The sequence below is a fragment of the Punica granatum genome, chromosome 1 (assembly GCF_007655135.1).
Source record: "Punica granatum isolate Tunisia-2019 chromosome 1, ASM765513v2, whole genome shotgun sequence".
Lineage (NCBI taxonomy): Eukaryota > Viridiplantae > Streptophyta > Magnoliopsida > Myrtales > Lythraceae > Punica > Punica granatum.
In genome coordinates this window covers 9,576,970-9,628,937 of record NC_045127.1, presented here as the reverse complement: position 1 = coordinate 9,628,937, position 51,968 = coordinate 9,576,970, and the positions used below count along the sequence as shown (strand labels likewise).

General features: G+C 37.1%; 3 protein-coding genes across 7 annotated transcripts; 2 read left to right on the top strand and 1 right to left on the bottom strand.

The window, feature by feature from the left end:
• The first annotated feature begins 2,445 nt into the window (after window positions 1–2,445).
• LOC116192506 (receptor protein-tyrosine kinase CEPR1) lies at window positions 2,446–6,236 on the top strand. The gene is made up of 3 exons (XM_031521066.1): window positions 2,446–3,056; window positions 3,280–5,348; window positions 5,558–6,236. Exons 1-3 carry the CDS (start codon window positions 2,473–2,475, stop codon window positions 5,950–5,952), a joined length of 3,048 nt encoding a protein of 1,015 aa, XP_031376926.1. The 5' UTR covers window positions 2,446–2,472; the 3' UTR covers window positions 5,953–6,236.
• Window positions 6,237–21,351: 15,115 nt separating this feature from the next.
• Window positions 21,352–23,775, top strand: LOC116192845 (tubulin alpha chain-like). Its single transcript, XM_031521521.1, has 4 exons — window positions 21,352–21,594; window positions 22,128–22,362; window positions 22,455–22,825; window positions 22,922–23,775. Exons 1-4 carry the CDS (start codon window positions 21,502–21,504, stop codon window positions 23,576–23,578), a joined length of 1,356 nt encoding a protein of 451 aa, XP_031377381.1. The 5' UTR covers window positions 21,352–21,501; the 3' UTR covers window positions 23,579–23,775.
• A 490-nt stretch (window positions 23,776–24,265) lies between these two features.
• LOC116192844 (protein FAM135B-like) lies at window positions 24,266–33,543 on the bottom strand. Of its 5 annotated transcripts, none has more exons than XM_031521517.1 (16): window positions 33,277–33,543; window positions 32,328–32,716; window positions 32,130–32,215; window positions 30,946–31,100; window positions 30,271–30,335; window positions 29,928–30,122; window positions 29,747–29,795; window positions 28,580–28,819; window positions 28,343–28,476; window positions 27,412–27,589; window positions 27,245–27,304; window positions 26,911–27,165; window positions 26,217–26,475; window positions 25,929–26,134; window positions 25,759–25,809; window positions 24,266–24,965 (listed from the first exon to the last, which is right to left on the bottom strand). In XM_031521517.1, exons 2-16 carry the CDS (start codon window positions 32,501–32,503, stop codon window positions 24,675–24,677), a joined length of 2,400 nt encoding a protein of 799 aa, XP_031377377.1. In that variant the 5' UTR covers window positions 32,504–32,716; window positions 33,277–33,543; the 3' UTR covers window positions 24,266–24,674. The 5 variants fall into 5 exon arrangements, with proteins under 5 accessions (XP_031377377.1, XP_031377378.1, XP_031377380.1 ...); XM_031521518.1 differs by having other exon boundaries at window positions 32,328–32,625; XM_031521520.1 differs by having other exon boundaries at window positions 29,928–30,089; window positions 33,376–33,543.
• Window positions 33,544–51,968: the final 18,425 nt, after the last annotated feature.

Sequence of the window (51,968 nt, the reverse complement as noted above, 5' to 3'; positions counted from 1 at the left end):
ATCAGAATCTAAATTTTCATTTGGTTTTACAATCACATTTTATAATTTTAACTCTAACTTTAACTCTATTAACTACACAACAAAAATCAGCAACACAATTATTACTTTTTCCTTTTTCTTCAATTTTTTAACCATCCGATTCAATTTTTAATATTAAATTCTCTCAACTATCAATTACTTTTTTCACAATTCAATAATACAATCATTACTTTTTTTAACTATTCATTACTTTTTCACACTTTTTCTCATAATTCAACATTACACTTATTACAACTCAATTAAAATCAAAACTCAACTCCAAAATCTCCATAATCCTCTCTTTTTGCCAGAGAAAGAATATGCCTCATTGATTATGATTATTAATAAATTCGTATTCTTTGGGACGCGGCATGCCGCAACATGAAAACTAATTATTCATATATCTACTTTAATTATTCTTCGGTTAAAAATGCAAATTGATTTTTCCTCCAATGCCAAAACAGCCAATCACCTGACCCTTCAAATGCTCATCAACCCAATTAAAGTCCTCCTCATCGTCAACCTCTCCATCAAAAAGCATCCCATCTTTGAGCATTTAGTTCCTCTAATATTATATATTATATATTATATATTCCAAGAAAAATAATCCCTCCTAATTTTATTAATATGCAAGAATCTTGTTTATTAAAATATTTGAATATTTGGCGTGATAAATGCGCTACTCATTAAGAAATTAGAATTCAATCACAAAGAAGATCAAAATCTACATGAAGAGACATTGCACACGAAGAAAACGGCTACCAAGGGATCGCCACGTCGAGAGATGCCACAATATCAATTATCAAATCGATCGGTTCTACTTTTTGGGGAGTGGGCATCTTTTGCTTTGCATTTCATCATTGAGAAGATTCCAGCTTTGATTATGGGCTCAGTCAAAGCAATTGGGCTTCCTATTGGGCCGATCCATAGGGCATTGTTAACCGTTTTACCAAACTAATTTCCATCATTCCATCACCTTTTTTTAATCCCCTTTTCATTTCTTTCTAATTTTGCCCTTGGGCTTAGAAAAATGTCACAATAAGCGAAATGGCAAGTGTAATAATTGTAAGGTTAATTGCGTAAAAAAAAAATCCAAACTTACAAATGTGGATTAGTTTAACCGGTTCGGCGCTTGTTCCCCTTAAGCAATGTCTCGAGTTCAGGTCTTGTGAATAAAGAAAATTCACGCCGTGAGAGATTTAATCCTTAGTGGACCGACCCGGCTTAACTGAATTAGTTGAGGGCTAATTGAGCTTTCGAATATCATGGTTAACACCAAAAGAAAATCTAACTTTAATGCCATTTGAAAAATCTATCCCGACTTTTCCTCTGCCATGGCCTGAAGGGATACCAACGACATGAATAATGGAATTGTTTGTACTGATTTTTGTTCTATTCAGAATCGGAAAAATACATATGGTCCATTGTTGATTGTTCAATTCCTCTACACATTTCGAACCAAACAGGACAGTATTCCTACCTATTAATCACCAATCACATATGTTATCATATGTCGGGGTTCGGAGATTTGCTGAGATCCTTTTTGTCATTTAACCTGATGCAAGGCATAGGAATACGAAACGTAATGCAGTAACACATCCCATTTCCTGAAATCAAGAGATTATGTATTTAATTCTTGCAGTGAAATTTCCAGTGTCCATTTATTTCCTTTTCGTTGCCCTTCTAGTAAACCAATGAGCATCCTTATTATGAATAAAAAATAAAGCTCTTCATGCAAATGCTCTGGCTCGGTCAGCATAATGAACAATTTACTTGACCCTTCCACTACCTGATCAAGCAAACTTTTCTAAAGCCATTCACCCACTGATAACTTTTGAAATAATTCTTTTAGGGGAAAAAAAAGCATATATTCACAGCGGTCCAATTTCAGGATAAAGCAGTCCATAATTTTTAAAAAGGGTGACGGGGTATTCATCTCCTATAACTAGTTACTGTACTGTATATCTATCGATGCGTGCTAACGCGAGAAAGACAACAACAGGACATGGGGATCTATGTGCATGAAGACTTGTCTCATGCAAATCTCTCTGTCGTTAAGAAATTCAATATTTTGCTTTAGGAGAAGAGGATCTGATGCAATTGGCTGTGCAGCATGTATACATCTCATCAGTATATTTGAATATATACGGAGCACCGGAGACTTAAAAAGACGACTGTATACGCTATTATTCTCTCTACCCTGGACTCAGTGGGAGTGTAATCGTAAAGCTTACGCAAAAGCGAAAGCCTTCAATGATCGGCGTTCCTTACCGCGAACGGTCGTGAAAAAGAACCAATAATTTCATATTTCGACAGTAACAAGTGATTACATGACTCTAGTGAATAGGGTCGTCTGTAAAGCCACATCTCATGTCGAAGGACTGCTAAAAAATCTCGGTTATTCGTAATCTTCATGATATCACTCTTAACATATTGTGCTGCTTTTTGCATCCAATGATCCCCTCAATCATGCCATTTTATATACTTCTTCTTCTCCTCTCTGCCTCCTCTGCAACTCCACCACCTTACGTTAAACCCTCTCCCTCTCCCTCTCTCTCTCTGTCAAACAAGTACACGAAAATGGCTTCCTCTTCTTCTTGTTCTTCCAAGTCAACTCTTCTCTACCTTGGTTCTGTCCTTCTATGTCTGATGATCCCTTGCTGTTTTTCTCAATCCATGCCCACTTACGACCAATCCCACTTCTTCACTCTCATGAAGGCAAGCTTTCCAGGGAATCCCCTTTCTGACTGGGACCTCAATGGAGGATCAGGAGCCTTCTGCAACTTCACCGGAATCACCTGCAACGGCCTTGGGCAGGTGATCGAGTTCGATGTCACCGGTCGGTCCCTCTCCGGCCAGTTCCCATCTGATATCTGCCCTTACCTGCCCGAGCTGCGGGCGCTCCGTCTTGGCTTTAATAAAATCCGGGGGAGCTTCCTAAGCAGCCTGATGAACTGCTCCCTCCTTGAAGAGCTGAACCTGACCCACATATACCTCCCCGGGCCGGTCCCTGATCTCTCCCCTCTGAAGTCCCTCAGGTGATGCAGAACAATGAGTTTTAGGATCCTGTTTTCGAGATGTTATCTTGTAGTTGTTGTCAGTCTTGGATGGGGATAGTTGTGGCCTGTAAAAATACAGGTTCCGAGTGGATCAATGATTACTTGGATCGAGTTGTTTGTCTCCCTGGACCATTGCTGTGTGATTTTTCCGTATTAAAAGTTTGTACCCTGATGCTTTTCAATCCTGGTCTTTTGTTCTCAGGATCCTCGATATGTCGTACAATCTCTTCAGCGGGGAATTTCCTATTTCAGTCACGAACCTCACCAACCTTGAGGTGCTCAATTTCAACGAGAACGGGGAATTTAAATTATGGGAGATTCCTGAAAACATTTCTCGACTCGGGAAACTGAAGACGATGATACTCACCACTTGCAAGCTCAAAGGGAAGATCCCTCCATCAATTGGAAATATGACATCGCTTGTTGATTTGGAATTGAGCGGGAATTACCTAAGGGGCAAGATTCCTAAAGAGATCGGGAACCTGAGGAACTTGCTGGGGCTCGAGCTCTACTACAATAACCTCGTGGGCAGCATCCCTGAGGAGCTTGGGAACCTGACCGAGCTCCGGGATTTGGACATGTCTGTGAACCAGCTGACTGGGGAAATCCCTGAGTCGATATGCCGGCTTCCTCACCTGGAAGTCCTCCAGCTCTATAACAACAGTCTCTCAGGGGAAATCCCGAGCTCCATTGAGAACTCAACCAGCTTAGTTATCCTGTCTCTCTACATCAACTACCTCTCAGGAGAAGTTCCTAGGAATCTCGGGCAGTACTCGAACATGATCGAGTTGGAGCTGTCGGAGAACCACCTCTCAGGTCCCCTTCCCACTGCAGTCTGCAGGGGAGGCAAGTTGATGTACTTCCTAGTCCTGAAGAACGCGTTCTCTGGCCCAATCCCTTCCAGTTATGCCAACTGCCTGACTCTGTTACGGTTCCGGGTTAGTTATAACCACCTCGAAGGTTCAATACCAGAGGGGATCCTAGGCCTGCCCCATGTCTCGATAATAGATTTGAGTTACAATAATCTGAGCGGCCCGATCTCAAGGACAATTGGGAACGCGAAGAACCTCTCGGAGCTGTTCATGGAAAACAACAACATCTCCGGTGTATTACCTTCTGAAATTTCCAGAGCAACGAATCTTGTGAAGATTGATCTCAGCAGCAACATGCTCACGGGCCCTATTCCTTCAGAGATTGGCACCCTGAGGAAGCTAAACTTGCTCATGCTTCAGAACAACAGGTTCAACTCTTTGATCCCGAGCTCCCTTTCCTCGCTCAAGGCGCTTAACGTTCTTGATGTCTCGAACAACCTTCTTTCTGGGAAAATCCCAGAGAGCCTGTGCGAGCTATTGCCCAACTCCATCAACTTCTCGAACAATCGCCTCTCAGGTCCAGTTCCTCTGTCTCTCATAAGAGGAGGGCTAGTGGAAAGTTTTGCTGGAAATCCAGGGCTTTGTGTCTCTGTCTACCTCGACTCATCAGACAAGCCATTTCCAGTCTGTCCTCATAATGACCCCCGAAGGAAGCTTAATTCCTTCTGGGCAATCGGAATTTCTGCTGCCATCATTATTCTTGGGGCAGTGTTATTCTTTAAACGGCGGTACAGCAGGGAGAGGGCCATAATGGAGCACGACGAGTCGATGTCTTCATTGTTCTTCTCGTATGACATAAAGAGCTTCCACCGAATAAGTTTCGACCAGAAGGAGATCACTGAGGCGATGATTGACAAGAATATTGTGGGCCGTGGAGGGTCCGGCACCGTCTACAAGATTGAGCTGAGCAGCGGAGAAGTAGTGGCTGTCAAGAAGCTGTCGGGCCAATCAGCCAAGAAAGGTTTCATCTCCGAGGACCACAACCCACACCCGATCCTAGACAAGGGGTTGAAGACTGAGGTGGAGACCTTGGGGAGCATTCGGCACAAGAACATTGTTAAGCTCTACTGCTACTTCTCGAGCTTGGACTGCAGCCTTCTTGTATATGAGTACATGCCCAATGGGAACTTATACGATGCTCTACACAAAGGGTTCGTGCATCTTGACTGGCCTACAAGGCATCGCATCGCGCTTGGGATTGCACAGGGACTGGCATACCTCCACCACGATCTGCTACCGGCCATAATTCACCGAGACATTAAATCAACCAACATTTTGCTCAACGTGAATTATCAGCCGAAAGTTGCAGATTTTGGGATTGCCAAGGTCCTCCGAGCACGAGGAGGCAAGGACTCGACCACCACTGTCATTGCAGGGACGTACGGCTACCTCGCACCAGGTAAATTTTCCGTCTCTCTTCCGAATATTAACTATTTCTCAGGTGGTGTTAGGTGAAGTTGGAATGAGTTTATTTCAATCACTGATTAGTAAATGTTGATCTGATGTATATCAATTGGTTTGGATACGCACTGTACATACCACATAGCTTCTGCTTAATTATCATTATAACTGATTAATTTGATCAATCTTGCTGATAACCGGGAACAGAGTATGCGTACTCATCCAAAGCAACAACCAAGTGCGATGTCTACAGCTTCGGAGTTGTCCTAATGGAGCTGGTGACCGGGAAGAAGCCGGTGGAGACCGAGTTTGGCGAGAGTAAGAACATAATATACTGGATCTCCTCCAAGGTGGACAGCAAGGAAGGGACCATGGAGGTTCTTGACAAGCGATTGTCAGGCTCGTTCAAGGACGAGATGGTTCAGGTGCTCCGCATTGCCGTAATGTGCACCTACGCCAACCCCGCCCTTCGCCCGACGATGAATGAAGTCGTCCAGCAGCTGATCGAGGCCGACCCCGACAGGTTCGAGTTGACCAAGTCGTCGAGCAAAACCAAGGAGTTGCCGAGCCCCAAGAAAACGAAGAAACCACCCGAGGTGTGATCGAAACAAGGAGTTCACGGGGGGTTTCTGGCGAAGGGACGTCATAATCTAGCGTCTAATACTATACTAATACTATACGAATACTATATTCTGTAGACAAGTACGGTCTCCATAAAATTATTGGGAGACTTCCATAAAGCGGCTTGTAGATTCTGCCTCAACTAGAAAATTTTCCCTTTTTCTTTTATAATTTTGTATTTCCTCTTGGCCCATGTAAAATAGTGAAGAATTTTAATTGACTACGACTGCTTTGTTATAACGCGAGACATCTATTTAAGATTTAAGCCGTTGGATGAACATTTTGTAATAGGATCCACTTCACAAAAGAATGAATTTTATGGTAGGCATACAAGGATGTAGAAAGTTTGTTTTTTTTTTTTTAATATTGGCATAATATACACACACTTCATATAAGTATTACCCAAAAAATGAATGAAATCATCATCGTGCTATAGTTTTCAGAGTTTTTGTTTTTTCTTCTTTTTATCATATTCCCTTTATTTTTTGAGAAAGTGAAAAAAGGAACCAAAAAAAAAGAAGATCAAATGGAAAGCAAAGTACACTGAAGAAAGTGGGGAAGCTCTCTGATTTGGAAGATGCTTCTTCTCTTGCATCAAAGTGGGTTCTTTGATTCTGATTATATAATTGAGGCATAATTTTTCATATGTGGAGGACCCCCTCGAGCACAATACATTGGAAGAATTTGTTTTATTTTCCTATCATATCACAAAATATTTTCGACATATTAGCAAAGACTAATTCTCGTTCAGGCATCGGTTTATCCCAGTCACGAAGTGCTGTTTTGATGTTGCAATTAAAATCCACCCATTGTCAATTCAATTTGACAACTATATCATATCTCGTACTTATATTAATGGGATTTCTATTAAAAAAAAGAAGAGAAAATATTGATGAGTGAGAGCACCTTTGTCTCCATTTTAGTTAGGGACGACAGCAGAGAAAGCAGAGAGAACGTTATTATTAATTTTTTGCCCTCAATTATATATGTTTTGTCTTTTCAAGTGGGGTTTCTATTCATTCTTGGTAAATTAAATTCAACCCAAGTTTTGATTGCTTTGTAATGGAAAGAAGGAACCAAGCTTGTTTCACCATAGAGAGTGAATCGATCATCCTCCACTTTGCGAATTGAGGGCCCTCTTCCCCCCCCAACCCCAAATACCTACTAGTGATCAAATTGATGGGATTCTTTGTGTTGGTTTAAGCCATAGAGAATCTTCCCTTTGTCCACATCCTTTCGAGTCCGATAGAGCCACCTGCATAATTCCCCAATATATCCGTACCCTAGCCAGTCATCTTTCTGATTCGGGGCAGGTTCATAGTTTTCCATTTTTCTTGTATCGAAAGAACACACAAGAAATTAGAACCAACCCAGATAAATACTCCTCATTGTATAACTCAAAACACAGCCGAATCGACATATATGAGAGATGGAGATGTCTAGCTATAGTGAAGACGATACTTACGACTTAGGGCGATTTTGCAGTGTTCATTTATGGAGTACTGAATAATTCATGACGAGAATCATGACTGCAGTCGCACGTGTGGGCACGGCGAACTTGGGAAATTCTTGTTGGCACTTGCATGTATTTGTCCCTAAAGCTTTTAGAAGTGGGCTTGCGGGTCCTCCATCATTGAAGCATAAGATTCACGAAGGGCAAAGGAAATAAAATATATATGGCTTTTTAGCATGGTGGAGAAGCCATAAAGAAAAGTGAGGAAACCTTTGATCAAAGAGAACAAATTATCCACTAAAGGGGACTGGGTAATGCTTCAAGGACAGGTTTGTCATCCATTTGTACAAAAATCAAAAGAAAAGGAAGGGGTCAATTTTGTTAAGGCTAAAATAATTCGAACTTCCCGTAGCACTCGACTGATCATCATTCATCATATGTGCAGACACAATGTATTTGTAGTATATTATCGCGTCCATGCCTTATAGCGTCCTGCTCTATCCATATTGGCATAAATGTTCTCCAACAGACGGAAAAATTTCAATCATGAAGGTCAACCATCAGTCACTTTCATGATCTTATTCATCTTCCACCCACACTTTAGAGAGAATCAGTCCTTCACTCCATCAATCAGAAACACGAGGATGAGTTCGAACAATAGGAAGCCCGAGAGTGCAAGCATCGCCTTCGGAGTCCAACTACAGAAATGCACAGATTATGACATGTTCTGGAAGTCACATGAGATCGCGTCCTGGCTCCATCAGCTGGAGATGGCTATGTTTTGACAGGAGATTCCAAGGGAATGGAGGCTCCAAAGGGACATTGTGGGAGAGAAGGATAAGCATAAATGAGCATATTAGAGCAATACAAAGATGGGGATAATGATTGCAAGTTCAACTAAGTAAAGTGGTGCAATATATATTATAAATGGAAGGAGGAAAAGGAAATTATCATTAAAGCTACTACTGATTTACTGTTCAAGTAATGAATATAAATTATTTCTCTTGTTATAGTCACAGTTCCAAATTTAGTGGTGCACTAGGAGAGGTGAGTAATGATGCTGATTTCCATGGAGCCATGAACAAAAACCTAGTGGAATACCAGAAATCAGATGTAGCAAATTGCAATGCTATAGCTACTGTCAGCAATGGCAATGTAACATCGAAGGAGTAGACAGTCGAGCAAACTTCAATGGCATTGGGGGCTTCCATATTTGTTGTGAAAGGACGGAGTCTAGAGGACAAAATCTTCCACAGAAAAACTCAACGGTCTTATATATGTTGAGACTGACAGACTTCAGTGTAAATAAGGGTCTTGGCGCGCTTGTTCAGGATATTGGACAATAGACATTCCACCCGTTCTTATCAATGTAAATTATGGATCCTAGTATCGAAAGGTGCTTGTGATTAGAGTGGTCTAACTTATCTTGTTTATTGGGGATGCAGTGAATGAGTTTTTGAAGTAAAAGGTGTGCTTGCAATGGGGTGGTAAGATTAGGCTGGGCAGAAAACTCATGGAGGAATCGACAGGTATGTGCATAGTGGGCTGGTCATAGGTGTTCTGCTTCAAGCAGGGGAAAGAATTACATATGCTCTCCTTTGATCATTACATAATGTAGAAGTTTAGAATTATTAGTAAACTATGAATCAGTGAATTCGGGATATCATCAAAAGCAGCCTTGGCCTTTGCAGTTGCTGAAGGGACCGGAATCCTAATCAGGAAATCCAACCAGACAGAAATGGTCGACGGCCTAGGATCAGAAACATTGTAACCTCGGTCCTGAATGAGGTGCAGCTCCTGTATTCAATCAAATATATCAATCCCGAGATGCAAGGGATCCATGGATTCCTGAGAAAGGATGATTTACAGAGGAAACAGAGCCAATCAACGGCTTTGGAGTTGGTCAGGCACCTAACTGATGTTGCTTTTCTCATTGAGGACGCTCTTGATGAATTTAGACTGCATTTTGAACATGGTTTCAGCTGAGGATAGAGGCCATTCTTGACAGAGTATACCACTTTTCTGATAACTCGGAACCTGCCGCCGAATCTCTTTCAGTATCAAATATATCGAGACCAGAGTTGGTCAAATCATTAAAGGCAATGGGAGATTCCATGACCAAATTTATTCCCCGTAATGTGTTCGAACTGCTAGAATTCCTAGGAACATGCCTTGGGATAGCACCTCAGACAAAGCTAGCCTAGTGGCATCGACCAGCCTAAGTAAGAACCCACCGAATTGCTAGTACTGCAAACTGCCTGCTATAAGGAATTCCGTTGCTAGGAAATGGGGGGTTGGGGAAAATTGCATGAGCAAATTAGGTCTTCAGTTTCTTACTGTCGAGAGGCTCTTCCTGATACAGTTGTGGCCCATAGTTTCTAAGTCTTCCGACGTAGGAGAGCTGGTCAGGGATATGATTTGGCAGGTCAACATGGCTATCAACACGATAATTCCAAGATGGATTTAGGCAATTTGAGCGATGAACGTTCCTGGATTAAGGGACTGCTGCGTAGCTGACACTTAATTGTATTGGACAATTTACTGGGACAGGGGTTCATCGGATGCAGTCCGCTGAGCATTGCCTGGGACTACTCCAGGATCCGAGAAATGCTCGCAACCTTAACACTGGTGTAGCACTGAACCCCAACACATGACAGTCAATATGTAGCATCTACAAGTCCAAGGAGCTGAGAACGTATAGATTATCTGATATTTTGCGCAGATTCCACAGAAATGTCGAGTGTCGCTTGGTATTTATACTTTACAGAGCTGAGAACGCGTCAATTTTCTGATGTGCCTGAGAAGTACGAAAGCTCGAATGGTTCCTACAATATCTATTAGAAAGACATACAGGTCGGGTTGCGTATCCATTGGATATGTACTTTCCGAGCCCTCGATAGATATGTTTTTGTATTTTCGAATTAAATGGGGAAGTGCATATAAAGCTGCTTTGCTTTGTTGTTTTGCATCTTAATGCGTTTCCATTAGAAGTTACCTGGAAGAAAAGTTCTCTCAACTCAGTCTTGGACGATAAAATTTTAAATGATTATGTCTCGTACTTACGTGATGAGAAAGAATTAATAATTTAATGAAAAATAATTATGATAATTATCCGAGTGATTAGCAATAATTTTTTTATTTCATGCATTTAATTGACACTTCTTTCCGTCACGTGACGAGATAGGATCACTCGATAACTTCTCTTCTTCCGCATTTTGTTTCCGGGAGAAATTGTTCCACTTTCCAAATTACAGTCAAAATAGCTGTTATTACAAAAAAGACCCCAGCATTTGTTCATGATTTCTAATAATGGCCCTGCCCCATCGCCTCGTTGCCCAGCAGCAGGGCCGACCTTGGCCAGCGTAGGTGGAGCTAAGTCGCATCGCCCGGGTCAGTCACCCACTTCAACGTGGTCCGACGCCGACGAACCACCTTGAATAAGTTTGCACACATCGGAAATAGTCTCCGATCAATAATAACTGAAAATAAGGGGAACATTTTACATATGTATGTGGTTTTGTTGCACACGCGAATAGCTATTTCTTTTGGGCGAAAGAAAAATAGCTATTTACTTGTACTAAAAATTTCCTTTTCCTTTCGACTCTTACCGGAACTATGAAGTACATCTTGCACGACATTTTTCCCAAAGAAATATAATAAGGATAAATTTCAAGGGCACATTTATAGATTCGTCAAGTAACACTGACATTGTATTATTAAAAGAGTTAATATGCGTAAAAAAGCTCGACAGTTGTAGTCAATTTCAAATCTGTTTGAACGTTCAATTATAGCGTAGAATGACTATCATTTCAAATGTTTGCTAAAAAGGGTTTGTTGACAAATATTTTTTCTTCATCTACTTTTCTTGACCCTTGTTCAATTCGCGTCTTTGAAAGGTTACAATAGTTCAAAGTTGGCACCCTATAGCCTCTTCCATGGTCACTGTTGATGTCAAAAGTCTCTGGACTCATTGTTTTATATATATATATGTATGTATGTATGTATGTATGTGTGTATGTATGTATCCAATTAGACTATGATGAGTAATCTGATAGCTCTTTTTATTGGATACAGTGGTAAATTATTTTATCATGCTTAAAATAATATAGTAGTTTTTCTTTATACTTATGCAGTTTTGAGCCACTGGAACGCCCGAAAGAAAGCGTAAAGTCCATAGAAAATCAACAGAGGTCCATACTGGCAAAGATTGCAAATTATTATAGGTTTATTTCGGCAACAATTCAAAGGTTGAGATGTATATATTTGAAATTAATTGCAAATGTTAGGCCTTTTTACGCAATTAACCCTTTTAAGATGAGACATCGACGTCCCTATTTCAAGAATCGTGATACTATTTTTAAAAGTTTACAGAGGGTATTGATGTTGATATCTTAAAATATAGGGAAGTCCTAATTCAAGGTAGCCTTTCTTCCTTATTCTTGGTGGAATACCTTGAATTTATACAATCTTCATCCTAGTATACATTATGAACAAGTCATTAATCAGTGTCAAAATCAAACCCTTAAGATAAGAAACCACAACTCTTTTGTAATTAAGAGGATTAGTTGAGAAACATAGCTTATGATACATAATCAAGTAATATATATATATATAGATAAACATAATCAAGTAACTTTAACGCTAGATGTAACAAAACTATTTGACGACAATGATAACAGAAACAAAAAATAAACCGAATGAACGAGCTATGGGCATATTACAATTGAAGTTCGCTGAGATCAAGAAACAACAATATAGCTAGGGATATGGGGTTGGTCATGTCGACACAAGAGCAACCACGAGAAATTATACATCGTGATGGATAACCAAGAAGCAATCGTGCACTGAGAAGGAATGAGAGCCTTTCCGACCTTATAAATTCGCACAAGAGGCACTCTCCTCTTCTCAAAGGAAACGATAGTTTACACGGAACAAGAACCTTTGATGAATGCTGAAAAATGAAAAATAAGTACCTCTTAAGTGGGCCTCTTCTATATGGCACGTGATGAGTCGACTCCATCCCATTGCAAGTAACAAATGATCAACAATTATACAAAAGAAGTTGATAATGACTGATTAATTAGAGGGAGATCTATTACTTGAGCATATGATATTTGCTCCAATATTGTGGAATTGTAATTAACTTGTCAATGAAAATAGTTTGCAAAGGATTATATAATGTCGTTTTGTAGGGAAACAAAATATAAATTATATTGCTTAAAAAGAAGATTTTTCTGAATAAATACTCGTTAAAAAAAAAATCCTCCCATGGCTGCAGCATTTCCTGGTAATAACATAAGAAAAAGACATGTCATGGTAAAGACCATCAGTAATACAATAAGATCTAGTAAAATAGTGAAGATGTTTTTTCCTTTTTCTTACTTTTAAGAAGTCGCTCAGCCCCATCGTTGCATGGTTATGTACTTTTAGTTAATATTTTAAATAAATATATTGTGAATAGTTTTGATACTTAACTATATATGAAATGCAACTATAAAATTAAAAATTCATTTATATATATAGGAGATAAAAGTAAAATTTTGAAGAAAGGACATTCCACGTTTACAATGTCTAATGAGTGGTAGAGGCATGTTTACTCTAAATTTGTCCAGGATGATGATCATTGATATGTAATGTTCGTATCTAAAACTAATTCTGGCAAAAAGGAAATAAAACTAACTTAAAAGTTTGGGTATCAAATGGGTGGCATGAGTATTTTCTAGCATGTAATGTTCTTTGTAATGATAATATTTATATAGATAAAATATTAGCAATAGTAACGATAGAACACGGAGTTGAATGATCATAATAAATCAATAAATGAAACCTTAGAATTGAAAGTGCAATAAAAAATCTCATAAAGTAGAACCACGGACTATTTCTTATGATCAAATATATCATAATACATATCAGAATTTAGGAACCTAAAACTACATATTGTTGTTTTGTTTTATAACAATGATCGGCCCTAGATTTTTTGGTAAGAATACTCCATTTTTTTCAAGTGTCCACCACCTGATATTGAAAGTTCAATGAGTAATCTATATTCGAGTTGGATCGGCTCACTTTTCAATTAGTAATAAATTCAGGATTTTTTGGAATTTGAAGTGAATATTAATTAGGATCTTTTGAATTTGAAAGAGTTAGATAGATAGGAAGGAAAATGCATATGTGAGTGCGAATCAATTCACCATTCCAATGAGAAGTTCTTAATTAATTTTTTTATTACGATGGCAAGTTTTTAATCGTTTATTTTTCTTTGGGTGAAATAGGGAAATGGAGAATTTGAAGCTGGTTATGGAGTAGATAGCTAAGAGCTTGACACATGGTATCATTTTATTAATTCTGGGATGACACATGACATGGTCTTATTGAATCTGCCTTTTTGTTTCACTATTTTTTTTTTGCTAGGTAAAAAATAATTCATTAATGAAGAGTGTCGGTTACAGAATGTCTAAGGTCAGGATATCCTTGAAAATAACAGAGCGAAGGAAAATTTGACTTTGAGCCGTATTGGCTCAAGTCGTGTGCAAGGACATTTTCCGACCTTGGAATCCAAGAACATGTCCAACTAGAAAAGAAATTAAGAGCTGAGATAATATCAACTATTATGCTTCTAATCTCCCAAGGAGAGTTACAAGGGCGCAAAATGGCGTCCACTAGTTGTAGGGCATCGCTTCAAAGCCAAATCTTTGTCGATCCATTTTTTCCAGCAATGGAGAGCACAAGGAGGGCTGCTTTAGCTTCCGCTTGAAGTGGCTTTTCTTCATTCGAGACCTGGAACCATGATAGTATTGGAGGATCATTTTGTTTCACTATTATATAATATATAGATTCTGGCCAAAAAAAAAAGAAATAAAACTAACTTAAAAGTTTGGCGATTAAATTGGTGACATGAGTATTTTATAGCATCTAATATTCTTTGTTTTGATAATATTTATATAGATAAAATATTAGCAAATAGTAAAGATAAAACATAGAGTTGAATGATCATAATAAATCACAAATGAAACCTGAGAATTGAAAGTGCCATCAAACATCTCATTACTTCATCCATTTCACTCGATAAAATAGAACCATGGACTATTTCTTATGATCAAATATATCATAGTACATATCAGAATTTAGGAACCTGAAACTAAATATTGTTGTTATTTTTTTATAACAATGATCCACCCTAGATTTTTTGGTAAGAACGCTCCATTTTTTTTTCAAGTGTCCACCACTTAATATTGAAAGTTCAATGAGCAATCTATATTCGAGTTGGGTCGGCTCACTTCTCAATTAGTAATATATTTAGGACTTTTGGGATTTTGAAGTAAATATTAATTAGGATCTTTTGAATTTGAAAAGTTAGATGGATAGGAAGGAGGATAAATGTATGACTGCGAAACGATTCACCATTCTAGTGAGAAGTTTTTAATTAATTTTTTTTATTGTGATAGCAAAGTTCTTAATTAATTGTTTATTTTTCTTTGGGTGAAATGGGGGAACAGAGAGTTTGAAACTTGTTATGCAATATAGAGTTAAGAGCTTGAGACATAGCACCATTTATTAATTATGGAATGACACATAACACAGTCTTGTTGAATATGCTTTTTTGTTTCGCTGTTACATGTTATATATAGATTTTTATGTGGTTATTAAAACTGACACCATTAAAGCCAAGAGTTAACAATGCTTATGTACGACGGAGATTTAATATAAATTATAAAAAGGCCGACATGCATTGAAAATTTAGTATCAGGATAATGTAATAAAACATTCACGACACTTTTTGGCAAAATAAAGAAAAATGATAACTTTCACGATATGAGTTCCTATGATCTTTCTAAGTAACTATTAATTATTTCGCCCAAAAAAGTAACTATTAATTGTGGGTCATTGAATATCCAATTCAGAATATATATATATATATATATATATATATTAATTATAAGTCATTAATTAATGAGAAATTCTTTGGTAATCCTACATCAGAATTCTCCCTTTCATAAAATGAGGCATCCTAGGCAAACCCTCAATCGTAGTCAATCGTCCCTTTGAGTCTCTCCATTAATATCTACCAATATATTTCTTTCAAATTTACATTCATAATGTTGTTTACAAATTTTATAATCTATTTATTTATTGGATATACGCATGAAGATTATGTATTTCATTTTTTATTATTATTATAAAGTTCATAAATACAACAACATCAACAATATTATGCTAATGTTGGTGCAATGCACGGAGTAAGTTACTGGTTAAATTGCAATAAACACGAGAAAGAATTTTAACTACTTAAGTAATACTATAATTGTAATTATTTTAATTAAATTGATTTTGTGGATTCTTATTCACCACATCATCATAAAGTAAGATCATTCAAGATTTTGTCATCATTAATAGCTGTTATCCAAATTCAAACCAATTAATCCTATACCGACAAATGATCAGATCATAGAATGCCCCAGTCTGGTCTCAAAATTTGGTATCCCCAAATGGTATTTTTGATGTTCTCGTACCCTTCTTACGCATTTATTTTCAATGAGAAAATTTTACAAAAAAGTGGCTAAGGTCCAAATTATATGTGGGAAAAAAGTTCAGCAGCAATATCTGCATCTAGAGCATGCCACTTTTGGAATTTTTTTTCCAGACACAGATAAAAAACCTAAATTTCAAAAAATGTTAAGTTATACCAAATCTCAACGTCAATGATCCATCTCGAACCACTGGTTCAACCTTAAGATTAGGCTTAATATAGATAAGAAAAGAAGCTACGGTTTTCTATTTTTTGGGGTGAAGAGGTAATTCAAGAAGAGAAGCTACATTAACATCCAAATTTCTTAATAAGCAAATGATCGAACACAATAGAAAGTAATCGCATATAAACCAAATTTCTTAATACAAAGCATAATTCAATCAACTAATCATTAATTCTATAAGAGTATGTGATATCGAGGAGGGGAGTGAGTAGACATGCAAGTATGATTTATCATATACGGTGGTAGATTATATGATCCAACAGCCAAAACCAATAATAATCGATCTAAACCAATAAGAGTGGTGAATCTTTTCAATTGATACGTAAATCGTACTTTCTGTAATTATTTTTGTAAATGAATAATATGAAATTGGTTACATTGTAGGCAAAACAACTAAAACAACTTTATTTTACCCTCGTTACCCTCGTTAGTAGTGTTCCGAATTAGATTGTATGTTCTACACTGCAACAGACTTCTCGTCCAGTTAGGAATTCTCGGAGAAAAATAGTCAGGAACGTCGAGTTTCACTAATTAATAAAATCCGCTTAATGTATACCGTTACTCTAACTTCGGGCCGACTTCGGGGCACGCGAGATATCATCGAGATGAAAAGATGGGAAAAAAAATGGTCGACCAAGGAGGTTTGTTACAAGAAAATAAATAACATGGGGGGAAGTACTAATATATCATCATCGTCATCATTGATGAGTGCAATAATAAACCCTTTTTTAGCCTAACCCAATGGCACCGATGCCTTCCACCCGGGCAACCGGGCAAACGACGCAATGAATATGGACGAAACGGCACATGAACAGACGAAAATGGCTTCCTCCTTCTTCTTCCCCTCCTCCTCCTCCACCTCCTCCCCCAAATCCCCCAATGCAGCTTCCACCCCGACGCTCCCATTCCACCCAAATGCAGCATCAGTGAGCAGACTTCCTCCCCCTTCACCAATGGAGCTCGTGGACCCCGCAAATCGAGAAACCCCTGCCCGGGAGAAGCCGACAGGCGCCGCCGCTTCCGCAGGGCGAGAGTTGTGGCGGGCGCAGTTTTTTCTCATGGGGGAAGAAGCAAGAGCCCCCCTGAGCTCGGTCTTGTAAATCGGAGGAGCTCGTCGCCGACAATGTAGCTCGTTTTTCTTTGTGGGCAGACAGGATGGAGCCAGGCATAATCTCGTGTACAAATTTCACCCCCCCTCTTCTCCCTCTCTTACCTTCCTCATTCTCGGTGGGTTTCACCTTCTTAGCTTCTTTTTTCTCTTCTTCTTCATCTTCCCCCCTTTTGCTGCTGCTGTTGTATATACTAGAGATTCTCAAAAGGATGATGACCAGGAGGATACAACCCGTCAACAGTAGGAGGCATTTTGGGTATGGCGTTTACAGTATCAAATGTATCTATTTTTGGAGGTGCTTAGTTCGTGGGTTTTAGGGTCTTTTAACTTTTTAGCTTCTCTTCTGTGGCGACCTTGTATGCTCCGAACATGTCTCCTTTTTTGTTTTTTTTCCCCCCGGAACATTGATTTCATTGGATAGATTTATCAATGAATAGGTACTTTTCTTTTCAGAGTTTCTTACATTAACTTTTCGGCGTTTCGTCCGTGCCGGTAAAGCGATGAGAAGGAAAACCATTTGATTTTCTGGGTTGCAGCTGAACCTAAAAGATGTGCAAAGAAAGGAAACCTGAATGTGTTTGGTTGCTCGACATTGACTTAGGATTGCAGGTGGAGTTTCATGATATGGTTTGGTTTGTGGAGGAATCTGCAATTCGGGTTCATTTATACCTTAATTAAGTGTCGTCATTGGAGTTTTGATCGTGTAGGGACTCTCATTTAATGCAGTTGCTAATCTTGATCAAGGAAAGAAGTCTTTAGTATGTGGATAATTTGGTGGGTGTACATGCAAGGTTTCGAACTCAAAGAAGTTACATTCGTTATCATGTTTCCTGTTTCTGCTTTGAGATGGCAATGTTGCTTTGCTGTTGAGCTGTGTCTTCCTGGCCGGATCTAAATGGAATTGCCTGCATTTAACACTGTTTTATGGAGATTAATGTCAAGGTCACGTGGAGGGTGAAAGTTTCTCCCTTCTTCAGGACAGGAAAGGTCAAAGCAAATGGCAGTTGTATGTGATGTGGTGTTCAGGTCTGTTCTCTAACATGTTGCTTTTGTCAATGAGGTATGAGTACTGGAAACTATATCAGATTTAGATCATGCATGAACTTTGTGCACTTGATTAAATGAGTTATGAGTAACTGAAACTTTATCAGACACAGATAACATATGAGAATGATATGCATTACATGCATCTAGTAGACTGCTGCTGCCACGTATTTACAAGAGACTGTTATTCGTTACGGTTCATGCAGATTTGCTGACATGTCTTAAGGTAAAGTTTTGTGATTGTATTGCTGCTTGACCATGTGGCATTGTGAACTTTGATTGCCTTGTCTAATTTTGGAAACAAATTAGGTTAATGTGCGGTTATGCAATTAAAATCTTCAATCATAAAGGTATTCCCATTCAATAATCCTGAAATTTACCATTTCTAGTTTCTAAGAATTCCATAGATGATACTTGTATAACGGTCATCACATAGAATGCCCAGTTAGATGTCATTGTGTTGGTGATGACTTTTGGAAATCTACAAAGGCAAGATCTTATTCACCTGAGTCCTCTTTTTTTACATAATCGGTGTGTGAACTTAGGTAGGATCTGGCTATCTTAAGACTTTTCAGTGGATGCTGGCAGCGGTTGTCCTTGAAGTTTCTCATCGGATCCTTAATTCCCATAAAAATGTTTTCTAATCGCCATAGCTAGTTCTTCAGTTGCTGCATTACTTACCATTTCCTTTGAAATTTTGACCCGAAGGTTGCCCAGCTCAAAGCCGTATCAAGTTTCCATGTCAAGATGTTAGTGATTTCCTAGATGTTTGAACATTTTGAAAAGACAAGCTGATTTGAATCTCACCTTGATTCTGTAGCAGGCAATGGCCTCTTTTTTATGGCCTTCATCGAAAGTGTTCCATTACTGGGTGACTCCTTGTTTAAATGATCTGCAAGTCTAACAGATGCGGCGAAACCGAGCTATTCTGGTCTTTCTTCTCACTTATTGGGATAGATTCATAGGCTTCACTGTTGTCATGGCTAGGGGGCTAAAGATCTTCTTGACCTATCCCTATTAGAATTGAGGCCACTATATTGATCAAAAGTTGAACTATTGATCCATTATTCTTTGATGTTGCCTTGTCCTTTCCCGACTTTATTTGTCTGCCTGTCTCTGTGCCAGAGCTGATGCCATTATCCTTTGATTTCTTGATTTACTTTGTGCATCAGGCACTTGTATTATCTATCGAAATGGATGACCAATGGCAGAACTTTGGATAATCAGATTTGATTATTCTTACCTTGGAAAATTGTCTCAAACAGTTTTCCGCTCTTGACTAATGGAATCACTGCATTGCCGTCTTCCATTCTGATGACAGAAATAACCCATTTGGATTCGATTTCCAAATTATTATTGGAGTTTGAAAGGAAACAACGATCAAAGAGAAAATTCTCCGATTCACATCCAAAGCAAATCAATGCTGGAAACGGGACACTTTCTCCTATCCCTGCAATCAGACTCTGTTTCATCTTTTGGATGTTACCATTTTCCTGTGAAAGACGATCTATTCCGTTCTTTGTATATTCCCCTTTTTTTCTTATCGTTGAGATTGCAGATGCTATTATGCTTGCAGACATTATCGTGTTGCTGCTGTTCCTTGGTATGCACATTAATACAGGGTTGTATGCAGTCTTTAAAGCCGAGCAGCCCTAACATGCTACAGCAGTACGTTTATTAGTTCGATAGATAACTAGTAAAAGACTCCTTTGCTCTTTATGGTCAATTGGTCTCCATATCAAAGTCATTGCTTATTATGTAGCTTTTTCCTTCCATATCAAATATGGAGTCAATTCCAAGCTTCAACCTCGCATATTTCACGGGAAAAGGAGAAGCTCGGCCTCAGATCGGGGAGCCAGGATAAATGAGGGAGTTGGGTCAGTACCTGTCATCTTTCAATTTCCGCACAGCTTACTCGTCCTCAGTTGTTTTCAGCAAGCTGTTTGGTTCCCCGAAAATGGTCCCGGTCTTTCTGTATTCTTGCATGAGTTTCAAGATGGAGAGTTCCTCCATGGCTTACGATCATGAACCTCGCCTTTTTTTTTTTCCTTCAAACTGCATTGTCATGACTCGATATTGGCCTTGATCATACTTTTGTTGATCCTTAGCGATAAGTGAATCAGAGTCCTAATGAAGGCTCCAAACGTAAAGATGCCCGCAAGAGCCATACGACCGTATTTTCTTTCTGCAGACCATCCAATTGCATTGCTTGTTCTTTTGGACAACAAATGGCAGTAGATTTTGAGAACTGTGGGCCCCCTTCATTGCCTTCCCTATTGACTCAGCCTAACCTCCCACTGGTTTAATATTAATTCGGCTCGTGATGCACTTGCACATCGAGCAAGGGCGAGAGTCGAATTTGATGCACAAATAATTTATCGGTCAGTAGTTTCGGCACTCGGCAGTGAACCCAACAGGCGAAACAAGCAAAGCGTTTCTCAAGCTGCGGCTCGTCATCTCAGCGGAATAATACTTCGAATGAAGAAATTGGAAAAGGAAAATAACAATTGATGAAAACTAGGAAAAAGATGAAAGAATCGGTTGTCTCCGACAATGATTTTGATTTTTTGCTTTGTCCAGCTTTGGGCTGGGCCCTGGGGAGGTCTTCCCACGTCAGGCTGGGCCCACTTTGATTAAAACGTGGAAACCGCTCCATGATGATTGCCCAACTTCCCTTCCGCAGCACTCGTAAATTCAAAATGAGTACGGAATGACGATACTGCCCCCCCCGAAGATTGATCCGTTCATCCTGACCGTTAGTCGGGACGGAAGGAACAATGGTGAACTCGTAAATAGATACCGAACCCGAGCCCCTTTCTATCTCCGCACTCAAAAAATCAAAATTTGGGCGGGCAACTAACCACGGTTAAGTTAAACTACAACCGGCCGGCTCCACCTCTCTCTCTCTCTCCTCTCTTCTCTGGCATACTAACCGTGGTTAATTAAATCCACCAGATAAATTATTAATTTTTTTTTGGGGAGCCCTTAAAAAAAAAAAAAAAAAAAAGAACAACTGGCCTCTTCTCCTGGCTATATATACAGAGCCTCTGGTTTCGCCTGATCCGCACCCTCATCGCATTTCCTGAAGGCGTCTTAATAAACGCCGATCCTCCGAGCTCTCTCCTCTCCTCCATTTCTAGGGTTTCTCTGTTGCTTTTTTCTACCAGCGAAAATGAGAGAGTGCATCTCGATCCACATCGGTCAGGCCGGTATCCAGGTCGGAAATGCCTGCTGGGAGCTCTACTGCCTCGAGCACGGCATCCAGGTAACGCCTTCCTTCTCTCCAGATCCGTTCTGTACATTTGCGCCGGCTGGTGTTCCGCGTGATGGTGGACCCAGGTCTGTGCGTTTGGTTGAGGTTTCGAGTCCTGTTGTTGTGTTTTCGCGCATTATCTGTCCTGGTTTTGTCGGATCTGAGTGCATTTGTTCATGAATTGTCCATCCGATGTCGGCTGCCTCGATTTGCTGGCTGGATCTGGCTGGTGACAACTTCATTGATTAGATCTGGGCTTGTTGCCTTACAATGCGTCCCTGAAATGGTCTAGAACTGACTATAGGATGGAAGTACGTGAATGCTGTTGCGTTTCGTTGCTGAAATGATGTAGATCTAACGATTTGCGCCATGAATTAATTGATCTGTTTTGCATAACTGGCCGTGTATGTAACGATCCATTCCGTACTATTATCACGATTGACCATGATATTCGAGATCTAGGTTCGATGCCGAAAGAGCCTTTCCGTTTGTGTTGACCTTGTGTTGGATGTAGCTCTAATGATGTTCTGTTTGTGGTTTTGCAGCCTGATGGCCAGATGCCAGGTGACAAGACTGTTGGCGGAGGTGACGATGCCTTCAACACCTTCTTCAGTGAGACTGGTGCTGGGAAGCACGTCCCTCGTGCTGTCTTTGTTGACCTTGAGCCCACTGTCATTGATGAGGTGAGGACTGGAACTTACCGCCAGCTGTTCCACCCTGAGCAGCTCATTAGTGGCAAGGAAGATGCTGCCAACAACTTCGCCCGTGGCCACTACACAAGTAATTATTGGCATTCCTTTTTGCTGTTTATCATGTATCAGCTTGTTAAGTAATTCAATGTGTTCTTACAATTCTGTCTTCTGTCTTACCAGTTGGGAAGGAGATTGTGGATCTCTGCTTGGACAGGATCCGCAAGCTTGCTGACAACTGCACCGGGCTCCAGGGCTTCCTTGTCTTCAACTCTGTTGGAGGCGGTACTGGCTCTGGTCTCGGTTCCCTTCTCTTGGAGCGTCTCTCTGTGGACTATGGCAAGAAGTCCAAGCTCAGCTTCACTGTTTACCCCTCTCCCCAAGTTTCCACCTCTGTTGTGGAACCCTACAACAGCGTCCTTTCAACCCACTCCCTCCTTGAGCACACCGATGTTGCTGTTCTCCTCGACAATGAAGCCATCTATGACATCTGCAGGCGGTCCCTTGACATTGAGCGCCCCACCTACACCAACCTTAACCGCCTGGTCTCTCAGGTAATGATAAAAATGCCTTTCATTTTCCACTATCAGAATCTAAATGTAAGTGTGAGGTTTTCTTTGGAGTAATTTGGAATCTTGTGTTCATTTTAGGTGATCTCATCCCTCACTGCCTCACTGAGGTTCGATGGTGCCCTGAATGTGGATGTGACTGAGTTCCAGACCAACCTTGTGCCCTACCCAAGGATCCACTTCATGCTTTCCTCGTATGCTCCTGTGATCTCAGCTGAGAAGGCCTACCATGAGCAGCTCTCTGTGGCCGAAATCACCAACAGTGCCTTTGAGCCTTCGTCCATGATGGCCAAGTGCGACCCCCGCCATGGCAAGTACATGGCTTGCTGCCTCATGTACCGTGGAGATGTCGTCCCCAAGGACGTGAATGCTGCTGTGGCCACGATCAAGACCAAGCGCACAATCCAGTTCGTGGACTGGTGCCCCACTGGGTTCAAGTGCGGTATTAACTACCAGCCACCGACTGTGGTGCCAGGAGGAGACCTTGCTAAGGTCCAGAGGGCAGTATGCATGATCTCCAACTCCACTAGTGTTGCTGAGGTGTTTGGTCGTATTGACCACAAGTTTGATCTTATGTATGCCAAGAGGGCCTTCGTGCACTGGTACGTGGGCGAGGGCATGGAGGAAGGGGAATTCTCTGAGGCTCGTGAGGATCTTGCTGCACTGGAGAAGGACTACGAGGAGGTGGGAGCGGAGTCTGCTGAGGGTGAAGATGGGGATGAAGGAGATGAGTATTGATGCAGTCATTGAATCTGTGTTTGTATTTCTCCGAGTCTACCGTTATGGTCTGTCTTAGTTTCTTCTGATGTTGTTGTTTTGGACATATCTCCCGAGACTATGGATGTTTGTGCTTATTCTAAAGCACTTCTGTTATGTGAACCTCCTATTACTATCTCGATGATATTACTGCTATTATAAAGTCTTGCCCAAGTAAATTGCTCCTCCACCCCGTCCTGTCAATGTCCAGCAATACTTGGGCCTGTTTGATTGAACAGTAAATTATTATTTTTTAATTTTTAATATTAAATTTTTTTAACTATTTATTATTTTTTTCATAATTAATAAAACAATCATTATTTCTCTTAATTATTTATTATTTTTTCATACTTTTTTTATAATACAATAAATAATCATTATAAATCAATTAAAATCAAACCAATTTTTCAATTTTAAAACCAACATTTGATAGCAAGGATGCAACCCGTTCCTTTCTGTTCCTTCCCTCCTTGAAAAGATCTTAAACGATAGTCGAGGCTTTCGCTTCGATTACTTCTTGGAAATAGACTAAATGCACCTGTAAAAATCCATTCCTACGCAAGAAAAAAATTGTTACATTTCTGTATATAAAGAAAGGCCAAAAAAAAAAAGGCGTTCCAATTGTAATTTTAACCTTTCAGTTTTCTGATATTACTGTAAATGGAAGAAGGTAGAAACAGAAAATGCATTAACTTGAAGAGCAATAGAGGATGACCCCAACTGATAATCTTCAAGAGGCAGATAGATGTGTATTATTTTATAATTATCGCTACAAAGAGCAATTTCCTAAGTTATATACACAGCATGCAAAGTACAACAATTCTACCCCAAAAACCTATTCAGGGACAGCTATCTTGGAGATAACTAAAGCTATATCTTGGAGATAACTAAGCTATCACCGAGCACCATCCTGTAGTAATTTTACAGCGAGCCAATCTCTGAGGCAGTGTGTGCATCCAGCATCTGAGGCTATTCTGTGACACGGTTCCGGGAGCAACTGGCAGTGGACCAAAGACAGGCCCAGCGAGCGAGCAAGCGAAATAAAAAAAATAGTCGCATACATCCAAGCAATTTCCCCCTACCGGAACAGTTCCGGGAATGACCACATAATGAACCTCGCGAAGATGTCGGACTCCAGGAACTCGATGTGTGCAGCACGCCCGATGAAGGTGTTGAGGTTCCTTCCGTGCAATGATGAATCGAAGTTGACGTCGCAGCGCATGAAGACACGATGCTCAGAGGACTGGGCCCGTATCTGGTCCAAGCAATCGTTCAGCATCTCCAGAAAGACTTTGCCCTTCTTGGAGTGATCAGTTGCAGATGCTGGGCAGAATTCTATCCGGGCAGAATGATAAGGAACGTACCCATCCTGCGACAAATGGGATTGCTCATCATTACAGCACAAAGTCTCATGTTAAATCTACCATTATTTCTGACAGGAGCTGTAAATGAAAAGAATCGCATTGCAATTAAAATTGGACTAAGTAGACACAATTTGCCATGAAAACAGAACTCAACAATATCCACAATTTGCTTCCTAAATGGCATCTTCTACGTTCGAGAAAACATTCCACAACTCAGTTTCAATTCATATGTTATAACACAGGTTGGTAAATTGACATTTCATTGAACTGAATTCAAATGAGGCGAAATGGATTTCTTCTCTGCAAATAAATGATACCAGATGCATAATGAGATACCCCCAAAATGACATTGACGACCAACTGACCAATTCATATAAATATAATTCTGTGGGATTCTCACTTTCCTGTTCGAAACATACAAAAAGGAAATAGCATGCCCTTAAGGTGTGTGTTGTTGGGGGGGGGGGGGGGGGGGGGGGGGGGGGGGGGGGGCTACTTATTTCTTTCATTGAAGTCGTAAATCAGATCTTTCAAATATAAAAACGTATCCATAATTAATTAATATTACTAAATTCCAAGCACGCTGCTAATGGGAAGTCTTCTTTTCATGTTACAGCAAGAAGAGCAATTAGAAATGTCTAAACCATATCGTTGCTATGCAACCACCTGAGAAAGCTCAGAATATGCTGCATCCTACAGTATCTCGATGAAAATTCCAGCAAAGCCATTGTTCAGGTGATGCGAGTACAATCATGAGACAGTCAATCTCGACTATAAGCCTTTGAGAAAAACCAATACCTGTGGTGAGGATAGAAGGACAATATTCCTGAAGTTCTCCAATGTCTTGTGCTGAAAATAAGGGGAAAAAACAAATCCTACCTCAGAATTTTGTCTCTTGAATAATCCCAATGGCATAAATGAGAGAACTAAGGGGAGAGCAGGGGGACAAGCTTCCTGAACTAACATACCTTACAGAGTTTGTAAAAGAACGTATTTCGAAGATCAGGGTCATCCGTGAAAGTAAGTTGATGAATACACTGAGTGCCCTTCAGCTTCTTCAAAAGCCACAATCCAGAGTTAAATAATGAGTTCGAACTGTACAAATACCCCAGGTGTGGCCCAGATATAGAAATGTACGTATAGAGATATCTCAAATATGGTTCCATGATGCCCTCTGCACAGATTGAAGCATGAATTTCAATTCAAAACTCAAATGATTAGAAAGGGACTAGCCATCAAGGGAATGAGATGCATACCTGCCAATGCAGTTCTTATAATGATATTCCCAATAGAGTGTCCGACAAAACTGAGCTTGATATTTCTTAAGCTTCCAGTTCTTGTGATTTTATCCATTTTCTTCTTGAGAAAAGCTATCACTTCCTGTGCCAACCTCTGTCCCATTTCTCTGAAATCTCCGGATGTTTTTTCTTCATTTACCTCTGACATGAGAAATTCTATTTTCGGATCTATCAAGAGCCACTGATTCCGAACAAGCCTCAGATCAAGATGATGTCCCTATTCAGATTTGAATGGAAAAGCAAAATCATTCTATTTAGAATAGCAACAAACTGCTTCAGTGCAAATGAAATTAACATTTAAAGAAGCTGTTATCGGGGATGACTGCGCACTGATTTTATCATAGAAGATACAAGAGTACCTCGTCTCCCACAACAAAAGAATCAAAAATCAAGACACAGCTTCTTCCTACGCTTTCCTTCTATCAAATATGAAACAAGCTTGATACATAAAAGTAAATGGAAAAAAAGTACCTAAAATGCAAGCCAGTAAAATTGACTAGTATAAACTCGAATAGCATACATTATAGAAGCCACAAGCAAGAAATTTTTAATCATGTTGTCAGTCATCTTGTGGCATAAACTATACAAAGGACAACAGCAGAGAGGATAGTAATAGAGGGAATAGTTATATCAAATCGGTTATCCAACATACCTGAAATCCATGCACAAAAACAACCACCTTTAAAGTACGTCCATTTTGCTGCAGTCCACCACCAGATTGCCTTTTTGAGGTTTCAAAGCTGGATCCACTGAGCAAGCTCGCCGAGTCTTTAAAATCAAAATGACTGAAGTATGAATTGACACTAACAGTTCTCCTGGGTGCATTAATAACACGCTCTACAATTACGATAGGAACATGGGAAGGATCTCCAAAAATATGCAGGTCCTGAATTGATCGATTATTTATCTGCAGGAAAGTGATAATTTATGAGATCCCACTTGGAAGGTATAAGAAATTGAACACACTCAGAGAGAAAGAGACAAACCCTCATTTGTGCAATACTTCGGCGATGAAGCTCAGCTCGCATAGCTGCACTGTGGGCAGGCTGTAAAAAATGGCCAGAGAACAATATGAGATATGTTAAAGACAGTTAAGTTTGATCACAAATGAAAAAAGGAATAAAAGGGACATGTCTGGGTCTCGATGTATTACATCATCCATTTTCCACAAACTTGAAACTCTCCTATGGTGAGATGACTCATCAGACCCACTACTTATATAATGATGGGGCATCTCAACCTTTGTATACACCATCCATATCGACCATTCTGCTCTTCGATCAATAGCCCATGCATCACGCAGATAATCCAGAATGCTTGTTTTGTTTGCCCTGAAATAAGCATAAGATTACTAAATGAACACCCAAAGAATGCAACAGGCTACCTGCTTGATGCACATGCATCAGAATATATTGAGTCTTCCCTTGTTTACTTCCACAACGTACTGCTTTCTTGGTATCCCGTCTTTTGGGCGGGTTTTACCAAATTCTCCCTATTATCTTTAATTTTATTGGAGGAAGAAAAAATAAAACATTACATGCAAGGTTAAAACAGTAATTTTACTTGTTTAGAACACACCTCTCTTTCTCTCTTCCCCTTCCACATGTCCCACCCATCTCCGCTATCAACCGCTCTCCCTCACTCTCTCTCCCCTGTCTCCTAAATCCTCTTTTTCTTTTTTTCTTTTATTTTGGGGCCGAAATCCTCACATCCTCAGTTATTTTTCTTATTCTATAATTTTTTTTCAATTTCACCACAATTTTTAATGGATCAGATTTTTTCTTTTTTGCTGAATAAATGGATCGGATATTTACATGGTTGAGTACATCAATCAAATTAAAGTTTATAAGTACTTTTTTTAAAAAATTCTAAATTATGTATCCTTCACTACTTAACTTTTTTTATTTAATCTTAATTAAGGCTGATGTGTTAAATATGTATTCATAAACGGAGTTTTATCATGCATTTTTTATGGAGCATTAATTGAATTTAATATTACACCATGCGTAGCGCAGGTGCAAGATCTAGTATATTTGACAAAACTATGGGATATAGAATTTAACAAATAAGCGAAAAGAACAAACCTGTGAAACTTCAGGAAAGTATTCCATAAGTACAATACTTGATTGCCCAACAAGTGGAAAAAACACATCAAAGAATCTCTTGATAATGAACGGAACAATCCATCATCTGAAAAGTCCATACTGTGATTTGCTATCTGTTCAAAATCCAGAAGAAAATTCTAGTTAAGAAACAAAGGTGGTCAGCAGACTCTAGGAAATAAAATAACAATACTCTGCTCAACTAAATACAGTAGGGACCTCAACACCATTTTGTGGCTTGCCTGGCCCAGAAGCTTGGTCATCTACAGCATCCAAATTTGCTTTCAGATCAGACAATTTCTTATCATCGATCTCTGAATCGATCTCTGAAAAATCAATTGCCCGGTCGATAGCCTTGCTAAGATTTCTCAGTTCTTCAAGTAATATGTCCCGAGCCGCCACCAGTGTTCTTAGCATTGCAACATGCTTTTTGTCTTCAGAAGCCAATTGATCCAAAGCCTGGTCAAGCAAAGATAGTCAATACCTGAAGTAGATGGGCAGGTAATTGATAAATTAGACAGAAAGACTTTAAGCAGCATCTGAGTTGTCAAGATTCTACAATATTTCAACTCTGTTTGATCTTTTACACTATGCAAAAGTAGTTACTACTAATCACATCTTTCAGGCATTATCAATAAAATTAATGAGGTTTCAACCATGTTGTTATCAGGGAATGTTGTGAATCTCAAAAAAATTTACCTCATGAGTGTTGGATTTAAGAATATCATTTTCCACTTAGCCACCATATTTTTAAATATGCCAGTTTTAAGTCATGAAAACTGATGCTGTCCTAAAGCATATTATCGTCTAGAAAAGCAAACCGGGTGTCAAATCAATGTGAAGTCAAGATTGTCCTCATAAGCTTTTTAAATATTATTATTTAAATGAGCTGTATATATCTATTAAGAGCCCTGCATTTAATGCTTTTTCTACCTCTAACAAAGAGAAAATATTCAGCAGATGCCATTATTGTACATTTCTTTCCGAATAATTTCTTTTTCTGTGAAGTAACATAGGGCGAATTCTTCAAGCTGTCAAAATACAGTGGTTCACTTCTGCAGTCGTTCACTTCAGAGAAAAATTTATCTTGCATTTGTAGTTTAATTAAAAACACAGAAACAGATTACAAAGGCCTCAATATATAACTAAGCCTGAACGCGCTCATGAGGCAAGATTCCTTGTGGAGTCATCAGCAAAGCGCAGACACTTGATAAAGTGACAGCAAACAGATAATCGAGAAATGTGCACACAACAGAAACTAAATTTGAATTTATAACAAGGTTGCAAGTTGGCTCTGAGAGTAACACTAAACTAGAGGCGATTCCTCGAAAGTAAATAAATAAATACATTTCAAATAATATTGAACAGATAAAAAGCGAAACTCACCAGACCCAACCCAGCAAATCTTTCACCAATTTCAACATCATGAGAACCACTGAGACAATTCAATAGAATGTGTTAATATAACAAATTTAAAAGGCTACAAGAGTCAGATGAGATGAACAGTGAACAATTAATTAAAAATTTTGACAAGGATCAAAGATCAAAAGTGGATATTGTGACAAACCTTGGTACCTTTGGAGGTGAAACATGAGGACCAGCTTTCAATAGACTGATGTGGACGGTCGTATCAACGAGCACAGCATGGAAGGCATCAAAATGTACAGGGCAATATGAGTGTAATCCAAGAAGAGCTTTAGGGGGAATTCGAAACTCATGAACTGCAGCACTGCAAGCATCCAAAGAGGTCTGCACTGCAGACCTTCACATTGCAAACAAATATCATCAATTTTCTAGAGTATTTTGAAAATCTTATGCAATAGTCTTTTATGTTTGTCAGAAATAAAATCCAATTTCGTAAAACCTTTCAGCGTGCTAAAACAGCCAAGAGAGAGAATTAGAAAACTCACCCAGTTTCAGAGATGGGAGCATACATGAGTTCAAACTTCAATATGACAGCAGATGTGGATGAACCCTGAAAATTGTTAAGTAATATAAGATGCCAAGATATCATGTGCTTGACTTAAAGTTGTCATAGGAATAATAAAGCAAAAAGGTTAAGACATAAAATGGTTGCAGAAATAATTTCATCTAGTTTCTATTTCAACAGACAATAGGATTATGAGCATCCTAGTGACCCCAAAGTGGGGATAACAGTAGGAATACAGTGGACTTTGCTCTCTTTACCAGAAAAAAAAAAAGCAAAACTTTGTTGAACAACAATAATTACTACGTCTTTATGCACTTTAACTTCAGAGAACATTATGAGAACAGTTTAACGTTGCCAGTATGGGGAAAAAAAATCCTGCCATGGCTATTCTAATAAGGGGATAACAGGGATATTATCTGCACATAACATTGAGAAAACTATGCCTAAAATTTTGTGAATCCCCAAATAATGCTCTTTGGACAAAAGTTTGAAATCAATCTTTACAAACATAACCTTCCATTATTCCTAGCAGTTTTACACAGCTATCTTAAGAACAATATTTATCATTTTACTAAACTTAAGTTGCTTTTGATGTTCATAAAAGGGCACCTACCCATTATATCCATTCTTTTATTATACAAAAAGAGACCATTACCTCAAATTTACCAAGGGATAAGTTGAATGAAACCATGACAGATAGAAGGACATCCTGCCTAGCATATTTGATGCGAAAAGGCTGTGTTGAGAAACTGTTGTCTGTATCATCAATTCTCCAAAACCCAAGTATGTCATCGGGACCAAGATCAGGGGCTGCAACTCAAATATATAAATCATATTCTTAGTTCTGAGTTCCAAAAATATTAATACTCCCAAATTATACAAAAAGTAACGCAACTTATATAAAAGATCAAAAAGGTTCACCTAATGGAAAAACCAAAGAAAAGCCATGGAGGATCTTTAGTTCTTATTCCATAAATATTTTGGAGAATCAAAGCGGTAACCATGAATGGCTCTTGAACCATTGGATTCATCACATATTCTAGAAATGACAAGCTTATGCAGGATCTATCAAGGTCATCCCTGCCTGAATAATCTGATGATACATGATTTGCAACTTCCGTTCAAATGTTGCATGGTCACACAATTAAATTTCAGTGGAAATCTGAGATGATTATTGTAACATATAGCTGTAAAGAATATATTTAGCTTCAACATTTGTCTTATAAGATTTAGTGTAATAACCAACACTTTCCATTCAGTTTTTTGGAAAATTTTCGCTGCAGTGAATGAAAATGAATGTCCGAAGGATTTCCCACTAAGAACTTGAGTAGCAGCTTTGATCCAGATGGCATATTAATATTTCTTCACAAAGAAAGGTTTTTAATAAGAATTAATCACCAGTTGCAAATTAGATTCATGTACCATCTATTACAACATGTTCGTTTTCATTTTTTTTCCCCAGAGTTAGCTTAACAATTACAACATTTTCAATTAAACTCAACTAGTACAACATCTAGCTGCAGTACGAAGAGAAAGATAATTGATCAAAATTAAAATCTCTTTTAAGTTCTACACTTCAAGATAAGAACGAATAAATTCTGCAACCCCCAATTGCTAAACCAACTCATTTTGAATTCGTCCTTAAGTCCCAATATGGCAATATCTCATAGAGATTCAAAGGAAAAGAAAAAACTATTGAAGGTTGCATTAATCTCAGTCTTATCTAGATTGGCGTGAGAAAGGCGTTTCCCATTATGTTTGTTTCTTCACTACACATCTTATTTGTATATTCCACGAAATGGTAACCGGAAGAGAGCTTTAAACTCTACATCAGAGTACCTTCATATTGAACTACTCTAGCTGGAGTTCCTGGAGAAGAATTCTGGGCATCCTCCCATCTCATGGTAATTTTGAGTTGATACCATCTATAAGCAGATAAATATTGTAATGAGAAGAAATGTATCGCTGTTGCATAAACTAGAAGAACAAATAAAATTAAATAAATAAATAAAAGAGAAGTGAACAATTAATACTTACCCTTGTTGAAAAAGATCCAAGTTGTGAAATCTATGGACGTAAATGGCAATCTCCTGCATTGTATCCATAATAGCCACCGGCTTGACCTTTGCTGGGTGTGGTTTGGCATCAGGTAACCTCTTTGCTGATGAAGTTTTATTGTTCAGACCAATAAACCACCCAAAACGCCGAATCATATGTATTCTGGGATGCCAAAATTTTGCATCCCCCTTCGTTCACCTACACTACTAGTCCAGGACCTGAAGGTTCGACTCTTATCCAATCTTCTACTTGACTGGAATCTCCACAGATGCTCCAACTACATCATAAAGCAACTTTCAGCTAAGAAGTGGAAAGTTGCCCCGATACCAGCATACACCATGAATGTTGCTCTTGTAGCATGTTCCAACCTGATAAACTGAGAAATTAGTGCACTGTGCTGTAATGTTGAACTATGGTCAATGTCTCTTTTGTAAAATTTGCAACTTTCGACTTTCACTTGCTATAAAATAGAGAAAACTTAGCATCCGCAATTCGCATAAAAAGGCAACCCGCCAGTTTCTAGTTTTTTTTCTCTGGAATGTTTATATCTTTCCTCTATTGGCTGCGCGTTTGATTTCGGTTTCACTGAGGAAAGGAACAATCTTTTATCGATTCTTTTACTTTAGAATAATGAAGAGTTATGAAAAGCAGTGAGCAGGGTAAAGCCAAAAGCTGCAAAAGAACATAGAAAATGAAACCCTCTGAGACAGAAACCATTAACATATAACGTCGTCTCGGCCGAAGACGCCCTACGAAGCTCCAAAGGAGCTCCTTTTTACCCACACCGAAATCCCCAAACCACAGCACTCTGCCAAAGGGAGCTCTTTTGGACCCTCGCCGACATTGCCGACAAAGAAATGAAAACACGAACACCAAACGACATCAATGCAACTACTTCAGGACATCCAAACGGCGAAGGGCTCAAAACCTCGGCATAGAACTTCGCCAATGAGGGAATGCGATGGCGCGGGGAGACCAATAGGGAGATCAGACGGGGAATTGAGCTCGGCCCAGCTGGAGAGACTACCTGATCAGATCTGGGAGCTGGGGCGATTGCATCCAGGGACTTTGCTAGGGTTTGCAGCTCCCGCGGAAGAGACAAGAAGAAGAGGCAGGAAGGAAGAATAAGGAAAGCGGAACGAACAGGAGAATTTTGATTGATTGAGTTGGAAATAGGTAAACCTTGTTGGGATTGAAATTCCGAATCCTGTCGCTCTCTTTTTTTCCCCCTTAATTATAATATTTTAAGTATATAATCTACGACTTAATAAATTAATTAATTAATTACAATAACGATAACGACTTTCTTAATGGATCTTCTGTGGATATGAAGTGCGATTTATTACGATTTTAGGTCAAAACGACGGCGTTGGGTGTTGATATGTTACAGTTGGTGAATATCTTTTAGTTGAGGTTTTTGGTTGAGTTAGTTGAGGCCGAATACCCGACAAGTAGGAGCATTTTAGGTGAGTATTTTCATTCAATCCCGCGGGATAGGGATTCCGGAGCTTGGTCCCGGTTGCGGTTCGGTGTTGTGACATTAAATCTGCATTCAATACCTGAATGATCGCCATGAATCATCACCATAAATGAAACTATTATCAACGAGTAAGGAATATAGAAAAATATGTGTTGATTTTGTCGTCACGAAGATCCTGATTGATTGGTGCGGTTTAGCTAAGTTCCATCATTGTTGAGATGGATCGCGGCTAGCTAGAGCTACTCGTAAAGACGTTGAGAAATTTGATTGTGGTACAATCGAGACCTTGAGAGCTGCACGGCATGGCGGGTGCGCCTGTCCAATATCAGAGTAAGCTAAGGAAACTAGTTATGATGATGTTGAGACCAAATATGGTACCCGATGTCAATATGTTCCTGTCGATGATAACAAGGTAACCTTGCCATGCCCTAGTTGAGGAGACACATGGAGTATGACCAAACTATAAATGCGAAAATACAATAATTTTGATCATTTAATAGCCACATTTCGTTTCCTTGGTCACATGCATCGATTTGCTTGTGTCTTTGAAATGTTGAACTCCAAACTGTTCGCTCTTCCATTTTTCTTCCTTCTAATGAAAATGGACAACCTCTACTCGTTATATAAGTCCCCAACCCTATCTCAACTCTATCAATTTATTTTTTTATTAATTTTATACTAAATCTAGTTAACATAAGATTTATCGCTGGTCCATCTACCAATTGGTTTTCAAGCCACGAGAAAATATGTTTTTAATTGTCTCAAAATTTTACAATTATGTGCAAGGTGTTACTTTTCTAGTTCCCACGAGCCATAATGCATATATAAATTCTAAAGAGCTTCCACTACTTTAACATATATATATAAATGCCGCGAGAAAAAAGTCCGCCTCTAAATCCTCTCCCCACCACAAAGGACCTTTGGGTCCTCTTTCGAGTCCACCCACAGTCCGTAACCTGCAAGAAAGGCTCTCAGGTTGGTGCCCCAAAAGCTTTCTCCAACGCTCAAGTTAGAGAGTGTTTTTAGAGGGTAGTAAAGAGTGTGTGTTAGGATTACCTTAATAGGTCTATATATATTTGTAAAATGGAGAAGGTGATGATAGAGCACCTGAAAATCAATCGGGCCTTATTGATTGACCCAAAGGCCCTCATGAACCCTGTTTAACCGTATGTTATGGGTCGAGATATACATTCATATCATATATATATATATATATACACACACGTTAGTGTGATAATGAAAAGATAAAAATATATATCAATTATCAAGATAATGCTTGAAAAATATCATTATATTTTAGTATCAAAAAGTGAAATCCGTACATTGCACGGACCACTAAACTAGTATATAATAAAGTTGACTTAAGATATAATAAATGCACCATAACTCATGCAAAAAAATTCACTTAATAATTGATCAATGTACAAATATTAGTGATACAATATAAAACTTTTGTCATGAATTACGTACAAAACAAATTGTGATTGTAAAAAAAAATTGAAGAGGTATAGTAACTAAATTTATCAATATATTTGATTGCTATTGATATTTCAAGATTGTGAAAATACATTTTCAAATTCATCGTTTCAATCAACATAAATATTATAAATTTGTAAGCCAAATAATGTTTTGTAAATAAATTAATATAAAGAAAGCACCATACAAGTAGTCAAAGTAAGAAAAACATTTAATAATCATAGAGTTTTTATCATAGGTGAATTATGTAAAAAGAAAGTGAAAGTTAAAATAAATTAAGGAGTTGGTAAATTTATTTAGACATTTGATGAATCCAATTCAAATTCTAAAATAGTGAGAACAAATCCTCCTACATAAAATTTCATTTATGTGACTTAAAATGGTAAAAAACACTATAATTTCAATTAAACATGTAAATCTATGTTTTTTATATTTCATCTTATATAATGCAAAATATAAAAATAAGAAAAAATTCTATGATGACTAAAGGTAAAAAAAATATTAATAATCCTCTTAATTCTATCATTTTAGGCAATAAAGATATTATTTTCATTATAAGAGAGACCCATGGATGTAGTACATTGAAGTTGAAATCATAAATATCTAATAAAGTGGTACGGGTAGTCTCATTGGATATCATTTTAGGCAATAAAGATACCAAAATTGATGAAAGTATACTTTTTAAAGTTTTTTCCTTAATGAATTTTTTGGGAAGCAAAAGTATACCTAAAACACATAAAAAGAATTCCATCTTATGTCAAAAAGATCTAATTTATTCAATCAATCCATATTTAACTATTTAAATTTCGAAAAATTCAAAATTATTTTTTTTTTACAGTTTTAAAATACTAAGTCTATTGTATAATGAACGAAAAGAAATTTGCACAACACACAGGTTTTAAACTAGTTTATATATGAGTTCTTTATATATTTATAAATTAATAATGATAATATTAATATTATTGCCGTGAATAATTATTTTAGAATGTGAATAATAACACTAAAAATTCTTTGAGTTTTGTTTATTGATGCGGGAAAAAAGTTTGGGTTGGAATTCTCTCCCACCACGAAGGATTTTCGAGTCCTCCTTCGAGTCCAACCACCGCCCTGTGACCTGCAAGAAGGGCATTTGGGTTGGTACTCGAGAGCTCCCTCCGATGCTCATATTAGAGGGTGTTTGAAGAGGGTAGTAAAGAGTGTTTTTTAGGGTTACCTTAATATGTCTATATATATCCGTAAAATGGAGATGGTGATGATAGAACATGTGAAAATCAATTGGGTCTTATTGATGGACCCAGAGGTCCTCATGGGCCTTGTTTAACCGTATGTTATGGTCCGAAATATACATACATATCTATATATATATATATATATATAATAAAACATACAATTATGTAAAGTTAATTATAAGAATATATACACTTAATCTCAATAAAAATGTTAGTCTATTCATGCAATTTTTACTTCATTATATAGTAGTAAGTTTTTAAGTAAATTGATCTACTAACTTGTATAAATTTTATTACCTCCTATTTCTTATATTTTATAATAAAATACTATATATAATAAACAAAAACTCAAAATAACATGTTATTTTGGGTAAAGAATAGAATTTCATAGATAATTTATAAAAATAATCTTTGAAAATTATTAATTATTTTTCAAAATCACCCATATTAGTTATAATACTTCATACTATAATTTTCTACACTGAACACTAATAATAATTGTAATAACTTATAGGTATAATACTGTACATAACAATCGTAAAGTCATATATATTTATTCTATATTTCAAATTAATTTTTATTTTTATTTCTATTAATGTATCTCATTAAATGAACCAAATGCATATAAGATAATATATATATATACATATATATACATAGACATATAGATCATTAAGAATATTATTGCAGTTGTGAAAATCTATCAGACATTTGGAGCGGAAAGCCCATCTGTGCATACTTGGGCTAAAGGCACGTTTGGTGGCCCTCGAAATGTTCGGGCCCAAGCTCAATTGACCTTCTTTCAGTGTGATTCAGAATTCCATCAAGTGTAATTCATACAATCATAACACATTTGGCACCCCTAAAAGAAAAAAAAAAGGAAAGAAAAAGGAAAGATGAGATATATTAAATGGTTAAAGCAAGAGGGAGAATTTCGTGTCGGGGCCGTGTCGTGTCAAATTCATTCACTAGCTTCTTTTACGAGAGTTGCGGGCGAACAATCGACGTGCAAAGTGCACGGGGTGCATGGAAACATAAGTAACACCATTTTGCATAAGCACATCGTAATCATGACATCTCATGACGGACAAATCACGGCCAATCATTTACCCAACTTTATGATCCTTTGGAATCCAAAAGGAAACAAACAAACTTCATAAGGACCGAAAATTCTCCCGCAAGTAAAGCAAACTATAGAATCATCTAGGCTTGGTTTGTCTTTTTTAAGTAATATCCCAATTTTACTCGACTCAACTCTATTCTTTTTCATATATAATAATATAATTATTACTATTTTATTTTATTTATTTATTAATAATTTCTCACTCATATTTTTCTAACTATTTTTATAATTACCTTTTTAATAATAAATTTTCTTTTTACTTTCACATCTATATATACATCTATATATATATATATATATTATCACACTTTAATATATTTCGTCAACACTTACAATCATTACACAAAATCAAATTGAGTTGGATCACTAATCCAACTCGAAAACCAAATGCAAGCTTAACTTTCTTGGTGAAAAACATACATATAGTCTAGATACTATCAATATTGACTATATGATAAATTTAGAACAAAATTTAAATATTAGGATATCTCATAAAATTTTTAAAAAATAAGATAACCATCAAAAGTTGGGGCGTGCGGTGTTATGTCCTCAAAGAAAATAATTCCCCAAAAAATCCATGACGGATGCAGAATTTGGAGCAATGAATAGGAAGATATAAATCCCGATTTAGAAAACGCAAGTATAAGTAATTTTATCAGAAAGTGAACAAATATGTGAATTTTCTTGTAGTGTCAAATTTTTTGGAAAACTCTCTCCTCCGGTTTATCTCAGGAGTTGAATTAAGATATGATGTGTACGATTTTCTTAGCAAACCGCAATGCCAATTAGCAAGATTTTCATTGCAGTGTCCACTGGAAATAATTCATGGTCAGGTAAGCTAACGCTTGAACTAGTAACCTTTGCCAATAGGATAAAGCCGCCTCGTAGTTTATATATATATATATATATATATATATATATTGAGGGCTAGTGATTGGCGCGTAGGGTCTAATTAAGATTCATATTAGTTCATTAACTAATTACCCTTTTTCCAATAGGCAAGATCATTCTTAGGGGGCATGCACCAATTTTATGATGAAGACACGGTAATTAATTAATTAATTAGTAATCAATCCATTGACTATGATGATGTATTATTTCATGAACTACCCTAATCTACGCAATTCTCTGCTCCAATAGATCCGGTGAAAGTAAATTGCAACATGAACCACTTTATAAATTTATATCATGACCCTGACGACTTGGCTTTGTCTTTGGCTTTTGAGGGGGAGAGATTCGATTGAGATGAACATTAGGGTTCCTGATGGTGTAAGGAGAGGGATTGGAAGACATGAAGAAATGTCCAAGATCCAAATCAATAATTCAGATCAAGTCCAAGACAGAAATCGCGGTAGGTACCAATCAACAAAGGTCCCCAAAGAAAAAGAAGCTAAAGAAAGACAAAGAAGAGACCTGACACCGATGATCGAAAATCTAGCGTTGAATTGTCTTCGATGATGAAATAGTTGTCGACTATTCATATTTACTTAAAATCACCATACAAGCTAACATTATCTAATAAAAATTAAACCGGCATCATAAAATATAGAAGATCGACAACCTTATGTTATCATAGAACGTATCGAACCACCAATGCCATTTCTGGACACTTTCTTTTAATCACAAAAGACGCTCCTCATCACAGTAAAAAGAATGAAAAATAAAAAGACAAAAAATCCTACTATTAGCAGCAGGAGTTGAACTCAACTCAGAAACTACTACGAAATTTGATCTTGCTGGGAGAAGGGCTTATACAAAATTATAGCAAGATATCAAAAAGGGTATAGTACAGTCATGTACGCATTCGTTTAGTAATAAAAAATTAAGTTCGATACTCATTATAGAATTACTGTACCCCTTTTGTTAACTATTAAATTTTTATTTTATCAGACTGGATACATATGTCTCCTTTCCAATGGAGAAAAAAGGGAAAATTATAGCATGATCCAAATTCGCACCCTCTAGAAAGAAATATTAGAGATTAATGGAAGAAAAAATAATGACTATAATATATATCAATTATTTGTATTTCAGGGAGCATGTATGTATATATGCATACCTACAAGAGTTTGTTTCCTTACCAATAAGGATTAGTTCAAGTAATTCAGCACTTAATCTTCTTAAATAAGGTCCAGGGTTTGGATCCGTTTTACCCCTTAATGAGCCGATCCGGCTTGATTTGATTAGTTAGAGAACTTTACCCATAGTGGGGCCTTCGGGGCTCGAGATGGCATATAGGTATATATGTATATATATACACTTGTAGCGCATACGTATACTCAAAACCAACATCCGAAGTTCTTATGTGGTCAATTTGTTGAGATGGTCCAGATGACTGTTGTGGATGGAAGATATGGATGCCTTTTTTGTCCTTCTCTTTTTTGCTCGAAGGGTAAATGAATATCCATTGATAACAAAAACGGGTGTAAAAGAAAAATTATTTAAGGAGAGATTGTCCATTGATAACAAAAAGGGACATATGGATGCCCTTTTTTCCTCTTTATAGACCCAATATTGCAGAAAATGATAAACCGATATATAAATTTCAAGACGTGCTATAACACGCTATATGTATATCCTCTATGACGCGTCTCGGGTAACCAGCAAATTGGAAAGTTTTACGATATCCATAGAAAATATATGCATATAATTACATACATATGAGTGAATACATTATTTATATATATATATATATGTGTGTGTGTGTGTGTGGCTGGCATTTGTTTTATGGGTAAATTACACTGGCGGTCCAAAATATTTTACAAATGTTTTATTATGGTTTTAAATTTTTTTTTCGCTACATGATGGTACAAAATGTTTCAAAGTTGTTTCATGATGGTACAAACCGTCAACTTGAGCTTGACGCCGTCAAGCCGACGCTGACGTGGCTACTACGTGTCACCTCCTTGCTGACGTGGCCGAAAATTTTTAAATAATTCTAAAAATTTTAAAACTTTTAAAAATAATTTTAAATTTTAAAAACTTTTAAAAATAATTTTAAACTTTTAAAAAAATTTAAAAATAATTTTAAACTTTTAATTTAAAATTTAAATATAAAATATAAAATCCTTTTTCTTGTAAATTCCCCCTAATTTTCCTCTTCCCTCTTCCCTTCCCCCTCCTTTTAATCTTCCCTCTTCCCTTTTTCTTTTTCCTATTCCCTCTTAAATTTTTTTTCTTCCTTCTTCCCCTTCTTTTTTTCCCCCCCTTCTTTCCCCCCTTTTCCCTTTTTTCCCCCTCCTTTTCCCTTTTTCCCCCTTTTCCCCTAATTTTTTTCTTATTTTCAAAATTTTTACCTCTTTTTTATATATCTTTTGTCTTTTTTAAAAAAAATTAAAAATTTAAATTTTTTAAAAATAATTTTTAAATTTTCAAAATTTTAAAATATTTTTTTTCAAAATTTTTACTCTTTTTTTGTATTTTTTAAATTATTTTTTGTATTTTTTTGGACTTTTTAAAATTTTATTTTCTCTTAAATGACGTGGCGCACTATGATTGGTTCCACGTAACAAAAGTGATACATAGGACGCGCTACGTCAGCAAAATGTTAACGGCGTTAAGGCTAATTGACGGTTTGTACCATCATGAAATAATTTTGAAACATTTTGTACCATCATGTGGCGAAAAAAACTTTTTGGACCATAATGAAACATTTGTAAAATATTTTGGACCACCAGTGCAATTTACCTTTATTTTATATAAATTTTTATCAGCATCGACTCTGATATTTGGAAGTTCAAATAGTTTTGATTAATTCAGTTCGACTAAGGTCGGTTTACTGAAGGGTAAAGTTCTCTCAATATAGATTTTTTTCATTCATCACATTCGAGCTCAAGACTTCAATTAAGAAAAATAAGCGTTGAACTACTTGAATCAACGCACGTGTTTTTTTTTTGTTAGTTTATTTAAATTTTGCAAGGGAAGACAATGCTCATGGGAGGTGTTTCTTGGGGCTGAAACACGCCATCCCTTCGTTCATTTAATATTCTTTGTCACCTTCCTGCCTCGCCAATCCATTAACACATTTTTGTGAGCAAATCTCTCTCTTGTTTATGACAAAGAAAACCTCAAATCCTGCCGTGCCCTTCGGTCGTCCTTGCAGACAGATGATTGATTCAATGATGGAGGGCAGCATGCAACGTCACTTCATATATGGTCGGCACATAGCTCCATCATTGAAACCATAATGATCATAACTGAATCGTTTCCGGTATATATGAAGTTCAACTGACCTAACTCTCCATTAATCAGCGATAATGACAATTAATACATCTTGCTCGGAAGAGGGAACAACAAGTCCACTCTGATATAAGACGTGATTGAGTACATGTTTCTCGGACACCACTAATTTTTCTGTATGGTCTCTTTCCTGTGTATAGTCTTTACGTACGGGATATATGGTGGATATTTATGCGAATCCAGTTGTTGTTCGGCGCTGAGCACCAATTGGCTTTAGTTAGAATATTTGAATTATACTCTGTATCCAAGGTGGATTGATTTAAGTAGTTTAGTGCTTATTTCCCTTAATAAATAAGATTTTGAGTTTGAGTAATGTGAATAAAAAAAAATTAATGTTGAAGAGTTTTATTCCTTAGTAAGCTGACTCAGCTTGAACTGGCTTAATTGTGATCTATTAGCCTTCCTATTAGGGTGCACACTGACAATAATACTCCGCACGACCGAATTACTGGTGCTAGCTTGAGATTCAAAGATATAAGTTTGCGTTTGATTTTCGAGTCAGATAAGTGATCCAACTCAACTTGATTTTGTGCAATGATTGCACGTATTGACAAACATATTAATGTGTGAGAATATATATACATATATGTATATATATATGTGTGTGAAAGTATATGAAAATTTATTATTAAAATATTAATTTTAAAAATGGTTAGAAAAAAAGTATGAGCTGGAAAATATTATTAAATAAAAGTTTAAAAATAGTTAGATAAAAGTATAAGTGATAAAGTATTATTGAATGTAAGAAAATGGTAAAATAATAATTATTATATTATTGAATTTGAAGAATAATAGAGTTGAATTGGGTAAAATTGGATTATTATGGAAAACTAAACAAAGCTTAACTGGTCAAACAGCACATAGCACCCACTATGTACGATGCATATCACTTTGATCCAAATGAGGAAATCAATTAGCACATTTTAACTCTCTAAATAGATTAATAGTTTAATAATCACATATGCTACAGGTAGCGAACTCGTTGTCAGTAAGCGAATTTTACTTATAAGGTAGAGCCTCGAAATCCATTGAAAGAATTTCGTGGCCGAGCAAAATCTTTGGAGCTAATTAACTTTGAATGAGTACTATTTTTAAATAAAACTAGCACTGTAGCCTGTGCATTGCACAATCACTTTGCATTTTTTACTTTTAGTTAATATTGTCGTATTTATTAATTCAATGATACAAAGGATAAGAAATAAATAAAAGATACTGGGAGTAGTTTCATTAATGATATCTCTAAATAAATTATAAAAGTCTTTTTGTAAATATCCAATAAAATTATAAATAAATTATGGAAATTTGAAAAATAAAAAAAGAAAAAAAATCTTAAGTATTTATTAAGGGGAGACTTGAAGAGATGGTATCACGAGCTGGGGGTTTGTCCAAAACATTTATGTGGAAAGTCTTCGTTGCAAGTTCGGAAAGAATTTGACGGGAGTAGACTATATATATATATATATATATATTACAATTGGAACAATTGAGTCATGAGAAAATTCTAATATGACTCCATGTCACCGTAATATATTTAGTACTTTACTTCAAATGTTTAGTATTTTAGTTAAAGTATTTAGTACTTTTGCTATTTGTGATAGATTATACAAAATATTAAACATTTCAATTGTAATATTAAACAATTAATTTGAAAGTATAAGTAAAAAACACATGTACTAATCATGATTACTAAAAATACTAAACACTTGAACTGAAGAACTAAACGTTTGAATTGAAAGTACTGGACGTGTCATGGCGACACAGGGTCATATTAAAATTTCTCCTGAGCCATAGATATGTATAATGCTATCGGCATATTTTTTTTTGTTTTTGGTGAACCCTAGTATCCAGAAGTCCAATTGGGTCTCGATTAATTCAATCGAGTTGAGTCGGCCCACTGATGGGTAAATCTCTTGCAACGTAGATTTTTTGCATTCACAAGTACTCGAGTTCAAAACTTTACTTAAGCTTAACAAACGCCGAATCTTTTGAAACAACTGATGTTAGTTATTGGCATATTGTTTTTATAGTCTTTTTAGTTTGTCGACAACTTTATATTTTTCTTTTGACCAAATAAATTTTGTAGTCAATGCGCTTTTATAACCTCAAGCTATGGTCTATTTTGACTGGAAAAACCTTATAATTGGGGCAAAGTACCTCTAAATTAATAAGTATCATTCACACTGCCGATTGTTGTAAAGCATCTATATATTGAATTGAATTATATGCTTCTATATATCTAAAATGCACTGAAAGGAGACGATTTCTCTTGGCAACGCCCTCAACTTTGGTCAAGTGTTCTGATGTTTAATTCTCATATATCAGTACGTAGGATATCTTGTGCCCTTTTTGATTTGGCCCGAGGACTTCACTGACCCAAAAAAAAAAAATTGATTTCAGCTATTGCTAGAAATATGGAGCCCAGGTCATCAAGATGCAAATAATTCACTGATGAGGACGCGTGAAAATATGCTTAATTTATATATTAGTCAATATGTAGTAATAATAATACAATATAAATTTTGTTTGCAGTTATTTGATGATGGCTCTAGCGTTGATCTCTTCCTGTGATCGAGCTGTTCGCAATAATTGCTAGCAAACAATATTTATATTATAAAATATAAATCATATTCAATGCTCTTTAGATGCGTATATAGATTACTTTTTCTTTTTGGAAGCAAGGAAATGGTTCTGACGACATCCTAATTAACTTAATATGATTCCGTGCAACAATATAGTGTTCGAAGCAAAGTTTATCAACTCAAACCGGCTACTTATTTAATGGTATTCCAAATGGGTACTGAATTAGAGATTCTATATATAAGCCTACGATTTTGAAGTCCCGCCCGCAACTGGCCCTTGATCGATAGCAACGTCTTGGACAGTGCCGTTGCTCTCATTGCCTAGATTAATTTTGATTTTGATAACCATCTCTCTCAGTCATATACTTCTATTTTGTTTCGTCGTGTTCTTTTTTGTTCCAAAATCTACTGTGCTATTTACTATGTTTTCCTGATCGGGGAAAGAGTTTCATTGCTAGGACAAAAGTTCTGCATATAACTAAAATTTTCATCGATGATACTTCTATCAATGCTTCATACAAAGTTATAACAAATCAATGTGTTCATACATATATAAGTATACTTGTTCATTTGGTGTATATATATTTATATATTTATTATTATTATTGCATGAGTATAAACTTTTTCTTTTCTGCTATATAAAGGACACTCGTAACACTAGTAGGAGATGAGGGAAGTGAATAAAGCAAAAATGAGATTTATTTTTTTTTCCAAGTAGATTAAGGGGCCGAAGCCTAAGAAAGCTATATAAGCAGTTTATGGCATCGAATCTAAGAGATGCTTTTAGTCTAGACACTATCAATACGATACCGCTTGATTGAGCTTCTCTTCACTCCCCTAGAACTTCTCTTCTCTTCTGTTCACGTATAGTCTTACATCCGCAATGAAAAGTCTATTGTCTTATTTTTCGGGCCACAATTCTATTGTCCATTAGAAAAAGAAAAATCCAGGTTCAATGTCGTAAAATCCGAGCATACAAACCGTATGTAGACCTATTTAGTTTCCTTTTCAATGGGATGATACAGTTTTTATTTGATACATTTATTATCTATCTATCTATCTATCTATCTATCTATCTAATAATTACACAATATTATAGCTGTGGTAAACGAACAAGAAGTTATGGAGTGATCCTACATTGCCATGTGACATGAGAAAGAGCCAATAAAATTGCATGAAACGGACAATTGGTGCTAACCACTCGGATAATTATAATAGTTATTCTTCGTAAAAGAATTCTTATTAGTATCAAGAAGGGTTGATTTAAACAATTCGGCACTTGTTCCCTTTAAGCAAAGTCTCGAGTTCGAGTAATGTGAATTGGAAAAAAAAAAAACCTTGATTTTGGAGAGTTTTATCTCTTAGTAGGCCGATCCGGCTCGACTGAATTAATCGGGTTCCATTGAACTTTCGGATACTAGAGTTCGCACTGAAAAAAATATTTTTATTAATTTTTTCTCACCACATTAATACGAGGTAGAATCATTTAAGATTTTCTCGAAACGAGCAATGCAATATCTTAGGGGAATAGCCAAAGGAAGACTGATGTCTCCAATATTTGACATTTACTCCCCAACCATATAAAATATATTTCTGAAAATTATTAATCTATCCACTCCAAACAGAGTAACTAATTATTATAACAGAATTAATCTTTATTAGTACCTTCTCTTACACATATCCACCGAACACATGCCGTTCCTCAAATGGTTGATATACCATTCAAGAAAATTTAGCACTTTAATAATTGCATCTACAAGAAATCTAATAGGTCAAAAGGAATGAATGGATAGGGGGAGAAACTCCTAACTCATAATGATATGACGAAAAAGAATAAATTCGATTTATTATAATTAAAATAATTTTGATAATTGTTTGAGTAATTAATATCTATTCTCTCATTTATTACAATTTAATTTCATACCTTTTGTTTAAGGTAACAAAAACAATAATTTCTTTACCTAAAAACATTTTTATTGTCCCTTGTAAGTGTGCCGAGTGCATCCATTCAACTTCTTTTCTTTACTTAGAAGTGGTTGCAGAAATACACAATTGTCCTCACAAGAATTCCTTTTTGTTAATTGATTGGGAAATTCGATTTCAATTTTTCAATTTTCTAAATGTAATAATAAAAGGTGCGATATAGCTGTAACAACGCCTATTAAAGATGCGTGTTTCACTAATTAAAATGCATAGGATTTTGTCTTCATACCATCTGAATCTGAAAACGAGAAAGGGAAAAAAAAAAGGATTTAATCAGAACCCTCGTGAAATTTTGCTGTTGCAAATTTCATTTCATGTGACTAATCTTGTGCCAGGTAAGAAAAATTGATGCATCATCGACCTTTTTCAAGATAACTTACTACAATTATAATGTACTATTTTCAGCCTATTCTTCTTTATAGTTTGCCCGGCAGATTAACTAAGTGTCCTACTTTTATAATTCAAGTGTAGTTGCTTGGATATTTTTCTTTGTATTCACTTTTATGGTGAATGTTCGTATCTATTTAAATATTAATGAAGGATTCTCTTTACTTAAAAAAAAGAAGAAGAAACAATTGATACATCACATCACCATCGATCTCAAAAAATGCCAAAGTTGATGGGGCCAACCATATTTTCATGAAGAAAATGGACAGATTTCTTTTTGGCAGGATATAAGGGGCGGTTTGGTTCATGTTCCAAAATCGCAAACAAAATGGAAATCGGAAGGGGTGGAATCAGAAACGGAATGACTAATTCCCCTTTTCTGTTTGGTATATATATATTTTCGGAATTTTCAATTCTCATTGCCTTTTGTAATATCATAATAGATATATATGGCACAACAGAAATATGACATTCCTTTACAAGGGAAAACAAAAGGAACAAACATCATACAAACTTTTGTATAACGGATTTGCAGTAAAGAGAAATGCTTAGGTTTTCTTGCTCAGAATTATTTAAAATTTTAATTCATAGAGAAACTAGAAGGATTTTACCGTAAACCTACAACAGAAATAAATAAATTGTAAATAATAAGATGTGTGCTGAGATTGAGAACGTGTGCAATCAAGAGCTGCCGAAGAAAGAGGTCCACTAGAGCTTCAGTTATTTCATTCCAGATATCATTCCGTGGGTGCAATTATTCCTGATTTTGGGGGAGTTGAATTCCCCAGTTTGAGGGAAATGGATTTCAATTCCCATTTACCAAACAATTGGAAACGGAGTTGATCATTCCGATACCGTTTCCCGACCTATTTGTTACCAAACCAAACGCCCAGCGTACTAGGTAATAAAAAGTGACAATAGATACATGTAGTAAAATTTATGAATTTTTACCTAAAATGGTTTAATTCATAGAGAAACTAGAAGGATTTTACCGTACACCTACAACAGAAATAAATAAATTGTAAATAATAAGATGTGTGCTGAGATTGAGAACGTGTGCAATCAAGAGCTGCCGAAGAAAGAGGTCCACTAGGGCTTCAGTTATTTCATTCCAGATATCATTCCGTGGGTGCAATTATTCCTGATTTTGGGGGAGTTGAATTCCCCTGTTTGAGGGAAATGGATTTCAATTCCCATTTACCATACAATTGGAAACGGAGTTGATCATTCCGATACCGTTTCCCGACCTATTTGTTACCAAACCAAACGCCCAACGTACTAGGTAATAAAAAGTGACAATAGATACATGTCATAAAATTTATAAATTTTTACCTAAAATGACTTATGATTTGTTCGTTTTGTCAAATCTATCGTATATTTTTTTTTGTCAAATATATTTCATGGTTTACTTTTTGCATAAAATCTATTCCGGCGTTATCTTTTCCGTCAACATCTAACGGCTGTGTTGACGTGGCACGTGGAGGAATAGTGGGCCACACTTGCCACGTAGGCGCCACGTCAGCACGACCGTTAGATGTCGATGGAAAAGATAACGTCCGGATAGATTTGATGCAAAAAGTAAACCATGGGATAAATTTAACAAAAAAAAAGCATATGATAGATTTGACAAAACGGACAAATCATTGGCCATTTTAGGTAAATACCCTTAAAATTTAATGGCACTATTCCGAATGCGGTAGTAATCCACTTCAATATTTCATAGATGGGTTTATCGTATCACATACTTTTTGAATTGGAAACTGTGATTATTTGGAATTGTTTCCGTTGCATGTAAGAGAGGGTTATAAGCTTATTTGACGGGGGACAGTAAACTCACATGTATAATCCAACTAATGAGAGAATTCAATATAGAACTGGAGTCCTGATCAAGAGCAAGTGTTATGAGTAAACTCGTTTTGTTAAATATTGTAATTTGAAAAATAAATCAATAAAGAAAGTAAACCTTGTTTACCTTTCAAAGTGGATCTTAAGAAGTTTTTCTTTAAGAAAATAAATTATCAGAATAGATCGAATTCTTACGTCTTTTGAAAACTAAAAAAAAAAGAAGAAGGGTCGGCTGTTAGCTGAGAGGGACCCGAAATTGGGGCTCCTTCGATTCCGGCGGGAGTGACCCCGATTGCGGCCACCACCGCCGACTGTTGGAGAACAGTCGACCCTTCTCCCTTTCTTAAAATAATTTTCAGAATTATTTTTATTAATAAAAAAATGTGGGGTCCTCATCGAATAATATGACAACACATGGTACCGTTAATGTCTAATCAACTAACAACATTAGAATTGACGGAATATTTAATGGCATGCTATATTTAAGACTAAAATGAAAAGTCGTATCTTTCTGTGTTATTTCTAAAAGGTCATGACATATTTGAGAAATTGTGCAAAGATCGTGTCTTTTTATGTGATTAACCCTTAAAAATATGACCAAAAAAAGGATATGTAGAAACTACTAGAAGCAACATACGTACGTATACGCGCGAGCCTTTCGTCTAGCTAAAAAAAGCTGCCAGGAAACATTGAATACTGAGAAGGGAAGGAGAGTGAAGGGAAAATTAGGAAAATAGAGAGTCGATGGAAAAAGAAATTGTGGTAATTATTATTATAAAATTTATCATTTTAGTCTTAATTTTATGTCATCATTAATTGAAATATATGACACATGCACATTTTCGAAAATAAAAAATTATATCAAATGAATCCTTCTTCCTTCCCCAACGCAATTTTAATTCTTTTTTTCTTATGTTATTAAAAGTCAATTGTGCCCGCACATGGCTTTGTAAGCTAAATAAATTCTAAAATTCACCCAAAAAATAAATTCTGAAAATTTATATTGTATAAATTTAAGGGTAAATTGCACCCCTAGCACGTATTTTTTTTTTTTACTTTTTCACAGCCTAACACGCTTTTTAAACTTGGCAAGTCATGACACAAAATCCAATTTTCTATTCAAATCTAGCACGCCGTTCAAATTCTATCAAAAAGACAAACAGAAAGCTGAGCTGGCCTTCCTCGAATACATGGAGGACACGTGGGAAATTAACATTAATATATATATATATATTAAACACGGTGGGAAGCAGATTTAGGGCAGGGAGGGGCTTCCCTCGGCTTTCCGTTAACCTAGCCTAAGTGAGGGTAGGCGGCTGGCCGGGGGAGCTCCCTCCCCTTGTCTGCTCCTCCCTTCTATTTTTGAACAAAAACAGAGAGGAGTAGATCAGGTGAAGGGGTTCTCTCCCATCGATCTCCTCCCCTAAGGTGAGGTTGCTGGAGACTCGTTGGCTCTCTAGCAACCTCACCTAACGGGGATTGAGGGGGCGGGTACAAAGGACTGGAGGGAGGGAGCCTCATCCCTCGATTCGCTCCCCCGATGTTTCTATTCGAAAATAGAATGGGAGAAATTGGGGGATGAGACTCCCTCCCGCTAGTCTTTTTCCTCAGGAAAGGTCGCCAGAGATCCATCAGCTCTTCGATGACCTCGCCTGAAGGGGGGGGGGGACTCCCCTGATTCGCTCCCCTTCCGTGTCTATGCGAAAACATGGGGGGACTAAATCGAAGGAGGGGGCTTCCTCTTGCCGATCCCCTTTGTAAGGTTGTCGAAGAGCTGACACTGACGAGAACGGATCTGCTCCCCCTCTATCTTTGTTCGAAAACAAAAGGGGGTAGATAAGGGCTAATTTTTCGCGTGTCGCATCCACGTATGCAAAGAGAGTCCACAGTGAAGGTCAGCTCAGCTTTTTGTTTGTCTTTTTGGAAATTGAAAATTTATTAATGCAGTGGACTCTAAGGAACGGGCAACCACGAGCTAAGAGATTGCCTAAGAAGCCCATGTAAAAGCCTCTAGTTAAATGAATAAGACATCGGCTTTAAGTTTGGTTTGTAAATTGTAATCATGTGATATTATGTAAATTAATACTTATTTTGAATTATATTTTTTGAATATATAGGTAGATTTATTTATAAAGAGTAAAAATAAAAAACGAGATATATGAAAAGGGTGTGTGTTGGGAAGGGGGAAGCACCTCCGATGAGAGGGAGAAGAGGAGGAGAGAGGAAAAGGAGAAGTGGGTCAGGTGGTTAAAAAATAGGGATAATGATATAAAAAAGCATGAACTTTGAGCCATTTTTAAATTTTAGTATGAACTTTATTTTTGGTAAAAAAAAGTTACGAATTTTATTTTTCTTGTCGCATTAGGTATTTGTGACATTTTCCATCCATTTTGCTGACGTGGCGAAAAATAATGCCTACATGGCAAACGATGTCACCCACATCAACAAAAATAATTTAAAAAAAGAAGAAGAAAGGCTTTGATCGGGGAGGGTGGGGGCCCCCAGCCAACCACCGCCAGCAATCGATGACCTTTTAGGGGGATGTGGGGGAGGGGGGAGAGGATCGAGGCTTACCTATTGGAATCGGGAGAATCCCTAAATTGGGTGTTCTCCCGATTCCAAAGAGTGGGGGCTTGATCTCGGCCACCATCACCACTCATCCCCACCCCTAACCCAAAATTGGGGTCGCCCATGACTGTTGGTTCCCTCTAGGTCAGTAAGGACCCAATCGGGGGATAATGGGAGGCCGGGGACCCTACCTTTTCTCTAGTCAAAGCCTTCATCTTTTTCTATAATTTTTTAAGTTTGTTATTTATTTATGTTGACGTGGCATAACACCATTTGCCACGTAAGTACTGTCTTCCATCACGTCAATAAAATGGATGGAAAATATCACAGATGCCTAACGTGATAATAAAATTAAAGTTCGTGTTTTTTTATGCCTAAATTGAAAAAGGAGCCAAAGTTAATACATTTTTAAGTCATTAGTCCTATATATATAAATTCACTGATCCGTCTTCAATTTCCTCTTAATTTAAGAATTGATCTTTTATTATATTACTCATAAAGGACTTTTTAGGAGAATTAAAGTAAGATAAATTGACCAACGTGGATTAGTTCAGTGCTTATTCCGCTTAAGCAATATCTCGGGTTGAGTCTTTGTGAATGCAGAAAGTCCACACTGGGAGAGTTTTACCTCTTAAGTAAGTTGACCTGGCTTAATTAGATTAGTCGAGGTCTAATTGGACATCCAGGTATTATGGTTCACATCAAAAAAAG

Coding starts and splice junctions, on each gene's coding strand:
- LOC116192845 (XM_031521521.1), top strand. CDS start 21,502: ATGAGAGAGTGCATCTCGATCCACATCGGTCAGGCCGGTATCCAGGTC. Junction 21,595..22,127: donor GCCTCGAGCACGGCATCCAG/GTAACGCCTTCC, acceptor GTGGTTTTGCAG/CCTGATGGCCAGATGCCAGG. Junction 22,363..22,454: donor CGCCCGTGGCCACTACACAA/GTAATTATTGGC, acceptor CTGTCTTACCAG/TTGGGAAGGAGATTGTGGAT.
- LOC116192844 (XM_031521517.1), bottom strand. CDS start 32,503: ATGATTCGGCGTTTTGGGTGGTTTATTGGTCTGAACAATAAAACTTCA. Junction 29,796..29,927: donor TCACCTCCAAAGGTACCAAG/GTTTGTCACAAT, acceptor GAATTGTCTCAG/TGGTTCTCATGATGTTGAAA. Junction 26,135..26,216: donor TATAAGAACTGCATTGGCAG/GTATGCATCTCA, acceptor CAATCTGTGCAG/AGGGCATCATGGAACCATAT.
- LOC116192506 (XM_031521066.1), top strand. CDS start 2,473: ATGATCCCCTCAATCATGCCATTTTATATACTTCTTCTTCTCCTCTCT. Junction 3,057..3,279: donor TCCCCTCTGAAGTCCCTCAG/GTGATGCAGAAC, acceptor TTTTGTTCTCAG/GATCCTCGATATGTCGTACA. Junction 5,349..5,557: donor GTACGGCTACCTCGCACCAG/GTAAATTTTCCG, acceptor AACCGGGAACAG/AGTATGCGTACTCATCCAAA.